General features: G+C 41.7%; 2 long non-coding RNA genes across 2 annotated transcripts; one reads left to right on the forward strand and one right to left on the reverse strand.

The window, feature by feature from the left end:
* Positions 1-6,004: 6,004 nt before the first annotated feature.
* LOC110343726 lies at positions 6,005-55,276 on the reverse strand. The gene is made up of 3 exons (XR_002386041.1): positions 55,084-55,276; positions 54,857-54,946; positions 6,005-6,377 (listed from the first exon to the last, which is right to left on the reverse strand). It is a non-coding gene; the product is annotated as an uncharacterized LOC110343726 (long non-coding RNA).
* LOC121144276 lies at positions 39,366-52,944 on the forward strand. The gene is made up of 2 exons (XR_005881595.1): positions 39,366-39,490; positions 52,749-52,944. It is a non-coding gene; the product is annotated as an uncharacterized LOC121144276 (long non-coding RNA).
* Positions 55,277-72,089: the final 16,813 nt, after the last annotated feature.

A 72,089-nucleotide genomic window follows, 5' to 3' on the forward strand; every position in this document is an offset into this window, starting at 1 on the left:
CTGCTTGTGCAGCTTTTCTGAAATGCGTTCTTTATAGAACACTGCAGAATCAGGCATCTCTCTGAGTGGGGTCAGCATTTTCCCAGAACCTTCTTAAACTGACATTCCAATCCTGCCTAAACTTGAATGGAAGGAGGGGGTGGAGACAGACAGACAGACAGACAGACAGACAGACAGACAGCCCTGTACCCTGAAGGTTTGTGTCTGCAGACAGGAGAGTCTGCCCGCAGTCCAGGACTGTGGGTCCTCTTCTCTGAGGAGAAGCAGCTTGCACACTGCAGTGGCCAGGAACAGCGAAGGGCTTGTTCCCAGTTCCTTGTGAAGTCCTGCCAGTCCCTTAACAGGGAAAGGCTGCTAAAGTGGGTGTGGAATCAGAGACAACCCCACAGCCCCAAATTCTGAGAACGCAGGACAAAAACCAGAGAGCCTTGGAAGTACAGACAGGTCAGAAAGGGCCAAAGACAGAAGATAGAAACAAGAACAAAAGGAGGAGAGGGAAATGGTGGGAGGGATTAGAGCTGAACGGATTTAAATAAAATCCAGATCTCTAATCTGCTTGTACTTTTAATCTTTTTGGAGACTATAAATGCAAGACCGTTACTGCTGCTATTGTTTCCCAGTGCCCCGACTGACCAAACCACCAAAGCCGACATTAAAAACAGTTATGCTCACGGAAGGGGTTATGCCCTTTCCGGGCATCAGAGAAGTCTGGTGGTGTCTGCACTGGTGCAGGGCACAGCAGGGAGTCCTCAGAGCAAGCACTTTCATCCAAGTCCCTCAGTCTGGGGCGAGCCTTGCCTCTCAAGCTCTCTTTCCTCGGACAGTGTTGACACATTTGTTTGTAAATACACACGCTATGTATGTGTCCGTGTAAATAAATATGTTTAAATATAATTTCCAAATAAACAACAGGAGAAACATGGTAGATTTTTGAGTTTGTCAGAGACTGTAAAGGGAGTGTTTTGCAGCCGGCCATGCACATCCCTGAGGTCACCCTGCCACCTAGCGGGATCTTTGCGGAACTGGGGCCCCAGCTCCAGAAGCCTCATTTACCCTCTCAGCTGGAGACAGGGAAGTGTAGTCTCCTAAATGTGTTAACTTAGCAGTGCTATACACTAAAAACAAATTAATATATAACTCTTCTCTGTCTTAAGGTCATTACTGTCGAAGCATAAATTAATAGAGCTATTTCGGCTAATTCATTTTGGCATTCGCTTCTGCATGTCTAAACGCCTATGTGGAAAGCAGGCCTTGCCTCCATGCTGAGGGAAGGAGGAAGGAGGCTTGCTGGGGCTAGGCCAAATTAGCCAGTCTGACTAGAAGTAAGGCCACAGTGGTGCCTTCGGAGTGGATGGGGCTCTCCGCCCTGCTCCCCCCGCCTGGGCTCAGCCTAAGGCATTCTCCCACACCAGCCATGAGGAAGCAAGAGGGGCTGGAGGAGGGCAGAGGGAGTCATCGCCAGCTCGTTCAGATTTCCGCAGAGCAAGGACTGACTGCGGGAGAGAAAAGTCAAGACTGTCCTTCTGACCCAAAAGTGAACTGTATCTGACTGGCCTGGCCGAAGAAGAAACCGTGAGGATGGACACCTGCCCGAGCCACAAAGTCTTTAACTATGGTCTCATGGCTATGCGTTTCCAGTTACACTCTCCTCGTTCCTCTTAGATAAATGGGGGCAGAGGAACGTGTGAAGCAGGGGCCCTTCCTGCCTCTGGCTGCCTCCCTTGGGTCTGGTCAGTAAGAGTCTAGCGCTCTGGCTTTTCCTGAACTAAATCCCCAAGTAGCCATGGTTAAATTCGGATGGCATCATCAGATCATCTTCGACTTATCTTCATAGGGAGGTATTGTCATGCACATAAGTTCTGGATTCTCAGAAATATTTAAAACTGCCTGCAGGCTGTTCTGTCTGTAAAATAATGTTCCCCTGGTGTGTATGTGGGGTGTGTATGTGTGGTGTGTGTGTGTGATGGTAGTGGTATGTGTGTGGTGTGTGTGTGTGGTGTGTGTGTGTATATGATGTGTATGTGGTGTGTGTGTGTGGTGTGTGTATGATGTGTGGTGTGTGTGTGTGTGTGTGTGAGAGAGAGAGAGAGAGAGAGAGAGAGAGAGAGAGAGAGAGAGAGAGAGAGAGAGAGAGAGAGAGAGAAAGATGCTGGTGTATGTATGTCTCTGTAAATGTCCTTTGGGAGCTGAGGGAAGAGAGTGTTTTTCCATGCCTGTCCTGCTGAGAGGTGTTCAATAAGAACCAAGGAGAGACAGATCTCAGGTCAGACCTATGCCTTGTACCAGCCTCTGAATGAGAATTGACCCACCCTGTGACTGACAATGTAAACTCCTCTGAAACTACATGCATCATATTCAAGTTCCAAAGGAAAGCTTTGCTCAAAATAAATCAGAAGTAGACAACACAAAATATAGAAATCAACAGTTCAGAACCAGTGCAGGGCCCCTGAATCATCCACAGGGCATCACGAAAGGTGAACTCTATTCTTTCTGGGTACAACCTCTCTGTATTCTTAGCAAAATAAAAAGCCAGTGATCCAACACTAAAAAATACAAATAAGAAATAAAAAGATCTTTGCATGGGTGATTCTGTTGAGCAGGAGAGAGAGAGAGAGAGAGAGAGAGAGAGAGAGAGAGAGAGAGAGAGAGAGAGAGAGAGAGAGAGAGAATAAGCAGATGGTGCCATGTGGGTCTTAGCCATGGTGGATGATTGAAGGCAGGAGGCTGAGGACCAGTGTAGACACAGAAAGCACCCTACAGAGGACAGCTCTTCAAGAAAGGGGGGGGGCAGGGGAACAGAGGCAACCACAAAACAGGCAGGCATCCCAGATAATTATTTTGGCACTCCTGCTGAACAACAGATAGAATTTGCAAAACACTGCTGGTGCAAATGAGTGAATGCCTTGAAGAGGAATTCCAGCCCACTTCCTGGGCAGAAGGACACGAACACCAGAGTAACAAGACAGTACTCAGTAGACCGAAATACAGCCAGGCTTTGTGTAAAGCACCGTTCTACCGTTCTGTCACTTTGGTCCCTGGCTGTCATTCTTTTGGGGTGTGTGGAATCCCTTTTAATTGCCTTTTTTAATCTCTCCCCCCCCCCCCGCATATTGCCTCTTTTCCTGGGCAGACAGATTTTCTCTTTTGGGTCAGGCAATATAGTCTACTGCGTTAAGCATACAATTCATTTATCCCTTCATTTGCCCATTCCACATCCTTGGTATGATATATAAAACAGGAGATAATGGCCGCCTTGCTTTAACTTTCATTGTGTGTAGAAGAAAAAATACAGAAGAAATGAGATGCGCACATCCTTACACCCCGATCACCACTGGGTCCTCACATCAAATATATTGCAGATCATTTTCAGAGAAAAAGGGTGGTCATATGAGGAAATGTAATGCTTTATTCCATCATCAGATATGTCTATTGCAAAATGTGGGCAGATTAAAAAGGGCGACCACATCACCTCCAATATTTACCAGGCTTTGGAGTTTTTAAATGAGATGAATAAGACTATGAGACGCAGAAGTCTGCTCAAGTAGCTACATTGGTGACCTATTTGTTGCTGTGACAAAATAACATAAGCAATAAGAAATGTTTCTATGATTCCTTAAAGGAATTTAAGGGAAAGAGAGTTTATTTCGAATTTACGTTCCAGAGGCATTGAGTTCCTCGTAGTGGTATTATGGCAGCAGGAGCAGGAAGCTAGATGCTCACATCTTCAAGCACACTCAGGAATCAGAGAAAATGAAACCGGAGGAGCAAGGCTTTAAAGCCCCCATAAGGTTCCATACCCATCCCAAGCAGCGCCACCAGCTGGAGATCAAGTGTATAAGCATATGAGTCTATGAGGGACATTTTCCACTAGAACCACCACAACCATATCACAAAAAGAGTCCATGACTTAATTATAAAAAGCATGCTAGGCAGCTAAAATGTTCTAGATATACAACGAGCCTAGGTAGCATTTAGATACAAGAGTAGTAGGCAACATGCTCCTTGAAATAGTTGAAATCGGGCTCAACCTTGGCCCAGTTTCCTGTAACGACAAATTTTAGCAGTCTCACAACATGAATCAGTATGGATTTACCTGCGATGTTGGAAACTATGAAAATGGCACACAATAAAAATGGCAGCAATGTGCTTCTCCTTGAATCTCTTGGTAGCCCCTTTTGCTTCCAGGAATGGACTTAACAAAGAAGGCATACACGAGCTCAGCAAGTCTGGGAGCCCAGACCTTGGTTACAAAGGGCAATGGTGCTTTACAGGAGCCCAAAGTGGGAAACATGAAATCAAGAGGTACCAGTTACATTTTCAGCCTCTAAAACAAAACAAAAAGAGCACCTGCCTGTTATCCCTTTTCCCCTTCGCCAGCCTCTCTGCACAGTGAAAAGGAATTTGTAATGTTGCCAGCCTTACTACTTAATGATCTGGACACATCTACACAATGGCCTCCTGATACTGGCCGTTACGAATGAGATTCACGGTATTTATAAATTAGCTCTCTTGCTCCTGCGTATTCCTGAGTTTATCATCATTAAGACCAAGAAATGTTTCTCAACAAAAGGCCCAGGTGCTATGGTGGTAAATATAATAGTGATGCGTGGATACACAGGCAGGCATACTTCCATGGGGGGGGGTTGCATCCATCTTCATTGGTCCCAGAAATATCATTTTCTGATTCTCGAAGTACAGAATGTTTTGAAATGTATTTGTGTATTCATGGATCGCTGGCTGTGTTCGCACCTTTATATTTGGCTAATATTTAAATGTATTTAGGAAACAGAATTCCATTTCAGTCTGCAATGTGCTGTGAGGTATCATAAAGGGAAATCACTTTCAGGCTGTGAGATATAGTACATCTGGGGAGAAAGAGAGGTGCAAAACATCTGTTAGCCCCAAACATTTTCACGGACCTTTCCACTCGCAACAACATTGAGTGTATGGGCAGCTGACCCAGAAAACTCAAATACCTGTAGAAGCACTTAGGATGAGAGAAGGAATCTAATTTTCACATCTTTTATTTAAATTCTTATTACTGCCTGAGCCACGCTTTTGGGCGCTGAGTAACAACTTGTAGAATATATAAACTTGCATGTGTGCCAGTTTTAAGAATGGCCTCAGGCCTCAGACATGTCTGGGAGAAAGAAGTCATACAAGGAAGAAAACAGGGAGAAAGGACCCAAGAGAAGAAGCTATTTTGAGGAATAGTCCAGCAGCTTCATCAGCACCTAATACATTAACTTTCAGTTTCTTATTTGCCTGTAGGCAATTAACCAGTGGATTTCTGTACAGAGGGAACAAGATCTAACCCATATAAAGTGTAGGTCCTAATTTCACAAGTGTTGCAGGGTTTGGCCCAAGGCTAACTAAGCTGTACATCCCAGTTAGTCATCCTTCACAGAAAGTAAACAGGAGCACAGCTGGATGCCATTGCCTGCCAGAATAGCACTGGGATAGAGATGCTATCTCTTGTCCACAAAGGATTCTAAATGCTTCTCTGTTTATAAAGAATGGCGTGTCCAGACACAGAGCACTACTCATGGGTAGAACTCCAAGAAGTTTTAATAGTGGTGGTGGTGCAATGTTGTATTAGTCAGAGATTGCTTGGCTCTGACTAGTTTCAAAGAGAAAAAGCAGTTAAGGGGTGGAAAGATTTGGGTGCATAGCTTTTGTGACTCCAGTCCATGGCTGACATGATGAGGCTCACGTCATTGTGACCAGAAAATCAGGCAGTATGGGAGAGGATGAGATATGTCTTTCAGAGACACACTCCAGTTGACCTACTTTCTCCAATCAAGTTCAGTACTATAATTTCCACTACCTCTAAATGATGCCATCAAAAGATGAATTTATTGATTAAGTTAGAGCTCTCACTTCCCCAAAGTCAGACTTCTGAACACTTCACTGAGCATTTCTGGAGACACCTAATATTCTAAGTCTATAGTGTTATTAATATTAGCCAAGAAGAAAACAATTTCCAAAGTCACTTCAACAAAGGAAAATAATTTATTTGTGGTTATTTCCTAAACTAAAGGAAGCAAAACATAAAACAAAAGCAAGCAATTAATTTTATAATATCTATATTGTCAGTATTGGACTATTGTGTACATGCACAAATGGGTGTGCCTAACTGATAAGGAACTGAATGAAATTAACAGCTGAGACTTCTCAAAGCATCCAGATTCCAGCTGTCACCTGAAATATTAACAGCTTCTTAGGTGACGTCATCTCTTCATCCTGGTGCAGCTGTTGTGTTTCTAAGTCAGAATGAAGAGGTAGACACAATTCTCCGGCAAACTTCACACTGACTAAATAAGTGACTGGTTGACAAACATCCTTGGCCAATGCCCCTGATCCTGGAGACACATAATCTATTGCAATAAAGAATTAAATAATAATTACATATCAAGTTTAGGTAACTGCATAGAACAATCATTGAGACAAAGGAAGAATATCTATTTAAATAGATGAACTACACAATGAGTGAGGGAATGAACTTTGGAAATTTTAAATCCACGTACCAAATCCACTCTGGATGGTGGCTTGAAGCAATCTAGTCTACTACACTAGCAAAAACTTAGAGCCAGCTATTGTCACAGACAGAACATTATTGGCAATTTATTTCAATAAAAACTGTCCTAAATTTAACTCGTTGGAAACCAAAAATTGACCTACCAGAGTTCAATGTCAGTATTTATCTATACTGAATATATATATACATATATATATGAATTTGAATTTACTTCTTTAAAATGTAAGATCGTTTTCCAATCAGGGATTACACGACATATCCCTTTTCTATTACATCATTGAGCATAGTACATTGCAGCATGGAGAGCACACCCAATAAACATGTGTTGAATGACAGCCTGACTAATACACCTGACATTCAGTTTTGAAAATAACATTACAGTCAAACAAGTTGTCATTGGTTTCTGATTGGCTGCTGTATCATAGAGTCTGAGTCTCTGAGGTCATTACATGTGCTGGAATGAGTCCACATTGACCATTCTAAAAGTAATTTACCCTGTGGGTTAGATGGAGCTACAGTATTTCCCAAAGTTTAAAATACTGAAAACAAATCTCTGCTATGAAGCGTTGAAAAAGTAGGATATTTGGAAAGAAATGTTTATTAAATAAGGACATCAGAGTGACACTACCAAAGTTGGACCCATTGCATCTATAAGAATGAAGAATACAACATCATAATATACATGCATGTATTCTTTGTTTTTGCCATTTGATGCCTACGCTGTCTCTAGATTCTGCCTGTAAGGGAGTCATTACCAGATGAATCAACAGAACTTGGACCTCTGGCATTGTACACTACACAAACCTACTTTCTTTATAAAGTTGGATTACCTTAGATAACCTTACAGCAATAAGAAATGAACCAATACAGAACACTATTATCAAGATCAAGGCCATCACTATAACTGTACTTGAAACCATTATGGCATCTTTGAAAGAGTTTAAAGCACAGACTGAAAACTACTTAGATTGTGATAAGCAAAATGTTATGAGCAATTCTGGTGATATATGAGAAGATAGAGAGACTAGAGAAGATCAAAAATATATTGAAGATTGGTGAAACAGCAATGGCAATAAAGGCCATGCTGATGAGGTCTCAGTTGGCAATGCAGATCAAGTTAGAAATTGTTTAAAAGGCCATCTTTGTTGAATCACAGAGGCCTTAGTTGCATTCTATTATACTAAGATGTTACACGAGGTCTGTCTGGGCCCAAATATGATATTTCGGTTATAAGCCTTAGCTCAATTCCAGGAGCTTGAATCTCCTATTTTATTCTAGATGTGGGATAGTTACCTCTGGATGACCTGGCCACAGTGGAAAATGGTTTCTGGTTTGTGTAACAATAGACCTAGGCTACACGCCCGTCATGAGGGCTAGTGGGACGTGCCTAGGGACTGGTGGGATGTGTCTGAAGACTGGTGAGATGTGTCATTACGGAAAGTCTGAGGGCTTGTGTATGTGCATTCTAGGACCATCTGTAGGGTTCAAGGAGGTGTTTCCTAGTCAGTCATATATACATGAAAATAGTTGTCTTCTGCCAGTACCCCACTTTTGGAAAGCAATGTAAGAGGATGCTTGAATAAACCATGGTCTCCAGTATAGACTGAGAGCCCTCCTGTCTTGTTCTTAAAGCCACTGGGTAGCTAAGACTTCCCTGATTCGCACTCCCCGACTCAGGGTCGGACCCAGGAACTGTTTGTCTGGTTCCAAACAAAGCCCCAAAGACATCAGTCTGGAATAGATGGCCCCTGCAGCTTAGGAATGATACAGGTCAGACCCTGGTAGAGGTCAGTGGGGGGAATTTTAAAAGGAAGAATTAATAATGTGGCATGTTTATTACACTCTTTTTAGTCAAGTTTATGGTGAGACTGAGGAACAAAAATAAGGGTGGGGATTTGAGAGACATACACTGCCAGTCGAGGAAAGACATGAGTATGCACAGGTGCATCAATAAAAACTGTATGTTGGAGAGACAACTTGTAAGAAAATGAGCCAAGAGCTTTGCATGAAGAACACAACTAGAGGAGGACACATGGGAATCTAAGAAAGTTTTAATGCTACCCTTCTTATCATAAACCCAAAGAACTTCCAAGGCAGAAGAGTTTTATAGCCCATGGGTGCTCTGAACAGAGCTGCTGACCAAAGCAAGGCCGCCTTGCGACTCTGGCTTTCCAGCAAGCCCTTTATGGTCTTTGCAGTCATGGTGCAAGCACACCCAATGTAGCTCAAAGTACTAGTGTCCACATAGAGTTTCTTTTGAAAACATGTAAAGCATGAATGTTGGTGTTAGGAGACTTCCAAAGAGAAGGCAAAGGAGAGTTGTAGATGTCAAGCAGCAGTTTGCCACAGATCCACAGAGTCTTGAGGCCCTGCAATAGGCGGAGCTAACTAGCGGATCTGTGATGTCACGTTGAACTTTCTGTAAGGAAGGTGGACAGGAGTGTGCTACACCCACTGGAAAAGCTACCAACATCCGCACAAAGCCCAGAGGCAACCATGTGTGGAAACAACCTGCCCAGTCACATGGGCTAAGCACCCTAAGCACTAGGAGGCCCATCCTTCACTACAATGTGCACAAGACACAAGATTTGAGAGCCTCCCTGGGTCTCAGTTTTTCTTTGTGTTCATTACTCCTTTCTTCTTCCTTCTTCTCCCTTTTAGAGTAAAACTGTTTGCTCTGTACCCAGAATGCAGTTGTATCTTGGAAGCATAATTTGTTTTATTGTATACCAGTGTATTATTAGGAAGTTTCCCCTGAGATAAGATGGGAATTTTCATTTGGAATTTTGAATGGTATAGAAACAGGCTTTAGGACTATTTGGGTTACAACTAATGCCCAGTTTGCTCTGTGAGAAAGACACAGACCCCAGAAAACATATAGTTGACTATGTCTCCAAGAGGTCAAATACTGAAATTTTTGGTCTGTAATGGGTAACAAAAAGTATGGAACTTTAAGAGGTGGGTCTGTGGGGAGATACCTGGATCATATACGGTTACTGCTGCCCTTAGATGAAATAGAGTATTATTGTGGAGCTCCTGATTTAATTTTCAAGGAGATTTGTTAACAAAGGCCAGAACTGGCCTTACCAGAATCTCTCTCTGGGTTTCTTTTCTGTAATGTGATCATTCACTCTCCCCAACCTTCCTGAAAGTTGTTGAAGATGACCCTGTAATGAAGGCAAACGTTCATCAGTGTTGGAGAGATGGAGGAGGGGCACTTTATCATGCCATGGAAACTTTTTTAACTTGTAAACTCTTGATCTAAATGAATAAGTTTTCTTTACAAGGCTAGCTTCCTATAAATATTTATGTAATAGTACTACAAAACGGTGATGTATAAAGCCCTCCCATTGTCTTCACACAGTATTCTGTTTCTACTTACGTCCCACAATTGCATTAGTTTTCTGCCTAGGTTATTTCCCTCTTTCTTTTTCCATCTCAGTGTTTCCCTGAGCAAGTGTTACTTCTCTCTCCTGCACCCTTCCCTATTTCTCCATAACTTGAAGAAATTGCTGCCTTTCTGGAGCCTCCCTTGGGTTTTAGACATGTGTCTCATGTGGATTCCTATGTTTTACTGAACTGTCCTTATATACTTTCCATTTTCTCTGTCTGCAATTTCTCTAAGGATAAGATCTGCCTGAAAAGTTTGATTCATCTTTGAAAATCCCAAGGATCCTAGCATCTTTGAAACCTTCAAGGCTCTCACAGAGAAAGGTTCACTGTAAATGTTATTGAATTAATTTTCCGTTAATTAGTCTATTTATAGATGAATTTTAAAAAGCTCTGCTATCTATCTGTCACTCTTCAAGATCACCGATGCAGTCCCGGACAAAGAGAAAACTGCTAAAAGCAAGAATTAGGACACAAATAGAGTGTGCCTAGAAAATGGTCCCAGGAACTAAAAGGGCTTTGTAAATTTACAAAATACCTTTATTTTTCACCCTGGCTTATCCTATTATCAATGTTACTTTCCACATGGATTTCATTTTCTATTGGGCCTTGTGATGGCTGGGCACAATAGCCAGTCAATGTTATTTCCCTACAGGATTATAGCTCCATAAAAGTCAATATTACAGATAAGCAACCTAGCGTCTATGGAGTAGACCTAGCCAGTAGTTATAGATTTTTCCTTCCCCATTCTTCTGTGTACAGAGAAGATCCCACTAGTGGTTAGAGCTTACCTTGTTCTAGAGTCTCAATCAATTCTTTAAATGAGATTTTTTTGAGGTATAAGTCTAAGTACAGTTCATTGTGCTAGCCTGACTGCACACAGAATGCTCTAGGTTCATCTCCTCTCCTTGGTGCCATCAGCATTTGCTTGCTTACCTCCATAGTAGCCTCTGTGCATATCCACAAGTTTGATAATGAAAGCAAGGAATAGCCACCTTCCCATCTTTAACAGCAGTGGGGTCTGATGGGAAGAGATAGGAGTATCTCTAGAGTCAATTGTTATTATGTGTTCAGGAGCTTGGAAAACGTTTAAGAAAGTATCTTCCTGACTGGTGAGAAAGTAACCCAGTTATAACTATCTGTACTTACTAGAGGGCTGTTTAGTATATTATATAGCTTGCAACCTACTGGGCAATTCTTGATCTCCTCTACATTCTCAACCTAGACAGATAAGGCTTCCTAGACAAGAACTTTCCCTGAAGTCATCGATTTTTCCCTCCAGTCAAGATTCTCTTTGTTTGCCGTGCATGCCAATTCTAAGGCAAAGAGTCTCCACTTTTATGCATGTGCTCTCAGTCTCTGGAACCTCTACTAGAATTAAGTAAGTCTGACAGCACACTCACAGACAGGCAGTTCTGTTGCGAAGAAGAGGAAGGTGTGCTGTGTAGAGTGAAAACTGGAAGTGCAGTAGTGGGGTGATTTCCTTAGACCAGAGTGTCTAGAAAGTGCTTGGCTTAATTAGGAGTAAATAACACCTGGTTACTCCAAGATTACTGAGTCCTCATCTGCAAGGGATAGTCTCTGAGGTAGTCTCCTCAAACAAATTTTGAAATAGTTTTAGGACAATTTTTCATTACAGCTTTTTAGAAATACACTGAGACTGACCCAAGCACCAGGGTCCCTGATTCCTTGCCATGAACCCTATTCTTACACAGGGGGAGATGCTAGGGGTCCTGGTTATGAAGCAAGTTACGGGTTTCAAGGTGGGAATATGGCTGACAGATAAAATTCCCCACACTTAGAACCCACTTAGAGAAGCTGGAGGCTATGGATAAGCCATTGGAATGGCCCCTGTTGGACATCTTTGCACAGGCCATACACATTCCCACCTTATAACATGTCCTTTCCTAGCTACCTCCCTATATTTCAGGTAAATTCCAGAATTAAAAAAAAAGTTGAAGAGATTTTTCTATTAACTTTGATTCATTTGCAGAACTTCAGTTTCTCTTGTGACGTTCTCTGGAATGTATATATGCTGACCATGTTCACATTTCTAACCCTATTGCCTCCTTTCACCAATATTGATACTGTTTCTTTCCCCTAGCAACTCTGTTACAATCTTATGTTTCCTCATTCTCTTCCCCTTCTTCTTTCTCTTCAATTTCTTTTCTTTTTAAGATTTCACTTATAAGCAAAGACAGAACATTGAAATTTTAAATACAGACATTCTTCTTGGTCCTTTTCTACCCTGCTCCAAACCGTCTTTATGTTTGCCCATTTGAACCTAGTAGCTGAAAAGTTGCTGCTCTAGCCTACCAATCCTCATTTTCCTCCCTGCTTCTCACTACACAGCATTTCTATGGTCTCAAAAGCTAAGGCTCTCTCATTCCTAGCAAAGCTTAGGACACTGCCCTCATCTATGCAATGGAGAAGTTGCATGGGATGAATGCAAGATTATGGCTTCAATTGGGATTGGGGAAGGGGGGATGGGGGATTGGTGGGAGGCAATGGGAGGAGGGGAGGGAGAGGGAAAGGGACCTGGGATTGACATGAGAAGCAAACTTGTTTCTAATTCAAATTTAAAAATAAAAAAGACATAAAAATTGTTATAAAACAAAACAAAAACAGAAGTGCATGGAATTCCTACAGAAAGATCAGGTTCCCCTGGGAAACCAGCACAGGACTGAATGTGGGTGTCTGTTAGGAGACCTTGGCAATCTATGGAACCTCTGGTAGTGGACCAGTATTTATGCCTAGTATTTGAATGTCCTTTGGGAGCCCACTCCACATAGAGGGATACTCTATCAGCCTACATACACAGGGAGGGTCTAGACCCTGCTCCAAATGATGTGACAGACTTTGACAATCCCCTTTGGAAGGCCTCACCCTGCCTGGGGAGCAGAAAGGGGATAGGATAGGGGATTGATCGGTGGGGGCAGGGGAGGAAGAGAGGGAGAGGGAGAGGGAACTGGGATTGACATGTAAAGCAAGCTTGTTTCTAATTTAAATAAAAAAGAATATTAAAAATAAAACAGGTTTCCACAAAGGATGGTCAATGGTGTTTCACTGCAGTCATGTTTCACAGCTGCTCACCTCAAGAAGGAGGAACACCCAGCTTGCTTCCTTATCCAAACAGTCAAGCCGCAGGCTTGATAGATTTTAGTTGTTTCTGTAAAATTCTTAGTGAATACACCTCACACCTGAAGAAAGACAGCTGAAGGTAAGCCTCGGTGTTTTCCCTCTTCCTTTTCTGATCCTCTGCTTTATTCCCTCCACAATAAAGTGGCATTTGGAATGAAAAACTCCAAACCCAGAGAAATAAAGACTGGGATGATGAAATGATAAGATCCAAAATGAGTTAAGTTGTAAAAGCTATACCAGGACACAACAAGGGTAGAGAGAGAAAGGGGGACAGCTGTAATGGCAGAGGAAGAGGAAGGAAGGAAGGAAGAAGAAAATGGAAAGAGAAAAGCCAGGGGGAGGAGGAAAGGATAAAGAAAGAAAGATGAGAGAAGGATGTAGGGAAAATGGGAGAGAGAGAGAGGAAGAAAGCACGTGGGACCTGTGATGCTTGATTTTGATACAAAGGTGAGTTGTCAGTGCGAATACTGGATGTGTTCGTTTGGCAGAACCAGGATTTAAAAGACAGAAACTCAATTCAGTTGTTCTTTACTCTAATAAAAAATTTTGCTTTATGCCAATGGAAAAATGTATTTCCCTCTGCCGATAAGTGCCAGCGTCTAATCTGAAGTCTTCAATAAAACAATGACATTAAATAATTTAACCTGGGAAGAGCTATTCACTTCTACAAAACAATATATGGATTTTGGATGGATCAAACTTAAAAATGGTAGAGAAATCAAAGGGAGTAGGAAATGTGCTTGGAAAACAAAGATTTCCACCATTCCATATAAAAGAATTGCCTTAGTCCCAGGGAATTGAAACACCCACACCAGACATCCACCTTGACAAGGTTTGAGTTCAAATGCACAGCAGACGTCTTTCGCTGTTATGAGAAAATGGTATCAAATAGAGACACCTAAACTAAGAATTCATCAATTCTCTGTCCAGACAATGAATTGGTACAATCAAAGAGGTGCTCACAGCAGGACTTTGAGGCACCTTGTGGATTTCCCTGGTCATATGGAAAGAATCTGAACCATGTGGTCACAGACCCAAGTGCCACTTCAAGTTTTCCACAAACTAAAATGTTGTCGTCTTAAAGTATTTATTCCCAAAGAGACTTGGTGGTTTTCACTGGTAAATTCAGATGGTGACACCTTAAAAACCATAAAGGCAGGCATCGTAGAAACATACGGTAAAGCAATTATTCTCCTCATATGACTTCTCTCAGTCATTTACATTTCTTCTGCTCATTGGTGTCTCATCAAAAGCAATGCAATTATCTCTGCCAATTCCAAAGAGACCTATTTCCTTCTACACCCTCATAAAATGCTCTATAGACCAAAAGTTTTGAGGACCACTCACTTGGGGCTCTCTTTCTTCCCCTCCATTAGCACCTCTATTAATCATCTAGGCCAGTGGTTTTCTATTCAAGCTGAACATTAAAATCACTCAGGGAGCTAAAAACAACAAAGCAAAAAGCACAGGCTTGAAAAAAAAACTAATCCCAGACCCTACTCTGCACCAATTAAATTTGAATCATCGTAGACTGGTACAGGCTTTCATATGCTTCATCTTCCCAAGGTGATTCCAGCATTAAGAGCCATCATTCCAGATACATCTTGGAAGTTTCCTGGGAAATATTAGCTGGTCAGTCTTCTTCCCACAAACCCAGAGACTGACACACAGGGTCTCATTAGGAACAGAACGTTCACCCCCAAAACGAAGCAGCCGAGGGAACCATGGCAAGGGAAAGCCTAAGGTTATCACAAGCCCAATTGTCATTGTATTTCCACTCATTGCAGCAAGACTTAAGTAGCACAGCTCCATCTTTGCAATCCTTGTAGTTGGCTCATTGTGTCCTTACACCAGGCAGCCACTGCCCAAGTTGAATTACAGTAAGAATGACATTGACTTCACCATAGTTATCACACAGATTGGAGGGGGAAGTAGATACGTAAAGACTCCTTTAAATAACACAGGGATATGGGCACAGCGTTGTACAAACAAAGGAGGATTTAAAATGTACAGATGCAGTTTCAAATGGACTCTGCCACCTTTAAGTCAATCAAGTATCCTTGAGAGCTCTAGTGTCACAGTTTGAATCCACGGTTTCCCCCATAGGCTCATGGTTTGAGTGGTGATACAATTGTGAATGGTTCTAGAGCAGGAAGGCACACCCAGATAAGGCGGATCCCAGGTAACTCCATGGGATATTTTAGCTACTTCATGGCTCGTTTCTCTCCTGTCCACACACACTCCCACTGCCATGAGGTTCTCCTCAAGTACGTGGGACTTCAGTAGACCATACCCTCTGAGACCGTGGGCCAAAATGAGTCTGTCCTTCTTAAACCATTTAATCGGGTATTTTGTCACAGGGCTAAGAAAACACGAACAGCCTTAGTTTCCTATTTGCTAAAATATAACAGCACAAACAACCTTGAAATACCTTGAAAACCAGATAACTATAAAGACACCATGTGTCAAGAAGAAAATCAATGCTGACAGGAAGACAGTCAAGCAGATGAGTATGTGGAGATGCAGCTTCTTGGAAAAACTCTAATACTTGGCATTGTAATTTGAACTGGAAAATAGATGCTCAAAGAAAAGGTGGTTATTATTTATAAATTTATCTGAAATCATAAATCATAGAGGAAAGTAGAGAAAGACAGTTGCTATACAATACTAATCTCTGAACACCTGGCACCTACCATGGACTTTTTCTACAGACACATATTTAACAGGGCTATTCTCAATTTAAAGTTCCAACAAAACATCACCACGGAGATACCCAAGTGATCACAGCAACAGCTCGTGGCTAGGAAACACCATTCTCATTCCTATTCTCCTCATCATGTTCCACAGGGTGAAAAGAGAAAGCCAAGAAGCACCTCACCCAGCTTTGCTTTGACAGGGTAGAACTGGCTCCTCCCTTCTCTTCTCTCCCTAACCTGGTTATGAATATAATGGCCATAGCCATCTTGAGACAAGAAGGAGCAAATTAAGAAAATAACAAAACTCATCCCTGATAACATTAAGCCACTGAACCCATCCCTGTCCCTGCTCACCTCTGGACAGGCTGTGTGAGAAGAATCCATCCCAGTTTGCATAATCAGGATCTGTAATCAAGTATTGCATTACTTACTGCTGAATACTATGCTCACTCATAGATCAGAATTGGCTTCATGTAAAAAAATTCAGGTTTGAGTCTGAGAGGCCATCACCCGCAGGTCTTAAAATCAATACAGCTAAACACATAATGGTAATCTATACACACCAAGAGATGGACCTTTGTTCCACAACCAAAGCAGACATGAGCCGAGAACTGTTTGTAAGATACAAAGTTAATTCTTTTCAGGGAGAAAATGGAGTGCCACAGCTAGACCCAGTGAAATGGCATCACAAGGGTACTGACCTTTTATTCCAATGGTAAAAGCATCTCCCTTAGAGACTGCTTTCTCCATTTCTGAGTAATCCGGGCTCACTAACTGTCACCACCACACAGCATGGCTTATCATGCCCTGTATCTGGTCCTCACTTTTCCATCAGGAGTAACATTCCCACTGAATATCTTCCATCCTCCAAGATGTCCACATCATCCCACAATCTGCCTTCTTCCTGAAGATGTCCCTGATCTCCCCCTACCATGAATTTCTCTCCTTTAAGTTTTAAAGCTATTTAACATTTTAAAAAGATTTATATATACATGCATGAGCATGCTCTCACACAGAGATACACTTATAAACACATCCATAAATCTGTATATATGCACTCATATATATATACATATATATGTACTCAAAACTTCATACCCATTCATGCACCGTCATATACATATATTCATGTTTACACATATTTTACACATACACCCACATATATTTGTACACTTACACATGCCCTTGTTTTCACACACTTACCCACTACCTCAAATGTCATATATCTAGATTTAATTTTCCCCAATCATAAAATAAATCAGAACCTGCTGTACACTTGCCTTCTGTATTTTACTATGCCAGGACTATTGCTGCATCTACACCAGTATGAACAGGAACAATGCGAGGAACCTTCCCCGTTCAGGAATGCCAAATTTCCTGGAGTCTTCCTGGGGCACAACTATGCCTTTACTAATATGTCAGTTCACAACGTGAGAAACTCTGGTGGGTCTCTGAGGAGACATCATCAAATGACACATCTTGACAGCTTCTGCCTTCTCAAAGCCACAAAGAAGCCACTGACTGCACCATTAGCAAAGGTGGACTTGTCTGACTGTGCATGACACAGGGACAAGGGAGAGAGGAGCCCCACTGTTGGGTAAGGTCCTCCCAGGAAGGCTGGCTCTTACATATACCTGCACCTCTCTTGCCCCCGTGACCACAGCTGTGTTCTCTCTCTTGTCTCAAAGCAACTAGCCCTCTCCTTTTTCTTCTCCGTTATCCTCACATTTCAGGTTCACTCTTTCTCTGTGAACTTCTTTCTGCTCATGGGTCATGATTTGAAATACGTTTTTGAACTCTGTGTCTGTTCATTTATTTAAAACTCTCAAAGTTTATTTATCAGTATCCTCTTTACCCGATAAGAGGATTGAGGGCAAACTGGGCATTCCACGGCAAAGGCCCCGGCAGAAACAACATTTGCCCATATCCACAGCGTGTTATTGCAGAGGAGGACATCAAACCCCAGGAGATTCATGCATTGACTGGCCCCTTGCACTACATCAGACAGGCGAATCAATTCTCTGACAGCAACTAGACATGACGAATTTCAGGAGAGTGACAGAACACCTGATTAATTCGTTCTACAGAGGAATGACAATAAAAAGATAAAAAGTGGAGAAACAGAAAGGATGCAAAAATGAAGAAGAAATGCCAACTCTCTCAAAACAGTGTTAGCCAGATATTAGATTTAGTAGTGAATTTTAGTGTCCTTTTCCACCCAGCCCTACCATGACTTTCTGTTGGCTGGGAATTTATTTCAAGGCCTTACCAATCATATGCTAAAACCTACATCACTAAAACATCTTCTGGGAGGACAGGGAGAAATCCAATCTAGGATTGAAAGCTGCAACTGTCATAGATAAAATATACTGTTTGAAGACCGCTATTGAATCAGACACTTGGAAGAATTATTGCATAGTCGTCAGAACTTCACATAAGTTACTAGCTACTACTCACACCCCTTCAAGGGGTTGCCTTTCTAGGGACCCCAGAGAAAAATTTGATCACAAGCTTCTCCCATAACTACTCCCCCGTGGTGCTGGGCTGCTATTACAAGAGTCCCCTGCAATGGATTGGCTAAATGATTTCTACCAGGAATGGCAGATGTAAAGAATTGAATCCCTTTCCTTCTGAATTGTCCATTAAGCAAACTTACAACATTGACGAAATATGCTGTAGACACAGAGGAAGCACTTCTCACGAAAGAAAACTACCCCATATCCTGGCACGAAACAGCAGGCGTCAAAAGCACAGCACCATGGCCATCGATAAAAGCAGCTCGAGGAGCCCAGGTCAGTACATACTTGCTTGACTATTTGTCCTCTGCCAGCAGGAAGCTCCTTGCTTTCAGTCAGATCATCTCATGACCCTTGTTAGAATCCCACCTGCCAGGCAAAAGTCTGGGTGTCACCAGGAGCATCATGACCATAGTGTCTCCCATGAGCACACACTCTGAGAGCAGGCACCATGGTCCCAATCATGAGCACTGTCTCAAATCACCCACACTTCACAATTGTCTAGGATGTTGGATAATGCAACATTTATAATCATAATTTGATTAATACAGATTTCCCTATCATCATCAAAAATTATAAGTTTATACATTTAACAAGAGGCAAAGTAGATATTTCCTTCCAGGGACACATGAGATAAAAGTCAAACTGCTCACTTAGGGATATAATCTGCAGACCACAATAGAGCATGTAGAATAATAAAATCTCTTTTCTGGAAATTTTGTCATGAAGGAGTAACTCCCTGAAAATGAAGACTAACAAGAATGACTTTCTTATAAGCAAGATTACAGATTATTTTTAATTATTAGGGAAAACAGAGTATCATGTATCTTCACATAAGGGTAGCCAGTTATTAGAAAGAGAAAAACCTATTTTGGATTCTTTGAAAGATACAATGGGTCACATTAAAGACTTCAAACTGATAGATCCATGCTGAGATTTTGATGTTCTGATGGTCTATACCCCAACTGCTAAATAAAAAAGGATCTTTATGGTGCATTGCCAACTGCAAGGCCTCCCTCTCAACATAACCAAATTCTCTAATTTCCTTCTTCACATCAGTTTCTTGAAAATACTACATTTCCAATTCCTATGTAAAAATATATGAAACAAATATATATATATATACATATATATATATATATGTATATCAGTCATTTAACTCTGGAAAATGACATGACTATTTTACTACTTCAGAGACCTCAAGAACTGTTGAACCCCACAGACAGTCTCATAAATTACCAACAGTGATACCACTGGAGAAATAATAAACTTGGAGTGGGTTAAGTGGCTTTGCCCCTCCCTGTTCTTCCCTAGCCCACATTCCTCCTTGGGGATAGTCCTGTGAGCACACAACCCCCATGGCTATGTGATTATTGACATCTGTGCATCTTAGAATCAAACTCAAGAACATTGGGGCATGGGAAATAGCAAAACCACTAACGTGCTTGCCAGATAAGCATGGGAAGCCACGTTCAATCCCTGACATCCATGTAGAAGATCAGACATGGTGACATGTACTTGGGAACTTGGCGTGAACTTGGGAAGTTGAGGTAGGTAGATCTCTGGGGCTCACTTGGCTGGCCAGTAGGCCGAGCTAGCCTACTTAACAAGCCTCACATCAATGAGAGACCCTGACTCAAAACACAGAGTGAATGGTTCATGAAAGACAATAACTGAGGGTGACCTCTGGCTTCTACATACAATCATGCATCCCCTAAAAATGTTGGTGCGCACATGCATGCGTGCACACACACACATGTACAGTGACACCTCAACAAAGTAATTATGTGTCTTCCTGAGCTTCCCTAGGTGGTATCATATTAACTAAGGAGTTAATGCAAATCTGTTAAAACCATTTTACTTCTTGAAACTGTTCTTGCTCTCATCTTCCCAATGATGCAATTATTTCTAAAACTCTGTAACTTCTTGTACTTTATGTATAATCATGCTTTCTTTCATTACACCTAAATGTGCAGCTGTCAGGAATGGCCTCTGCTAGGAGTCTTCTGCATTGATCAGTTGAGAGATCAATATCAAGAAGTCAGCTGGAGTCAGATGGACAGTATTGCACCCCCGTGTGCCTGCTGGGAAAAACTGCTTAAGGAACTAGCAGAGGATTTGGAGACGAAATTTCACCCATGAACACTGATGACTCGCAGCTCTTCTCCCTGGTTTATACTGTAAGCAAGAGTGATATGTCCCCACTCACACCTTAGCACAGGCCATTGCTCCCCAAAAGGAGCCTCTAAGGAAACTTCTCAGCCCTGCCATCCCCTTTGCATCTAGTCTCGTCAGAACAGCACAGCACATACAATTGATTTTGAAAAAGATAGTCTTTTGATGGGCAGCATATAAATGAGCCACTCAAAAGGTCTGTTACTGGTTCTCAGGTGGGTTATCACTTTCGGAGAGTTCAAAGCTCAGGGGAGGCCCACTCTATGCAGATACCCCCTTCTTCCTCAAGGTCCTGAGAACTATAACGTAGGAAGGTGAAAATGAGCCGGGTGTCGGTGCACAACTATCATTCCAGTACTCCAAGGCCGAGTAAGAAGGATGCCAGGAGTTAAAGGCAACCCTGAGGAAAACAGCAAGGACCAGGCCGGGGCTACATAAGACGTTCCTGTCTCACAAGCTCTGGAGGGGTGAAGGAAGTCTGGCAGAGGAGCAAAAGAAAGAGAATTAGCCATAAAAAAACGTTGAAAAAATGGAAAGGAAACAAACTTTGTAAAGAGTTAGAAATCTGCCTTGATCATCAGCCTGGGAAGCCAGCATGGGACTGATCAAGACCCCCTGAATGTGGGTGTCAGTGAGGAGGCCTAGGGAATCTATTGAGCCTTGGGCAGCAGATCAGTACCCATCCCAAGTATACACACGGACTTTGGACTCCCATAGAACAATGTGAGGTGCACTCTCACCCCGAACTCTTGGGGAAGGGTCTAGGCCCTGCCCTATATGAAATGACAGACTATGCACACCCCCATGGAGGGCCTCACCCTCCCTGGGGAAATGAGGGGATAACGGGGGGGGGGGGGGGGAGGGCTCGGGAGGAAGGGAGGGAATGGGAGAGGGACCTGGAACTGACTTGTGAAGCAACCTTGTTTCTTATCTAAATTTAAACTGGAAAATAAAATTAAAAAAAAAAAACGGGGGTGCAATACTGCCTTGATAATCATCCAAACGTAGATCAATGTCTTTGAGTAATGGGTTCTAAACCCTCCCTGCAGGGTTGGCTGAGCAAGCCTGGACAGCAGGTAATACTCATCTGCCCAGTGTGGAACAGCAGCCAAACAAACAAAAGGAGATGAGAGGATCACAGGCGGGAGGGGGAGAGGGGGCAGGGAGCTGAGAGTGGACACGATCAAAGACACATTGGATGCATGCATGAAATTGTTGAGGAATAGATAAAATATTTTTGTAAAAGAACTTGTCATGCCCTCTTGTATCAGTGAGGACACTAAGAGGAGTAACCCTTCAAGCCTTTTCCACAGCCCTTACGTACCCACCCACCCTTGTTTGCAATTTACAAGCAGGACTCCACGGCCTGCTGACCTAGGGATAGATAACCGGAGACTGGAGATGGATGTTTGTGCCTAGCTGTACTCAAAGTCTCAAACACAGTTATGTGAGCCATCCCTATTGGACTGTAACCCCATCAACCCTGCCCCACATTTGACTATCATAAGAGGAAAGAAACGAAGGAAGGAATCTATGACTTTCCTCCTAAGGTGGGGTCTAACCAGCGTGCTCTTTGGAAAACTAAGACAACCAGACAACAGAAGAAGGAAGGGGGCCCAGTGGATGAGGAAGTGTAGCTGCAGACCGTGGTCACAGAATGCAAAGTCCTCCCTGGGTGTGGCAGTGGGACCATCCTTCATTTTAATTTGGTAAGGATGGAGTTGCTGGTCTCCGAGAGGGCCACGATGGCCTCCGGTCCACACAGCCACTCTGAAATACCATGACCGTTTCTCACAAAGGAAGCCAGACAGTCGGGGAGGCGAGCAGGAAGCAGCTGGAGGAGCGAGATTAATGAGGAAGCACAAAATGAGGGGGAGCAACAACTGGAAACCCTTGTGGTGGCATCAGGAACGCGGCCAGAGAAGACAACCTTGTTATCACATCTGTTCTGTCATTATAATTAAACGGTAATGCGCTTCTCTTGTTGGGCTACCAGGGTAGAATTCCAAGTGGGGGAGCCCCTCACTGCTTATCTGGTCCCCAGCCACTGCCCTTCTCCAGGAAGCTGAAAAATCATTGTGCTAATAGGCTGGGTGTCTGGACCAAGTGTTAATTTTGGATTACATCTGAGTGGAAATAAGATGAAGGTCTGGGGAATGATTCGCCTTCACTCAGATGTTTCATTTCCATTTACCAGAACTGCAGAATACCCGGGGAGATGTTCTCACTCCAATTTGGAGGATTTCATAAGCCTCCAAACTTTTAGCTATTGATTGAAGCTCTTGAGCTTTGGAAGCTGCATACACACTCTATAGACAAACAGGAAGGCTGTGTGAGCCCCCCTGAGGACAGCCGCTGCTCTCATGTGGACACCCCTATGCTCTTGCCACAGCCTGCCCTGCCTGACCCCAAGGCCCATTAGAGGCACTCAGAACCATTAGCTCAGACTGGCTCTGGGCTCAGTAAATACTCTTGTGTCCTGCTAGAAACTAGGGCAGCTGCCTGAGTTTTTTTTTTCTTTTCTTTCTTTCAAAATCAGCAAACCAAAGTTCCCCACCCCAAATGGCTCAAATCTGCCTCTTAATAAGCATGCTGTTTTATGTATTCAGCAAGTGGAGATCAGCATGAACTCGAGTTTGCTGGACTCTCAGGCCTTTTTCATTAGGTTTTAAATAGCTCGGATGGTGTTTGATTCTGGACAGGGCCATTTGCTCAAAGGATGCCAATAATCAGATTCCCTCCATCAGAAGATTAGCGTCCATCCGTGCAGGAGAAGGCACTAACTATCATCTTTGGGATCTGTGAGCTAAACAGTGGTTGTTTGTGAGGCTCCCTGGGGCTTTGAAAAACAAAGCCCTTGGCTGTGCAGGAAGGGAAGGGAGGATGGGGAACACAGGGTTGCTGTGTTGAGGCACTGTGCATTGTTCAATTCAGCTTCCACCAGAAATGTTTGGTTGCAGCAATGCTCTAGGACCTGGGCACTACAAGGCTGTATCTTCCTCAAGACAACAAAGAAAGAGCAAGCTGAGCCTTAAGGAGATTGACTTAGCTACACAGTATTTGGTGATTAGCCCAGTGAGTTGGAGAATAACATTGACCATCTAGTGTAGAAGCTTCCCTGACCTCTTATAAACCATCTCAGAACAAAAACAAGCATCTTAAGTAGTAGCCATGGAACAGCGCCCAGCTTTATTCCCTATTAACTGCACTGGCCAGCTCCTAGGACCATCTACACAGAGTTAGGGAGGGAGCAGGTGTTGAGTAAATTCTGATTATATTGAATCATGAGTGGTTCACTTATGCTCTCTTTGCCCCCCACTACATGGCTCGCTTAGCTTTTATTCTTCAAAACTTACACAGGAAAAATCCCTTTCACAACCAATGAAACAAGCAGCTAGACTGTTAAATTCATTCTGGCTGCTCAGCAAATATATTTCCTATTTCTGAACTCACAGATAAAGTGTGTCTCCCCTACCTTGTGTGTGGGAAGCAATATAAACATAAGAGGAATGAGTTGCAAGCAGATCACATCTTGTAGAAGACAGCGAGGAAAGATGGAGGACCCTAACTAAGTGACTGACCACCTGGAGCAGAGTCATGGATCTCTCCTTAGGAATCATAACCAAAGAGTAAAGTGGATGTGGTGGGAGGCAGGATGAATTGGGAGATTAGCTTCCTATGGTCAGTAGTCCTCACTCTAGCACTGTAAACTGGTGTTTTGAAATGTAGCTTGATTGTAACAAAACTCAGAAACATGAGGCAATGACTTGGAAGTTAGGCTAAAAATAACAGTGAGAGAGTACATGCCATGTTTCTCTTTTTGTGACTGGGTTACTCTCTCATATATGGATTTTAGACATAGATCTGGGGAGTGCCAGCCTACAATCCCATGGCCAGAGAGTCTGGGAAACAGAACCTTCATTCAGTGGCTGATGGAAGCAGAGGCAGACTCCCACGGCTAAGCACTGAGCTGAACTCAAGAAATCCAGTGACAGAGAGGGAGGACTGATGACCAAAGGCATTAAGACTGGGCTGGTTTAACCCCCAGAAACAGCTGACCTGACAAGGGTTAGCTCTTGAATCCCAGACTGATGCCTGGGAATCCAGCATAGGACTGATCAAGATCCCCTGAATGTGGGTGTCAGTGAGGAGGCCTAGGTAATCTATTGAGCCTTGGGTAGTAAATCAGTATTTCTCTCAGGTATACAAATGGACTTTGGACTCCCATCCAACAATGAGAGACGCATTCTCACCCTGAACTCTTGGGGGAGGGTCCAGGCCCTGTCCTGGATGAAATGACAGACTATGGACACCCCCATGGAGGGCCTCACCCTCCCTGGAGAAATGAGCAGATACTGGGGGAGGGGGGTTACTGGGAGGGTACGGGAGGAGGGAAAGGAAACAGAGAGGGATCTGGAATTGACATGTGAAGCAACCTTGTTTCTAATTTAAATTTAAATTTAAAAATAAAAAATATCTTTAAAAAAATGAATCTGATACCAGAGCATGGAGCAAAAGCCCCTGCACCATGGTCAGCAGTCGGGGGAATATATCGCCAACAGGGCTTATTGCATGAGAGGAAGTAATTAGTAGGAAAGTGTTTATAGTTATTGCTAAATATGCTGATCTTTTTAATGTAGAAATTCACAACTGGTTGAAGTGAAGAAAATAAGCGTCCCTGGAAAGATCAGCCACAAGTGGGACACACACATGCTCTCAAGCATGCATGCATGCACATGCACGCACACGCGCACACACACACACACACATACACACACACATACACACTCAAGAACTCACACACTCACACATATTAGGATCAAGAACTATCACAGAAGAAGGGACAAAAGGATTATGATAGCCAGAAGTCAGAGAAGACTGTAGCAAAACAATGTTTTCTTCACATGATAGAATTATTGCATCCAGGAGCTGTGGCTGCATGCAGAGTCTTCCACGGGATCCTGGTGGCCAGTATTCTAGCACAGGAGGGGGGAGAGGCTGGCTCATGAGGCCCTGCCATCACTGAGAAGCTATTGATAGTTGATGGCTTTTACGAAATGGAGTGTCAGGCTTTTAAGGATGTAGACTCTGGTAGATCAACCAGACTCTTGCCTATGATTCCATAACTACAAATATATGGGCAGCAGAAATTGGATTCAGGGAATTATTAAAAATAAAAATATGACACATAACTGGGCAGGTAGAAAATGGGGTGGATCTTAGAAGAGTTAAGGGGAAAAGTAGTGGTGAGTGTGGTCAAAATGTATTGTGTGATATTCTCAAAGACTTAAGAAAAATATTGTTAAGATTGGTCACCTATTATGATAAAGTGATCAGTTCAAGAGAATATTTATTATTATTATATGAGAAGAAATGAAAGGCAATGGAAAGACTCCAGTAATTGGGCCTTGAATCATCATAAAAAGAAAGAACCACATGGGGAGGTAATGCAAGAAGCCAAGATGAAAAGTGAATAAAGGAGATGTTTCAAGATAACAGAACTGATGTGAACCTGCCCACTGCCAGTGAAAAAGGCATGCTACCACACTCAGAGAATGTCAGGTGGCTGTGGACCAGCAACATTTGTGTTCTTTGTTTCTTACCTTCTTTACAAATGTGCCTTTTAGTAACACAAGTGTATTCTTTACTCATAACTGTACAATGATGCATGAGAGCTAAGTTTGGAAACACGTGCATGTATAGATAAAGAGGCCATGCCCAGGGACTGGAACTGTGTATCTGCAAGCCAAGAAACACTCAGGCTTTTCCTGAGCCTCAGAAGCTAAAAGCAACAAGCAAGCTCTCCATCTAGATTTCGGAGCAAATGCATTCCCACTCCACACCCTGACTTCAGATTTCTAATTCCCCACACTGAAAGAGAACTGTTGTTTTTGAAATGCCCAGTTAGTGTCACTTTCTTAGGGCTGACCTAGAAAGCAAAAATAGTCAACCTGTGGGGCGTTTGTGATAGACTGTCCAAACCCCTTAAAGAAGCGTGATGTAGGGTAGAGATAATGAGATGGGTAGGAAGGCCAGAGGCCAGTCTAAGCTCAGACAATGCTGTGCTCCTCTGAGCAGCTGAGCACACACCTAGATGGTTCCACCCAGTCCTCCCTGCTTTTATGTGAGCACTGTCCAAGGAAAATGGGAAGACATAGACACAATAAAGAGTGCCATGACCTTCTACTCCTGCTTGTCCTCAGCCTTGAAGCAGATTGGAGATGCTTTTAGTACATACCTTGGAACAATTGTGGGCAGCAGAACCACACTTTGTCCTTCTGATCATGCTGACCTGAGACAGGAGCATGAAGCAGCGTGACTTATTTTATCCAGAGGGAAACAGCTTACCTGGTCTCAGAAGAGACAGGCGTTCCCATCTTCTTCAGATCCACAGGAACTGACATGGCACTGTTGACGCAGTCATAAACTCAACCACAGAAGGAATGCTTACACTACGAAAATAAGCATATGCTACAACCAAGTGTGTCTCTCTTTTGTAAGGATAGTTGTTAAATGCCAACCACTGCACTACTGGCTAACCTGCTGAATAAGAAAGGTGTGTGTTGCTCTCACAGAGCAACAGCTTAGTTACCTAGGATTAAGCAGAATGCTTAATAAATACTGATTTTAGGATTCATAGGATTTTATATTAGTGAATTTTCTCATAGCAGTTACACCTGACATAAACAACCGACAAGGAGAAATTATTTTTAAGCTTATTGTTTTAGGGAGTTCGGTCCCTTGTTTGGCTCCATAGTTTGGTTAGTATCACAGGACTGAAAGTACGCGGTATAGAAGGTTCCTTGCCTCAGTACTAGTGAGCAAACATTTAACAAAAGAGTCTGTGAGAGACAGGTTGTATTCGAGTGGATACAAATGGAATGAATCTTTGTATCCCCTTAATGCTATGTGTTGAAGCTTTAACCCCTTATCACTAGGCCCAGGAAGGCTCATTGGTCACCAGGTGCTTTCACCCATTCGGACATCCTTCTTCTTAACAGTGACTCATTCAGATAGATTAGCCTGTGGTCGGGTGTATATCCTCAAGCTTTCTATATTTTTTTTCATTTACAAGTTATATAGCAAAGTCACCAGGCATATTAGTCACACCTTGCCCTCACACTTGCTGAGTAGCTACTGACCCTTCACTATAAAAACATTGTTTATAGTTCTTAGAAATGATAGGGAAAGGGTTGCTTCCCATCTGCAAGTGAAAGCTTAGTCAAAGAGCACAAAACAATGAGACACATATTAAACTGTGATTGCAAAAGAGTAAGTCAGGGTGCTTTCAGAGAATGATGGGGACTAAGGCTAAAAATCTACCCTTCCAGGTGACATCATAGCCATTCATGAAAAAGCATGAGGAAATTTACTTCAACTCTGTTTTGCTGTTGTTGTTTTGGTTTTCATTTTATTTTATTTTTATTTATTCTTTTTCCATAAGCTACACCATGTCTAAGTTTCCATTCCCTCTGCTCCTTTCAATGTCTCCCACCCCAACTTTCTTCTCCCCCAGATCCACTCCTACTGTGTTTCCCTTAAAAAAAAAAGAGCCCAGCATCCCAGGGACATCAACCAAACATGGCATAGCAAGTAAAAACAAGACTAGGCACAACCCTTCACATCAAGGCTGGATGAGACAACCCAGTAGGAGAAAAGGGATCCCAGGAGAAGGCAAAAGAGTCACAGACAGCCCCCTCTCACTATTAGTATTCCCATAAAAACACTAAGCTACACAACAGTCACATATATGCAGAGAACCTAGTACAGTATCTTATAGGCTCTGTGATTGCTACCTTCCCTTTGAGCCCTGTTTAGTTTATTCTGTGGGGCATGTTCTTGCGGTATTCTCTACCCCTCTGGCTCCTCCAATTAATCCTACCCCTCTTGTACAGGGTTCCGCAAGCTCCACCTAAGATGTGCCTGCGGGTCTGTGCATCTGCTCCCATTAGCTGCTGGATGAAGTGTCTCTGATGACAATTTGAGCGAGGCACCAATCTCTGAGTACAGAAGACTATCATGAGGAATAATTTCATTGACTTTTTCTTACATATGTGTGGAGTGGGGAGGTGTTGGGGAAGTCTTATGTCAATAAAGCACTGTTGGGCCAATAGGAATCTAGAAAGGTGGGACTAGGAGTCCTGGAGGACTCTGGGAAGGAGAAACACAAGAGAGTTGAGATGTAACGCCATGGGGTAGGAAGCCCGGAAACTTCTCCGGTAAGAGACATACTTAGATTAACAATTATGGGGTAATTACTTAAGTCAGAGCTAGCCAGTAAGAAACAAGGCCAACAGCTTCATAATTAATATAGCCTCCTGTGTGTTTATTTGGGACTGGTGCGGCTCTAGAACCAGGCTGGTGGGAAGGCTTCTCTCAAGGAAAAAGCTTCCCTTTATAGGGAGGCAGTTGTGTTTGGTTCTATCCTAGGTCTTTAGGCTACCCAACCTCTGGTTCCTGTAGAAGAACAGAACAGACAAGAAGAGAATGGAACAGCAACAGAAAGAATAATAAAATAAAGAACTAAGCTTTAGCCCTCAGAAACATCCTCATGTATCTGTTTGTCCATCAGACAACCTTCTCTCTATCTCCTCTTCAGCTTCTCTGACCTACTGAAGACTTGTCATTCATCAACACCCTAGGTTAGATCCTGACATGTTAGAACTGTGTGTGTGTGTGTTTCCCTTTTTTTACAGGCCCCAGAGAGTTAAGTTTTGACCCCCTCACTGGCCCCCCAAAATTAGGTTTTACTCTCTTAGACAGAAAATTCAAGTAGAGTGACTAGTTAGTTAAGTCTGTGGATCCCTCTCAATCCTGGATCCTCACAGCAGCAATAGATTTCCACATTGCTCCCCAAATGTTTCCCTAAATCCAGTCATCTCTCCTTATACTCTCTTCCTCCATTCCCCCTTGATACCTCTTGTTTCCATTTCTACCTGCCCCCGGTCCACCTGCAAAATCTACTCTATTTCCCCTTCCCAGGAAGATCCACGCATTCCCCCAACCCAATTGAGCTCTTCATAGTTTCACGAGGGGCCATTTGTTAATTGTCGATCTTAGTGTCTGCAAAACTAGTGTTCTGTTCAGGAAGTTGTCTCCTATGCTAATGTGTTCAAGGCTATTCCCCACTTTCTCTTCTATCACGTTCAGTGTATCTGCTTTCATGTTTACATATTTGATCCCCTTGGACTTGAGTACTGTCCATGGTGATAGATATGGATCTATTCGCATTCTTCTACATGCAGACATCCAGTTAGACCAGTTCCATTTGTTGAAGATGCTTTCTTTTTTCCATTGGATATTTCTGGTTTCTTGATAAAAAGATATTCACCAGATCCACATCTGACAGAGAACTAATATTCAAAATATATAAAGAACTCAAGACGCTAGACATCAATGCAAATATCTGTATTTTCCAACAGTCTTTGGTGACCCCTAAAGTGGTTGTGACCCACAGGTTGAGAACCACTGCTTTTAAGTATCTGAAAAGAAACAGAAAGTGGCATTCTGATAAACATATAAATGTTGTTTGTGACCAATTTCATGAAGAATAAGGACAGTGTGGATCAACCCAGTAAAGATTGGGGATAGGTGTATGTTCAGAATTCAATTTGCTTGGTAAGAAAACTAGGGAGTAGGAGGATGATAGCTGAGATACAGATGGTCTTGAGTCACTCACAGATATGGTCTTGCCAGTATTTTGTCTAATGGGGAGTTCCAGACAGCTTCAGCAAGAGGATGGAATACTTATTCTTAAATGTGAAAGGATTCTAATGTTGGCAGGGAACATAATGGGGATAATATGTAGTTAGGAATCTGGCTAGTAGACTATGGTAGATACTGAGGTGAGACATCGTGGGGACCTCACAGGGATGACACACTAGAAAAGGGACAGTGGGACAGGATTTACATCCGCCCTTCCAGGGCCCAAGATCCGGCCATCCCAGCGAGGTGAGCTTGGGTCACCAGGGGAGCACTCCCCATCCTCTGCCCGACATCCATCCCCTCGATCTTCCGGGACCACTCCTGGCATCCAGTAGACCCACCAACACAGGAAAGACATCAGCCCTTCCAGGCCCCAAACTCCAGCAATCCCAGCCAGGAAAGACATCAGCCCTTCCAGACCCCAAACTCCAGTGACACCAGCTAGGCCTCAAACTCTGGCGATCCCAGCTTCAGCTTCAGGAAGGAAGGAGAGCAGTGGAGACAGAAAGACGCCACCAGCACCCACTGGAAGAAGAGATGGGAAGAAGACAGAATAAGAGCTCACTCAGCAATCAAAAGACCAACATGACTCCACCAGAATCTAGGGAATCAACACCAGCAAGACCTTAAAAACATTACATAGATGAAGCAGAGGAGACAGACCTTAAAAATCATTTTATGAAGATGATAGAGACCCTCAAAGAAGAAACGAGGAAATCCCTTAAAGAATTAGAGGAAAAAACAAACAAAAAATCCATGAAATAGGGGAAAAATTCAAGAAATAAACAAATCTCTCAAAGAATCTAAAGAGTACCAAGAAAAAACAACCAAACAAATGAAGGAAACAACTCAAACAGTTGAAGGTTGAAAGCTGAAATAGAAACAAAAAAAAAACACAGAACGAGGGGATGCTAGAAATGGAAAAGCTGGGTAAACAATCAGGAACTACAGATGCAAGGATCCCCAATAGAATACAAGAGATAGAAGAGAGAATTTCATGTGTTGAAGACTCATTAGAAGATATACAGTCGTCAACCAAAGAAAACCTCAAAACCAACAAATCCCAACACAAAATATCCAGGAAATATGGGACACAGTGAAGAACCCAAACGTGAGAATAATAGATATAGAAGAAGGTGAAGAAATATAGCTCAAAGGCACAGAAAACATATTCAACAAAATCATAGAAGAAAACTTCCCCAACCTAAAGATGGATATGCCTATTAAAAATACAAGAATCTTACAGAACACCAAATAGGCTGGACCAGAAAAAGAAGTCACCTCACCATATAATAATCAAAACATCAAAACTACAGAATAAAGAGAAAATATTAAGAGCAGCTAAAGAAAAAGGCCAAGTAACATATAAAGGCAGACCTATCCGAATTACACATGACTTTTCAATGGAAACGATGAAAGCCAGAAGATCCTGGACAGATGTCCTACAAACGCTAAGGGAACAAGGATGCCAGCCCAGACTACTATATCCAGCAAGGCTTTCAATTACCATAGATGGAGAAAACAAAATATTCCATGACAAAGCCAGATTTAAACAATACTTATACGTGAATCCAGCTCTACAGAAAGTGCTAGAAGGAAAATCTAGATCATAGGAAGATAACTACACTCACAAAGACACAGGCAATATATAATCCCACTTTACAAAACACCAAAAGAAAAAGGGAGGAGAAACTACACAAAATAACTTCATTACTAATAAATCAAGCAAAAACAAGAATCATCAAACAATGGTCATTGATATCCCTAAATGTCAACGGCCTCAACTTGCCTATAAAAAGACACAGACTAGCAGAATGGATACAAAGACAGAACCCATACAAGAAACACATCTCAACATCAAAGACAGATGGTATCTCAAAGTAAAGGGTTGGGAAAAGATTTTCCAATCAAACAGACCCAAGAAACAAGCGGGTGTAGCAATCCTAATATCTAACAAACTAGACTTCAAACTAAAATTAATCAAAAGAGATGAAGAAGGACATTTCATATTCAACAAAGTAAAAGTCCATCAAGATGAAGTCTCAATTTTAAACATCTATGCCCCAAATACAAAGGCACCTACATTTGTGAAAGAAACATTACTAAAGCTCAAATTGCACATAAAATCTCACACACTAATAGTAGGAGACTTCAACACTCCGCTCTCACCGCTCCAGACAGGACCCCCAGACAGAAACTTAACAAACAAACAAAAGAACTAATAGAAGTTATGACCCAACTGGGTTTGACAGACGTCTATAAAACATTCCACCCAAACACAAAGGGATATACCTTCTTCTTGGCACCACATGGAACCTTCTCTAAAATTGACCACATAATAGGAAACATAGCAAATCTCCACAGATACAAAAAAATTGGAATAACCCCCTGTATCTTATCAGACCACCATGAATTAAAATTAGAATTCAACAATAACATAAATCGCAGAAACCCTACAAACTCATGGAAACTGAACAATGCACAATTGCACCATCCCTGGGTAAAGGAAGAAATAAAAAAGAAAGACTTCCTGGAATTCAAAGAGAATGAAGACACAACATACACAAACTTATGGGACACATTGAAAGCAGTGCTGAGAGGGAAGTTCATAGCACTATGTGCCCACATGAAGAAACTGGAGAACTGTCATACTAGAGAATTAATAGCACAGCTGAATGTTCTAAAACAAAAATAAGCAAACTCACCCAGAAGGAGCAGACGCCAGGAAATAATCAAATTGAGGGCTGAAATCAATCAAGTAGAAACCAGGAAAACATTGAGAAGAATCAATGAAACAAAGAGTGGGTTCTTTGAGAAAATCAACACAATAGACAAACCTCTGCCCAAACTAACCAAAAGACAGAGAGAGAGCATGCTAATTAACAAAATCAGAAATGAAAATGGGGACATAACAACGGACTCTGAGGAAATCCAGAGAATCATCAGGACATACTTTGAAAATCTGTACTCCACAAAATTTGAAAATTTAAAGGAAATGGACAATTTCCTGGATAGATAAAACTTGCCAAAACTTGCAGATAAACAATCTAAACAGACCTATAACCCTTAATGTAATAGAAGCAGCCATCAAAAGTCTCCCAAACAAAAAAAAAGCCCAGGCCCAGATGGCTTCAGTGCAGACTTCTACCAGAAATTCAAAGAACAGCTAATTCCAATACTCCTCAAAGTATTCCACACAATAGAAGCAGAAGGCTCACTGCCAAACTCTTTTTACAAGGCTACAATTACCTTGATACCCAAGCCACACAAAGACACAACTAAGAAAGAGAACTATAGACCAATTTCCCTCATGAACATCGATGCAAAAATACTCAATAAAATACTAGCAAACCAGATTCAAGAACACATCAGAAAAATCATCCACCATGATCAAGTAGGCTTCATCCCAGGAATGCAGGGATGGTTCAACATTAGAAAGTCTATCAATGTAATCCACCATGTAAACAAACTGCGAAAGAAAACCACATGATCATTTCACTAGATGCTGAAAAAGCCTTTGACAAAATCCAGCACCCCTTCATGATAAAGGTCCTAGAGGGATCAAGGATAACAGGAACATACCTGAATATAATAAAAGCAATATACAGTAAACCAACAGCTAACATCAAACTAAATGGAGTGAAACTCAACACAATTCCTCTAAAATCAGGAACAAGACAAGGCTGTCCACTCTCTCCGTATCTCTTCAATATTGTACTTGAAGTTCTAGCTACAGCAATATGACAACAAAAGGAGATCAAGGGGATACAAATCAGAAAAGAAGAAGTCAAGCTTTCACTATTTGCAGATGATATGATAGTTTATATAAGTGACCCAAAAAACTCCGCAAGGGAACTCCTAGAGCTGATAAACACCTTCAGCAAAGTGGCAGGATACAAGGTAAACTCAAAAAAATCAGTGGCGATAATGTTAACCAAGGAAGCGAAAGACATGTATATCAAGAACTTTGAGTCTTTAAAGAAAAAAATCAAAGAGGATACCAGAAAATGGAAAGATCTCTCATGGCCTTGGATTGGTAGGATCAACATAATAAAAATTGCAATCTTGCAAAAAGCAGTCTACAGATTCAATGCAATCCCTATCAAAATTCTGGCACAATTCTTCACAGACCTGGAAAGAACATCAATCACTTTTATAGGGAAAAACAAAAGGCCCAGGATAGCCAAAACAACCCTATACAATAAAGGAACCTCAGGAGGCATCACCATATCTGACTTCAAGCTCTATTATAGAGTTATAGTCCTGAAAACAGCTTGGTATTGGCACAAAACTTGGCAGGTTGACCAATGGAACCAAATTGAAGACCCTGATTTTAACCCACACACCTATGAACACTTGATTTTTGACAAAGAAGCTAAAACTATACAATGGGGAAAAAAAGCATCTTCAACAAATGGTGCTGGCATAACTGGGTACTGGCATGCAGAAGACTGCATGCAGATAGACCCATGTTTATCACCTTGTACAAAACTTAAGTCCAAATGGATCAAAGATCTCAACATAAATCCAGCCACACTGAAACTTTTAGAAGAGAAAGTGGGAGATACTCTTCAACGAGTTGGTACAGGAGACCACTTTCTGAACATAACACCAGTGATACAGACACTGAGATCGACAATTAACAAATGGGACCTCATGAAACTAAAAAGCTTCTGTAAGGCAAAAGACACAGTCAACAAGACAAAAAGGCAGTCCACAGAATGGGAAAAGATATTCACTAACCTCACATCTGACAGAGGGCTAATCTCCAAAATATACAAATAACTCAAGAAGCAAGGCTCCAAAACACCAAAGGATCCAATTAAAAGGTGGGATACAGAACTAAACAGAGAATTCTCAATAGAGGAGATTAAGACACTTAAGAAAGTGCTCAACATCCTTAGCCATCAGGGAAATGCAAATCAAAACAACTTTGAGATGCCATCTTACTCCTGTCAGAATGGCTAAAATAAAAAACACCGAAGACAATTTATGCTGGAGAGGATGTAGAGAGAGGGGAACACTCCTCCACTGCTGGTGGGAGTGCCAACTTGTACAGCCACTTTGGAAAGCAGTATGGAGACTCCTCAGGAAATGGGAATCAATCTACCACAAGACCCAGCAATTACACTCTTAGGCAAATGTCCAAAAGAGGCAAATTCATCAACAAGGGCATCTGCTCCACTATGTTCATAGCAGCATTATTTGTAATAGCCAGAACCTGGAAGCAACCTAGATGCCCCTCAACTGAAGAGTGGATAGAGAAAATGTGGTACATTTACACAATGGAGTATTACTCAGCAGAAAAAAACAATGGAATCTTGAAATTCGCAGGTACATGGATAGCACTGGAAGAAACCATCCTGAGTGAGGTAACCCAGTCACAAAAAGATGAACATGGTATGTACTCACTCATATATGGATTTTAAACATGGATCAGGAGAGTGCCAGTCTGTACTTCCACTGACAGAGAGTCTGGGAAACAGGAAAGAACATAAAAGATATGCATGGTACCCAAGAGAAGAGAAATGAGGCAAGATCCTCTGAACAGATGGGGAATACGGCAAGGGGTGGGGGGAGGGGGACCTGGGAAATAGAGAGGGGGAGAAGAGGAAAAGAGAGTAGGATGTAGAGGAACAGGAAGGTCGACTGGGGGGTTAGGATAGGGGGAAGAGGGAATCATAGGTTAGAAGACAGATCAGGCACCATTGACCTCTAGTGATCTAAAGGGATGACACCAGTTGGAAAGCTAAGCAATAGTGTAGAGACCACCTCGAATGACCATTCTTGATAATGAACTTGAAGTCTATAACCATCCTGGAGCCTTCATCCAGTGACTGATGGAAGCAGAGGCAAACACTCACAGTTAAACACTGAACTGAGCCCAAGGAACCCAGCGACAGAGAGAGAGGCGCAATGAGCAAATTGGCAAAGAATGGGCTGACAAAACCAGCTGAGACAGCTGATCTGAACAGGGGAGAGTTCTTGGACCCCAGACTGACAGCTGGGAGGCCAGCATGGGAATGTGAGAGTCAGTGAGGAGGCCTGGGCTACCTATGGGGTCCTGAGCAGTGGGTCATTGTTTATCCCTCGAATACTAACAGACATCGTGTGTCCATAACACAAAGAGTTCTCAGCCTGAACTCTTAGGGGAGTGCCTGGACCCTACCCTGAGTGAAATGACAGACTCTAGATATCCCCTATGTGGAAGGAATTGGCAATAGGGTAGGAGGATGGGGAGATGGTGGGGGGGTAAGGGAGGAGGGGAGGGAGAGGGAACTGGGATTGACATGTAAAACAAGATATGTAAAATTAAAATAAAAAAAAGAAAAGGGACAGGGGTGGGGACTAAGGTGCATTTTAAAACAGCCTTTGATGATTATGACAGCATTGTCTCCCTGATGGAGACTGACACTGGGATTGTACAACCATGCTGTGGGAATGACCTAGCATCCTCAGTAATTTTTGCAATCATGGATGATCAACATTAAGCTACCAAGCAACAGATACTCTTTTATATCCCATACAAGTTATATCTATTAGTTCCACTACAAAGACCCAAAAGTAAACACAGCATCCCCATGTCAGAATGAAGAAAACAAGTTCAGCAAATCTGATTTGTTCATGGTTTGAAAACTATAATACAGTGGGAAAGTGGGTTAATATTTAACATGTACTTGCTTAATCCTCAAGCCCCCTCATACTGCTCTGTCTCTATCCTCATTGTGGATTTCCCCTTGACTTAGGACTGGAAGAGCACACATCAAACTGTGCAAGGCAATTTGCTTAGAGATTTCTATATTAATCAGCAGCAAGAAACGAGTATTGTTACTATAAGCTTACAAATATTGCTCTTAAATGTGTTATTAGAGCTCCCGATTTATTTTTCAACAAATGTCAATATATACATGTAAATATTCTATACATGCTGAAATTTTCTTCTATTTGATCATTATGGAAAAATTTGAAGACCACTAATTATAAATGGTAACTATTAAGACTGGTTAACAAATAAGCAAAATACCTCCCCGTATTCTTATTTCACTCAAAATATGAAGTACATCATTGCCCTAAAATTGAAAATGCAACTATTTGGGTAGTCTTCTGTGGCAGGTCCAGCTATATTAGCAGATGTCCAGGTAACCAGCAGCCTCTTGTCCAGAGGTAACGAGCTGTGTGTGATCCAGATATAAAGACAGACATATCTGTAGCTCTGCAACCTGAGGACTACCTGGTGTAAGTCACTCTTCCTTTTTATAAAATAGGATGCTTTGCTTTGCCCCAAAGAGTGAGAGTGTCCCAAAGAGATAGATCTGCTGAGTGATAGATTTATAATCCAAATTCTACAGACTTTGTGGGTTATTTTTTCTTCTTCTTCCATGTTCTGCAAGATATAGCCCACCTTGTGTGTGCAGAAGGTGTTTGAATGTATGTGTGATTTGACAAAGAACACTACCCGGGGTAGAGTTAGTAGAACTAGCCTAAGCTAGGATGGCAGATGATTTTTTGGAGTGTTCACACAGGGGCTAGATGCTTTTCTGAATGTGTTATTTGGATTGTCTCATATAATTATTCCACTATACAAAGCTTGTACTACTACTAACTTTATTTCATGAAGTAAGAAACTGAGGAATAGATTAAGTGAGGTTTCCTCTGTACTACAGCTACTGGGAGGTGGCATCTACATCAGAGTCGAGGTGTTTAGACTCTGGTGCCAGATCTTGGAGAAAAGTCAATGTTCCCACACTGCAGAGACTAAATACTAACCCCTTGATCATTGTCACTATTGCAAAATACTTGAGAAAATAATTTAAGAAAAGGAGAAATAATTTTGGATCATGATATCAGATTTCCATGCATCTGGGTAGAGAGAACATGAGGTGGGGTGTTGAGGCACGCCTCATTAATTCCCCAAGCTTTTATCAATCCAATGAAACTGGTGATCGAGATTAACCATCACATGCTCTTTCTGAGCTTTGTGGTCAGAGGCCAGAGAGAAAAAGGAGTCCACACTTCTTAGCTACAACAAAGCCCCACACCCACTCCTCAACCTCTGTGCACACCCCTCTGCAGCCTTGGAGACGATGAGAGAGGTTTCTGAATGCATCGGTAGGGATGATAGAAGAGATCAGTGGATAGATACATCATTAGGGATGGGCAAAAAGATCTACGAATGTACCACTGGGTATCACCAAAGAGGTCCATTTTACCCTTTGCCTTATAAATGATGCACAGTCTGTCTCCTGCCTCCCAACTTTCTGCTGTTACTCCTTTTCCCATTCTGTACCTCTGCAAACCTGAATCGGATCTCTGAAGTTCTTTCAGTAACGCACAGGCTGCTATAAGGAAACAGATGTTATTGGTGCTCCTCTTGTGGAATGATGTTTTTTTTTCTGCTGGAGACTCTAGAGACAGCAGCCACTGCCCACTTTGAATCATGAGAATAGAATCTCACCAGCAAGCACCCAATATGCACACCTCTTGGGTACCACTAATCATGGCCACAGGAGAAAGCCATGGGACAATTCTGAAGGAATGGAATTGTTTGGAAATTTTATAAGAAGGTAGTATGGTATTAATAATAAATGAAACATGGTGAGATTTGAGGGTAGGAAAGGAATCTGTGAAAGGAATACTTAACTTATTAAGAGATCTTTGTAGACCTCCAAGTCACATTACTGAAACAGCATGTTATCCTTTTCAAAGACACATCTCACACTTTGTGATGTTGGAGACAAAAATTAGGCAGTTACACAGCACCACAAAATTCATTATTTATTTTAAACCCAGGAGCCTTTGAAGAACTTAAAGGTTAAAAGAGGGATTTTGTGTGTACTTGCTCAGAAAATGCCTCTGATGAGTCCTTCCAAACGCAAGATGCTTTCCGAAACATCTTTCAAACCTAGACATGTCCCAGTTTCCCAAATTGCCCAGGAATGATCCTTTTGTTAGCTTTTTCTTGATCATGTACATTAAAGGCTTGAAGATAAAGCACGCTCTCAAGCATTGCATAGTGGATAATTATATTTTTAAGGCGCTTCAGTTACATTATTTTAGCATCTGTGTAATTAAACTGAAGTGCGATTCTCAATTAGCAGGTTTTCCTTTCGTCTCTTGGATGTAATATCCTCGTGGACAGGAAAGTGCCTCCCTCTTTGAGTAGCTATATTTATGCCCATTAAGCCTAGAGAACTGCGGTGTGGTCTGTAATGAAGAAGTCCATCCACGAGGCGGTGAGCCGAGGGAAGCATGCGGATGCCCATCAACTCCTGTGGAGTGCTACAAAGTAATAATGCTTTCTGGGGAGAGACTGACAGCATACAGCAAAGGTATGAAATGAGAGATGAGGTTTGCTTTGGAATTTCTCCAGGTTTTGATACTCTCCTGCTCTTCTGACCTCCCGCTCTTCCCCTACTGGCTTCTCCCCATCTGTAGACCACGGCCTAGCCAGCCGGCAGCACTATCCCCTAAGAGCATGCCTGATGGTTAAACACCTGTGGGGAGTTGAGCTTCTTGAGTTGCTGACACATTTAGCTGAAATTTCCTTTCAATTATGCAGAAAAATGAAATCTAAATTTTGATATCTACCAAATGGTCCAGCATGATTGTGGGAAGCGTAACACTGCAGTTCGATAAGCCTGCATCCATCTAGCCTAATATCTGTGGGGTTTTTCTTTTTTTTTAAGAAAACAATTGAGTTTAGAATATACATCATTGATTAATGGTATTGAAGCAACTGAGAAGAATAAAGCTATGATTTATGGGTAATATTACAACAGTTCAGAGAGTCATTGTTTCAGTCCTCACAATAACGACAAGGGTCATTATGCCAGGAAGCATTCTGATATCAAAGATTGTTTCACACACATGTCTTGTATTTCTTTTTCTTATTTGGCTAAAAGGAAAGTGGTAATAATATTCATGTCCCTTAAAATGGTTAATGTTAGGAATTCTGTAATGGACAGCAGAGTTAACAGTTCTTCTGTTCCATTCCATCTTAACTTCAGGGTTGAGATTTATTGTCCTTAAAGTGTGGAAGGAGTGCCTTAATGTGGCATATAATAAAACTCCCAATTTGCTGTGGGGTGATAATCTCTGAAAAGAATCTGTTGGAAAGAAAAGCGCTATGGAAAATAGCTGAGAAATGTGAACGCTTATATAAGATTTTTATATAGTAAACACATGTAGTGGATAAATCCAGCATTTAATTTTTAAATATTTTCAGTTTGATTAATTTTGTGTATGTGCAAAGGATTGAACCTAGGGCCACAGCCATACCAGGCATGAAAATGCTCTTCCACTGAGCTACGTGATTGGCCATTCATTATGTTTCCTTGTACTTAAGCCATCCCTTTCAAACTTTGAACATCACCTGGCTCTTCTAGAAAAGGTAGAGTTTTATTATTATTATTGACTAAGGGACAACACTCTACAGTCTTGCCTTTGCTTCTACTGCGTTTTCTGATCTGAGTTTGTTCCTTGGTGAAGCCAGCTACTGGTGAAAGCTAAAGCAGCTGCGTGCAAGTGTTAACCCTTGCCTAGCAGTTATTGCTCCCGTCAAGACAGACTGATGTGAAGGGAGATGGCAAATGTGAAGGGAAATGTGCTGTCAGCCTCATGAATTCCAAGACAGGATTAGAGTCAGTGCCCAGCACATCAACCCAGCAGACATCCTAGCATTTCTTCCTTCTCTTTCTTACTGCTTGCAAGAAAACCTGCAAGAATTACAGGAAAAATAAGAGGTGAGATATTTCCCAGTGCCTCCCAGCTCCAGCCTGGTCTGGATTTCTGACACTACGACCTTTTGTGTTCTTGACCATGTATTCAGAAACAACGATTGAACGCTGATCATATTCTAGATGCAAAGATAAGACAAAACTATTTCTCATCAGTTAAGAGAGAAAAATAATTGAAAATCATAATGAACCCATAGACTAGGCTTCCCAGTGTGCTCCACCTTGTAGGAAGACAAATCTCGTTGCAATAACACAAATGGAATTCCCTGCCTACCAGCTATTTCAGAAAATCTAATTTTCTTCTCCTTTAGAGCATCCTTTTCTCAAAATAATAAGAAAAGACAGAGCACAGTCTCTCTTAAGAAGAGTGCCATGCATGTTGACTCACATGTTCATACTAAAAGGACACTGAGCATCCTCCCCAGGGCCACAGGAGACAGGAAGGGACCAAGAGAATTAGTCAAGCACACTGACTTTGTTTATTAATACATTATTGCATCTGTTTATTAAAAAGAGACTTATAAAGTCCCACTTTGTGTAAACAGACTCTGTGGTCTCATAAAGATGACTTCATTGCTACACCCACACAAAAAAAGGCTCACAAGTAGACAGTTCCAGGGAGATGGGGCAGATCTACTTAGTGACAAGCCAATGTTCCTTCCATGAAGCCAGGTTCCCTTGAACAATAATCTCATGTTTTTTCATGTTACTGCATGTATTAGATGGTATTATGGTGCCACCAACCAGGCAAGTTTTAAAGAAATTAAGTTCAATTTGGCTCACAGGTGTAGCTTCAGGTTGCAAGACTGCATCCGGTGATAGTAGTGTTCCAGGCAGTGTTGTCACATGAAAGAGAGGACATTCCATGTCCATTTTCATCATTCGTTCTCCCTCTCCTTCTCTCTTTCTCCTTTCCTTCCTCCCTTCCTTCCCCCTCCTGTCCTCTTTCTCCCTCCCTTTATCCCTCCCCTCTCTCCCCCTCTCTCTCCCTCCCTCTTTCTTTCTCCCCATACTTCCCTCATAAAGCCATCAAGAATCAGTCATCAAAACACAACCCTAACAAGACCTCTAATCCTAATCACTTCCCCAAGACCCTGCTTCAAAACGCCATACATGGATTAAATCACCACCCTCTCGATACTTAGGAACAGAACAGAATACCTGAGGACCATCACATCCTATCCCACCCATATTAGCATTGTTAGTTTAAAAGGATTTGGATGTTTCTGTAGATATGCCCTATGCAAAGGTGAAGTAGACAGAAGAAGGAGTTCAGGAGAATGAATCTACATAGCTCTACAAAGTGGATGGGTCTCAAATTCATCCCACATTGGCATTCCCTGTTACATACTCAGCATACTTCTAAACCTATGCTGAGGCATGCATGGACTCACATGCGGTAATAATAATGGCAATAATAATAACTTAAAATTAACCTTTATAACAGATGGAGAGCATTACAGAAATCTACAACTTGTCAAAATTCAGAGAAATGACTATGAGGTGTCCACTCTCAATGGATACCGCTACAGCACACCTTAACATAGGTTTCAGGAAACATCTTAATGAAGGGGTGGAAAGATTATAAGAACCAGAGGACTAGGACATCTCCTGTGATGCCATGTCTTTGAGATATGACAGAGAAGCCATGATATATAAAAAATATGATCACTTAAACAAGACATAAACAATGAGAACTACAGCAGATGTACCAACATGGATGGGGGAAATCTCATAAATCCCTATCCATAGGTAACGAGCTACAAGCAACCAATGGATGCCGAGAGAGCGCAACTCAATCTGTTTCAAGGACGAGCCCCCCGATAGGTTATTCAGTGCCAAGGAGTTAATCCTAAATATGTGCACATATGAACTATACTAAATGGCCTTTACAAGCTGCATTTACGTATCTATTTCCCATAGAGATTTAACAATCTAAATAAGTCATAATTTCAAAGGGAGTTGGGTGTCATGAGAGAAGATGTATAGAAGACAGGATGAAATGGAAATGATGCAAAGGTAGTACCCATGTATGAAATTTGCAAAAAAAATATAGAGAGAAAGAAGAAAATACACATCCATTTTAACAACACTTTCCTTGGAGAAATAATATCTACCTACTCCTTAAAGGACTCCAACAACAAACCAATACATGATTCCTTCAAGTCTGGCTTGGGTAACTAATGTGTTTCTTGCACTTGTTACATAGCATGATTTGAGATGGTACCTACATGACGTCAGATGCTCCACCAGAAAGACTCACCCAACATAAATGTTGACTTCTTCATAGCAGTGTAGACTCAATACCCCTTTGATTAGCTTTGTACAGTTCACACATTCTATCTCTTCCAAAGAGATCACGTTCAGTCAGAGAAGACGGATACGGTGATGGGAAGGGCATAGACAGGATCACCAGGTTCTATCCTAAAGGGTTTCCCACACTTCTGCCTTCCAAGAGGTAATGCCAGCAGCCAGCAGCTGCTTTGATGAACATGAAGACTGTTACCCTTAACACTTGGGGCTCTACAGCCATATTATTACAGAACCGAACAACCCAAAACTCAGGGTTAGTGATCCATGAGCAGAGTAGAAGTCACGTGAGCCAGAAGCACAGGGACCCTTGTAACAGATGGCCCTGGGAAATGAAAAGGGGATTCCAACCAGAACTTGAGAAATGAAACCAATTTAAGGAAGAAACTGTAGTAATTGAGTCAGAGTATCTGGCCAATTATCATTTAAAAAAGTCACATTTAAAGTAGTTTGCATTTCTAGACTACAAGTATTAGGATTTTTCAAAAGCAGCTAATTTCTTGAGACCTTACTGATGCCATTTGGACACTAAATCCCTTGTTACCACCATCCTAGAAGAAGCTAAAGAAATAAAGTCTCAGGAAATAAAAGAAGGCCCTGCATTGCACCACTCTCAGGAAGTCACACAGTGAATAGAGACAGGATGACATCATCCCCAACCTTCCTGCAGTCGATGGAAGAGCTTAGAGTATCTCACAAGCTAACAAAAGGATGAAAAACAGCAAGTCTGATGTCTCTCTGTCCCCCATCCCTTTTTCCCTCCCTTTCTTCTTCCCTCATCCCTCCTTTTTATGTGTGTGCCTACATCTTCCCTTCTTTTTGCTCAGTGCCAGCATTTTTTAATACTCTCCAAAGAAAGTTCATTTCTCTGTAAGAGTGGTGTCAAAATTACTGTTAATTTTCTACAAGGAAACTATTTTTTTGAAATATATCATATACCATTTTCCTTCCTTTCTTACTCCTTTTGAAATGCTGACAGTGCGTTGGCTGTGAACACATACATATAGTTGCTTTTGAATGCCGCAAGGTAAATGCAGAAAATGACAGCTTAAGTGGAATCATTAAGGTAGACGTAGGTAATATCTGAATGCCACCCAGCCTTCTGTGCAGAACTCAGCCTTGATTTCTGGTTCTGCTGCCTTGCACCTTCTCAGGAAATCTGACAGCCTATCATTTCTTACTTCCCCCCCATTTCTAGCATGAACTCAGGGGCCTCGTTTCTATCTGAAGTTACAACCTGTGGATCGGTGGAAGAGGAGAGAAATGTACACAGTTGTCCCCTAAACGGCTATTTCCCAGTAGTGAGGTAGTGAGCTCTGTCAGCTCACTCAAAGACATTAAGCTTGAGAGAGTCACAATAAAATTGCTACCTGTCCTTGTTCTGGGCAAACCGCAAAAAGCAAGTCTCAGAGTGGTGCTAGGCACTGTGCAGAATGCCACATCTGAGTCTTAGAAATGGTCAGACTTGCATACAAAAGAGTCACAGTGATGTTTTGCATTTCTTTGTGTTATGCTTTTTTTTCAATGTATCTTTCATTGCATTTTCCCACTGACCTTATAAAGAAGGCATTGTGACTGCTTTTATCTACAATAAAGACGCAAATGAAAAAAGTACAAAGATGATATTTTCAATGCATTAAACAGTTATGTTGGCACGTAGAATGTGACATTGGTTACTGTTATTGTTGCTTTACGCAAAGATCTATATAACACTAAATGTCAGATACTTAAAAGGTTTTTTATGTTAATTCACTTAATCCCAGTAATAACTCCCTGTTTAATACCTCATTTCATAAAAGAGAGAAGTGAGCTTCAGTGTGACCCAGGTGGATGTGTGAAGACTAGGGCTAGACCATCTGTCTCTACAGTTCACTTTCTCAACACCCCTGCATCTGAAGTCTCACCCCTGGGAGGTACAGTGTGAAATGAATAAGGAAATCTCTTGTTCTTCTTGCCCCCACCTAGGCCCTCTGTGTGTTTGGTACATGCATGCATGTGCACGTGCTTAGAAAGTTGCAATCACCTGTGCATGCACATGTGGAGGCCAGAGCTGTCTCCCAGGACTCGTCTCCACTTTCATTCCACAGGACATGGTCTCTCACTGAACCTAGAGATCATTTAGCCTAACTAGTCAGTAGGCCCTCAGGTTGCTGCTGTCTCATTCCCTGGAATCACATCAGTTACAGAAGCTGCCAGGACCAGATTTTCATGTAGTTCCTGTGGATCCAATTGAGATCTTCATGCTTGCAGAGGAATCCCATTACCTAGTAAGCCATTTCCCCAGCCTCCAATCTCGTACTCTTCAGTTGTGAGCTTTTTTTGACTCATTCATTCAACAAACCTTTATGGAGTAATTATGACTAACAAAAGGCTGAGTTTCCCATTTATGGCATCTAGAGAAATGAGGGGGGAAAAAAGCAGCCTCTGAATCGTCCTTATTTATGGATTCTGTATTTGCAAGTTCACCTGCTGCTAAAACATATTTGCAGCCCCAGAGCCAGGACTTTGGAGTTTATGCTTAGCATTTAGATGCAAACGGAGCAGCTGGGTTCAAGCAGACTGGTACTCTGCCATCCTGTTTCTGCATGTCTGCAGAGGCGACAGAAGATGGAGGAAGAAGATGATACCAACCATTCAAGCCACACCTCAAGTCACTTGGAGAACAATAACATTTTAAGCAATAAATAAGCACACATGAGAAAGACAGAGAAAGAGAGAAAGACAGAGACAGAGACAGACAGAGACAGAGAGATACTGACAGACAGTGACAGCTGATCCTATGAGTGCCTGCAAGCTGAACACAAAAGCTCACCTAACTATTTAACTCAATTCTTCATCAGTTGGTTAGTATAAATCTTTCCTTTGAATATTGTTATTAACTACATAAAATAAAATATGGTCATAGGGATCTAGTCCTAGGAGAGCCATCATAACACAAAATTAGGTGATCTAACAGTAAAAGAAGATTATGCCCCAAACAGCAAGTCAGCATCACAATCTGTCTTCAAACTATATTCAATACCCTCTGATTGACAGCCACCACAGCATTCTGTCTGCATCCAGAGTGTTTACCTTAGCTTCCCTGTTCTCTAGATGCTCACTCCTTCACACATCCACTCCCCACTCGCCCCCTCCACCACAGACCCACTTCCCAATCCATCCACTTCTACACACCCCTCCCAACTGGGCTGCCCTGCAGTAGCCCTGCTTTGCCAGCTGCCTGCTCTGCCATCAGCTTTGTTCTCCTGCAGCCCTACTTCCCTGAAGTGCTGTTCTCCAATACCCCTCTCTTCAGCACATCCACAGCTCAGAAATATGCTCAACAGCAGATTCTCCTCCCAGAAGCTACCTAGGATGTTTTGTAGTCATCCATTCTGCTCACTTTCCAGTAGGCGTTAGCCCCATCTCAGACTACTCCAAAGACTAAACCAATTAAGATACAATTTAAACAAGGCACTCACAAATACTGTAAAGGATAGTATTGACATATCTAAATATTAGGAAATGTGATAAAATTTGCAAAAATTGGCAATCCAACTTAGCACAGCAGAGTCTTTGGAGCCCTCAGAATAGTAGCTGGCTCCAATCCTTCTCATGTTCTCTTGATATATGTTCCCATGTCATATCTATTTTCATATAAACAACACAGAAATATAACACCTACATTGTTAAACAATACTACTATGTTCTAATTTCTTAGGAACAGCGTGAATAAAATCTTTTTACGCTTGTTTATTAGAATTTATTAGTGACAATCCTTTGCAAAGTAGCAGAAGGTATAATTAATTCGGTACAGCCCTAAGTTGGATATAGAAACTCAACAGGGTTTACTTTTGACTTTAAATGATCCATCACTTCAGGACACGGAGGGGAGGCAGCAGGGGGAAGACACAGTGCTCATGCTCATCATCCCATAAAGTGGTGCTCAGCTACAGCATAAAGCTAATGTTATGCATACACACTGTCAGCTCTATAACTTAATTGTATTTTTCTTTATTCCTTTCCTGTCTTTGGATGCAAAGCTCCACAGGGAGGAAAAAAAACGAAGGCAGTGTTTCTACATTTGGGGAGAAATGTTCCTCAAATGAATATTTAGAAACCACCCTAACTGGTCATGAAGGCACTTGCTCTTACTAAAGCCAATTTTCTTTGTCCAGGACACTTGGTATTAAGGTACACGTGATTTCACGATAGTGCAACATAAAATCTAAAACACTGGTTCAGTAATTATCTGAAGCAGTTACGTGTGTGTGCACTGCTGTTACCAATGGACCCACTGGCCTAGTTGTGTTTAGGGTCTAGTAGCTAACACTTAAAACTCATCATACCAACGTGGTTGGAGGAAGAGGCAAAAAGGGAAGGTGTTGCTCTGGTCTTGTGACAAATGCAAGCAAAATATATAAATGAATTGGGAAATAGAATAAAAACACAAGAGCATATTATGATGTCAGTGTGGAGTTCATACATTGGGAAGTTCATTCATTGGCTATATATTTAGGGAATTTGAGGTCAGAGGGAAAGAGCAGGCAGTCAGCTGAGTCCTGTTTTGTTTGTTAGGTTCTTTAAGAGAGTAAGGCTCACAAGAGATGGAAGTGTCTTGGAGTTGCAATTCTTTCAGAATTATCTCAATTTTAAAAGCAAACAAGAGGAGCAATCAAATGGAAAGTGTAGCAACAACGATGTCTCTAGTAGGGGCACATTACAAAGACAGAACGGTGGGAGCATTTCCACCCTTCAAAAGCAAGCCAGCAGAGAAGAAAATAGACTGCCTCCAGCAGCACAGGGGGTGAGCGTTTAAGCGGTGTGTGTTATCCAAAAGCTTTCTTTTGAGCTGAAGATTCTACAGTACAAAATTATATGAAAATAGGTTTTCATTCGGTGTTTTTAAAGCATTTTAGATAGTTAGTGAAGCTAAACAGTGCAAACCTACATGTTGGGGTCCTGCTACATAGCTTAAAAAGCACTGAGGCATGGTGCATCAGTCCTACTTTAACCTTGAGAGATGATGATGTTGAGTCTACAATAACCAGAATGCAGCCAACAGATTAATCCTCTGTCGGATGGTTATATACTGCAGGGACAAGCAAGGCTTCAGCCAGAATGCTCTTGCCTCGGACTCCGATGTTAATAAATCATAAAGCAACAGCAGTACTGTGCCTCAGATACCTATTTTAGAAAATACATACTCAAGTAGCAATGTCCAATAGTCCTGGGACAATTTTCAAAATTTTAAATTACCTGTATTATTTATTTACTTGTATCCTTGTAAGTGTGAGTTGTGTGCATACATGCATGCCACAGTTCATGGGTGAAATTTCCAGTTGTTTTTCTTACCATGTGGGCCCCAGGGATTGAACTCAGTAAGTCAGTCATAGTTGAAATCTTCTTTGGTTGCTAAGTCATCTCAACAGCCCCTGTGATGCTTTAAATGAGATTGTCACCCATCGGCTCCTATATTTGCATACTTAGTCAGCAGTTGATGAATTGTTTGAAAGGATTAGCGTCTTGGCTAGGGTTTCTATTGCTGTGAAGAGACGCCACGACCATGCCAACTCTTATAAAGGAAAGCATTTAATTGGGGCTACCTTACAGTTCAGAGGTTCGGTTCGTTATTTTCATGGCAGGAAGCACGGTGGCACACAGGCAAACATGGTGCTGGAATGGTAGCTGAGAGCACTACACCTCAGCAAGCAGCAGAGAGAGACAGACAATGGGTCTGGTTTGAGCATTCAGGAACTTCAACTCACACTTCTATTGACAGACTTCCTCCAACAATGCCACACCTACTCCAACAAGCCTGCACCTTCTAATAGTGTCATTCCTTTTAGCCATTTTTATTCAAGCCACCACAATTAGGATATGTGGTCTCGTTGGAAGCGGACTTTGAGGTTTCAAAAAGCCCAGATCAGGTCCAATGTTTCTCTTTCTCTGCCTATTGCCTGCAGGTGCAAAATTCTCAGCTGCTGCTCCAGTCCCATGCTTGTCTGTTTCCTGACACAATGATCATTAACTAATCCTCTAAAACTGTAAGTTAGCCCCAAATTAAATGGTTTCTTTTATGAGGGTTGCCTTGGACGTGGTGTCTCTTTACAGCAATAGAACACTTACTAAGATATCCCCCATAAAGACTTTTCTATAAATAAACACTATGACCACAGAGGGAATAAAAACTTCTAAATTTAATTATTTCTAAATTCACTTTCACAGGTCTGTATATTTTGCTAACAAAGAAAATTTATAATACACATTTATTGCAAAAAAGTATATTTTCCTATCCTTATTTTAATATAATCATTCCTTATGGTATCATCAATTTCTACACATAATTTGAGCTCTATTAAATATAAATATCTATACTCTAAACCTAAAACATACTTGTTTTGAAAGTGAATAACTACTGATCAGTGAATGTACTTTGATAAAGAGGAAGGTGCTATGTAATGAGCATTCTTCCTGCCAGCCTAGTTCCCAGAGTGATGTCAGTCCCAAATGAACATGCAGGATGCTATAATTATGAAGCTGTTGGCTGTTTGCTATGGTTTCTTATTGGCTAGCTCTGACTTAATTATTAACCCATGATTACTAACCTACATATTTTTATAAGGTCTGATCTTACCAAGAACGCCAGGCTTATGTGTCCTCTCCTCCTGGGATGACACGGTGACCTTTACCCTTTACTACACTTCCCAGAATCCTCTTTGACTCCTAGTCCCACCTATCTTTCTTCCCTATTGGCCAGCAGTGCTTTATCAACCAATAAGACAAACATATACACAGATGGACTTCTCCCATCAGTGCTATCACACAAGATAAAAGATAAAAATTTGTATATTTTAAATTTTGGCATGAAACAAAAATTACAATAAATGAATGTATCCAACCTTGAAACTATCAGCTTCATAAATCGAGTCACATAATAATTTAAATTTATTAAGATATTACTAAATATTGTCTTAAAAATTACAATCAGCAGGGTAGTGTCCCAGACCATTAATGCAGCACTTGGGAGACAGAGACAGAGTCAGAGAAGGTGTATTTCCATGAGTTTGGGGCCAGCCTGGTTTTTATAGTGAATTCCAAGAAAGCCAAGCCTACATAGACAGATTCTGCTTCAAATAACAAAAAAGTTAATATCTTTGCAGAGTCTCAGTATCCACGTCATTGTTAACATAATGAGCCAGTGTCACCCTTCATGCATGCTATATCCAGCAAAAGCTAACAAGAATGGCTTTACATAAACACATGTATGTGTGCAGATATACATTTGGTTTTCTGTAAATTAAATATTCTCCCTTGACAGCTATGGCTATTTGTGAGACCCTTATAACCATCAAATAGGAACCAATCTTCAAGATGAAATGGACTGCAATCCTACTGCAGAAATTGATCACACTCCTGCCTTTTGAGGGAAAGAGCTTTGTTTGTTAAACTATCTTTGTTAAACTATCTCCAAGCATCAAATACTTTGTCCTTTGTTTCGAAATGTTCAACCTACTAGCTATCCTGACACTCAGCTGTGGAACTTCTTATTTTGATGACTTAGAGTATCATATGAGATGATTTTTCTAGAATCTTAATGGTATTAGTCATAGAGCCAGTTGTTATCCCAGCTGTACTCTATATCCCCAGAAACAGGACACTGGAGCACACTTTTTGGTGCTGGGGAGACACAGGACTTTTTGCTATACAGGCAAACATTCTACCATTGAAACCCTGATCTTTTCAGAAGGGATCTCACTATGCAATGCAGACTGCCTTTGGACTATAAATCCTAGGCTGGCCTCGAACTCAAGATCCTTCTACCTGGAAAGTGCCAGAATCATAAACTAACATCATACCCTTCCACTCTTGATGGGCTTTTATTTTTTCTTTGTTGATATTGCTTATTTCTGCAGTGGTGATGGTGGTGGAACCAAAGGTCATCAACATGCTACTTGGGGTGGAAGGGGACTTCCATCACTGAGAAACATCCCCACTGTGTGGAGGTTTGAACTAGATAGCACCCCCCCTACACACACACACACACACACACACACACACACACACACACACACACACACACACAGAGGTCTCAGGCATTTGATCATTTAGTCCGCAGTTGATGATGTTGTTTTGTTATACTTAGGAGGTTAGGAGGTGTGGTCTTGCTGGAGGAAGTTTGTTGGAAGGAGGATGGGCTATGTGAGTTTGAACACGATATCATTTCTAGTCCCCTTTCTATGCTTCCTGCTTACAATTCAAAAAGTAAACGCTCAGCTTGAGGCTCCAGCCACAATACCTGCCACCTGCGGCCCCCATTCCACCATCTTGAACTCTAGCCCTCTGGAATGGCAAGCCAAAATGAACTTTGTAATCTATAAATTGATTGGTCATGATGTTTTATCACCGGCACTAGAATAGTAATTAACATACTCCTTTAAATAGATATATCGTGTTTGTCTGTCATTTGTGTGTTTCCTAAAGCATCTGGAACAGGCACAAAGCCTCCTGTGCTGGCTAGTCTTGTGTCAACCTGACACAAATTAGTTCAATAAGGAGAAAACCTCAACTTAGGAGAAAATGCCTCCACAAAGCCCAGCTGTAAGGCAATTTTAAAATTAGTGATTGATGAGGGAGGGCCCAGCCCATTGTGGGTGGTGCCATCCCTAGCCTAGTGGTCCAGGGTTTATTAGGAAAGCAGGCTGGGGGGGGCTATTAAGCAGCTCCCATCCAGAGCATCTGCATCAGGTCCCTTCAGGTTCCTGCCTGCTTGAGCTCCTGTCCTGACTTCCTTAGAAGATGAACACTGAGGTAGAAGTGTAAGCCAAGCAAACCCTTTCCTCCCCCAACCTGTTTTCTGATCATGGCGTTTCCATGCAGCAATAGAAGCCCTAAGACACCACTCCTTCCTTCCCTAAGAGTGATACTAACTGGCATGGCCAGTAGTTAATTCAGGTGAGCCCTATTCAGCCCCCATCACTACTTTGTGGTAGAGATATCCTTTTAGTAAAGGCAGACAAATGGATTCCGTTTACAACCATACACAGAATCAGCAAGGGGCCTTCTAACTTGATCTAAAATGTATGATGTCTGAGGCCCCTGGGATGCTGTCATCAGAGGTAATTGAAATGCCTCTTGCCTATCATCAGAGTGGAATGCTTATACAGTTCACATTGAAAGTGATTTGGATTAAGATTCCAAGTTGAATCGCTGGTCTGTTACAAGCTAGCACAACAGTCAAAATGAGGACAGTTACTGTTTCTATGGAGTCGTTCTTGGACAAATCTAATGTCATTAAAAAAAAAGTCTGGGTCATGGGAAATCTCTTCCATTCTCATACCTGCTCTATCAATGTGGAAGATACCTACAGACAAAGGAGAGATTCAACGTGTTTAGGGTCTTACCACAAACAGATAAAAACAATCTATCTAGGCCCCGACCCCTAAGGTATGAGTACCCAAAGAGTCATTATAGGATGTTTCTGTGAAGTGTCTACTGAAGCCAAAAGTTTTACTGCTTTCTGCTCTGCAAAATACCAACCTACATATTCTTTTTTCCCCAGGTTCTGTGATGAAACAGAGAATAGAGGGCACACAGCCTGTATGCCCCAGATTCTTGAGACAAGTTACCGAAGCTGGAATCCATGAATGCACTATGTGCTGCAGTATGAGTTTGGGCACATCATCTCACCTGCCTGAGTCCCATTTTCACATCTTCAAAATGAAAGAGTAAAATCATCAGGATTATGCCACAGTCCAGTTCCTTGCATGTTGCTGAGTTTTTTTGTTTGTTTGTTTGTTTGTTTGTTTTGGTTTAGATTTATTTTATTTTCAATTGTGTGTGTGTGTGTGTGTCTGGGGGTGTCCACATGAATACAGGTACTTCTGGTTGATGCCAAAGGCGCTGGATACACTGCAGCTGAAGTTACAGGAAGCCATTTGGCATCAGGGTTGGGAGCCAATCTTGAATCCTCTGCAAGGGCAATACTAGCCGATAACTTTTAAGCCATCCCTTCAGCCCCTGGTTCTATGTCAGTGGCTCCTGGCCTTGCATATCTGGAGCGACTCCACAGAGAAACTGGTATCTATTGCCAGGGACAGTTCCCATCCCAGACATTGTCATCAGAATGACACGAGCTGAGCCTGGAGCATGCCAAACACTCAGTAAGCATTCTTACAATGAATTTGCTAAAGAGATTGAGCAGAACGAGCAGAGCAAGAAAACAACAGAAACGTCACTATCTTACCTTGGCATTTAGAAAAAAAAAAAGACTACACAGCTGCTATTTGCTTCTCTAATCTGACAAACACCAACTAGCAGGAAGGACAAAGGAAAGTGCGCTCTGCACCAGGAAGGAGTCACATGCTGTTCTCAGAGCATAGAAATGTGAACAAGTAGGGAATCACAGAGCATCCTGCCCAAAGGAAGACCCTAGTGTCTAATTAGTGAAGCTCTTTTCCATGTCTAACTAGGGGCCTGGGGTGAGCTGACCACTGTAGCTAACAGGAAGAATTTGCGGTAAGTGCTGCTGCAGGTGTGTTATTCACTGCCTGGGTGGAGATGGCACCCACTACTCTCTGTCACTCGATTTGCAAATCTTGTTGTCAAATGGAAAGACCAACAGAGAAGGAAGCTGGCAAGTTCAGCCACAGCTGAAGGCAGCTCTGGTCAGAGGTAAGGAAAGGAAGAGGAATCCAGCAGCCTTAACGGAGGCTGCAGTGAATAAGGGGTTTGGTGCTGGCAGAAAAGTCCACCTAAAAGGTCTGACGTGTAATGGTAGGAGACAGACGTGTGATAGAACGTGAGAAGTGGTCTCAAACCCCGGCTCTACCGCTTAACAATGGCTCTGAGCAAGCTTATATTGCTAAGCCGCCATCCACCCATGCATAAAATAAAGAATTTTAATCCACATCACAGGGCAAGGCGTATCCATTAGGTTAACAGAAAGGATCTAGTCACTATAGTCTCCAAGCTCAGGAATTAGTGGCCCTTAGTCCCAGTCCATGAGTTGCCAAGGTGTGGTTAGTCTTACAGCTAGGAGATGGAGCTGGAGCACAATGAAATTAATTAGTTACTTACCTGAATGCTACCAATAAGAACAGAACCACAGGAGAAAGCAAAACAATGTTTTCTAAAGATGCTTGTTGGGGACTGGAGGCAGCAGAAAAAGAGAAGCCAAGAAAAGCTAGACATGTTGTGAAGAAGGAATATAGGCTTCTCTGAAACACGAGTGCCCCATGTCCTCTCTGATATGATGATCACAACTTCTCATTTTTATGTGTATTTTTACGTGGATGAGAGCATGCAGAAGCTAGGAAATGACATGAGGGGAGTAGGATGCAGGCTTTCAACAAACGGGCAAGGGGATAAAACATCCTTAACAAGGGACTGTTCATGGTGCAACGGCAAAGAGGGGAAGCTGGGTAAAGAAGTGGGGGAGAGCGAAATGGGAAGATCAACGATAACTAAGGATGTACGAAAATCCTGTAAGGAAATCTGTCCCTCCACATGTCTGTTGATTTTAAACGTATAATTGAAAAGGCCCAATGGGAGGTAGTGAGTCATTGACCAAAGAAAGCAGAGGGCATAAGATAAACGGTAAATGGCAGGCTCTGAACGTGAGCTGGGGGATGATGCCAGATTTCAGTCACCTCTCCCAGACCCTCTTACCTTGACATCCATCTGGTAGACCCCTCTGTTGGCTTGTCTAGTCATAGTAGAGGACTGCTGAGGCGTTGCCTGTCTCCTGCTCAGGATGCGCTGTTGCAGAACAACGCAGAAGTAAGCATGAGCCAGTTGAGCCACATTAGGGAATCACCGGGCGTCCTGCCTAAAGGAAAACCCTAGTGAACAATTAGTGAAGCTCTTTTCCTGACTAGGGGCTGGGGTGAACTGACCGCTGTAGCTAACAGGAAGGACTTGTGGTGAGCGCTGTTGCAGGTGTATTATTCACACATGGGTGGAGATGGCATTTCTTAGTGCAACAGCCTGTGGCTGGAAAGCATAGCAGCCTCCTTTCACTGGCGGCCTGATGACTGCTCCGTTATCCCAAACTTGAGGGCAGTGTTGAGGAGCTGCACCCACAGATCCAGCTGCTGGGAAATGCCAGCTCACCTCACTTTATAAATGGGCTCTTGAGAGCACACCTGAAAGTAACACTGAGAGAAATCTCCCCACCAGGCTTTGCCTATTAAGAAAATGGGGAGGTATTTCCTGACTTACAGACGCAGTTAGAAGTTTTTCTCTGCCTGGACTGGTCCCACTGGACCGGTTTCTCTCCCGCCCACTGGGTCCCTGCATCTACTTATGAAATGACACTCTGAGGCTTAATGTCAACTAAAATTGTTTGGCCAATAGCTCAGGTTTATTACTGGCTAGATCTCTTATAAATTAACCCATTTCTGTAAATCGATGTATTGCCACGAGGCTGTGGCTTACTGGTAATGCTCTGATACATTATTCCTTCAGCAGCTACATGGTGTTTCCCTGACTCCACCTTCATTCTCTCTGTAACTCTGTTTCCTGGGTTTCCTGCCTAGCAATATTTTGCCTGGCTATTGGTCAAAACAGCTTTATTCATCAACCAATAAAAGCAACAAATATTCAAAGCATACTGAAGGACATCCATATCACACAGAGGCCAGAGACAAAAGGTAATTTTTAAATTCCTTTCAAGTGGTCAAGGTCTGTAAGTTATACATGAATGCCCACATGAAGAGGCACCATGTTCATTTGTGTTTCATGTACTAACACCCACAGGGTGTGATTAATCATACATTATGTTAATATATTAGGTAGGAAATATATTCATGTAAAATTGTGTAGAATCTGCAAATATTTAAAGGTTATCTAAGAATCAGTCAATAAATTGTGTCTGGAATCTGTTTTGACACTGTAAGCTGGAAACCATAGGAACAACCAAAAAGATGTTTGGATACATTCCATGTGCAAAGTGCTGTGCTATAAAAAACAAATAAAAAAGCCATGTGATGGTTGCAGTGGGGCTTACCTGTTGTCTCAGCTATTCAAGAGGCTGAGGCAGGAGGACTACATCCACCACAGAGTTTGAGGCCTGCCTGGGAAACACAGGACTCTATCAGAAAAGAGGCAGGATCCTTAAGAAGCATTCAAATGGTTGGGAAAAATGCTTGTTTTTAAAAGAGAATAGTTGCTTTGGAGAAAAAAAAAAGACATTGTCTCAGATTTGTCACTATAAAATTCAGTTTCCTCAATTCAGAAAGTAGACATTGAGATCAACTCACTGAAAAGGCATTTCTACTGAAGAAGCAAAGGAGCAAATGTAGGAGATGCTATCCAAGTGGACGATTGTGAACAGTAACAACAGCACCCGCCCAGTGACAGAGAGCAGGCAGTACAGGACCCATCAGAGTGGACAGGAAACTGTACCACAATATAATGGAAGAGACAGGGTGGGTAACTCTTGGTTTTTGATCCCAAACTTCTTATGGGAAAGATACAGACATAGTAATGCTTAGGGGACAGTCACCCAACTTTATATTGTTAGAAGCAAAGAATCCACATTTCTTGTTCTAGTTTGTGGGCAAAGATCAACCCAACTGTTGGATCTGCTGAGTGTCTTAGCAGATAGGAAGGAAGACAAAGTGGGTTAAAAAGAAGAGGAAGGAAGAGGGGGTGTAACACGAGAAATAAAAACCCAGAGACAGATATTGGGGTTCAAGCTGAAAGATCAGAGAAGCAAAGCAGTCAAGCCAGTAGCTCTTACCTCTACCTAGGCTGAAGCAATCCTGCCCTCAACGTGGCTGGAGACTAATTGCCCGAACATGGCTTGAGACTTAAATGCCCTACCTCTAGTGCTGGGATTACAGGCGTGTATTAGCAAGTGTGAGCTGTTTCTCTTTTAGTCTTGATCAGTTCCATTTAACTCAGTGTGGCCTTGAGCTAACAGAGATCCCTCTGCTTGTCTCTTGAGTCCTGGGACTAAAGGTGTGGGACACCACTGCCTGACTCTAGCTAGTATGGCTGTTGGGATTAAAAGTGTGTGTCACCATTGATGGGCTCTATGGCTGGTGACTAGCTTTGCATTCTTAACCCTTAGGCAAGCTTTAATAAACTATGAAAAATATATCACCACAAGAGGGAATTTAAAAGGGAAAGGGAGGATAGAAGCAGAGGAATGACAGAAGGAGTAAAAATAATTAGTGTCACAGACTCCAAAGGTAATTATAAAAGACAATGGAACCAATGAATTCTCTGGCTTCATCACCACAGCCACACAGACCAAGCTTTTGTGAGGATCACTGTGCTTTGCTGAGAGCTGGATCAGGCTGCTTAACTAAGTTCATGTGCGTAAAAACTCAGCAAGGGTTACCCACTTAGGAGGGAAATAGTGAGTTGGGGCCATTTAAAAAATGAATATTCCACGTGAAAAAAATGAGATATGGCAATGACAGAAGAAATTCTTGCTGTAATTATTGTTCCATATGTTACTGCCTTCAAGGGAAAACACACACATGATATAAGAATGTATAAGTTTTCAGATGTGTTTTTCAAAGTGAGTAATCTTAGGTTCTGGGAAAAGAAGCATGCATGCTTGATTGTAAATAGAACTGCTTGTGGGGAATCACATCCATCTACAGAGAAAACGTGGGGACCAAGGAAATGTGGTCAGTGGGGCTGGGTGAGAGTCTGGGAGACTACAGATTCCTTACGTTGGAAGGAACTTTCAGATAACTGAATAACCCTCCTCTACTTAGCTTCCTGCCCTCTGTGGCATTGCATCCCCTTTGCTGACAACCTACCAAGCCACCTTACTTACACTGTCATGGAACCATGCTCACACTCAACAAAGAACAAGATGCACTTAAATGTCCTGAGCAGCTGCCGTTCGGAAGGCAGGTTGAATGTGGATTTCATCCACTTAGAATCCTGGAAAATCAGCTACATCTATCTCCCCAGGAGTGAGCTTGGTGCTGACTTGGTACAGATGCATGTTGCTCTGAAAACCATAATTTGGGATGAAATGGAATATAAATTGATACCCAAAGTACTACTTGATGGGGACTTTTGAAAGAAAGCTTAAAAGTTGAATGGGATTTTCAACAAATTTTCACCCACCTATGTTTCTTGTCAGCTCCATTTCAACTGGGATCATTTTTGGTTGTTAGATATTTTTCAATTTTCAGACGAAATTGCGTGCTGGGTCATTCTGTTCCTGTGTCTGTTGTTGGAGATAATTAAATAGCAATTCTGATGATAATAACGCATCTAGTCCTCTGTGAACACGGATCTCCCTGCTCTCAGATAGAACATTTTAATCCCATCTTTTGTCTTCATCCTTGCAAGATCTTTGATTCACTGAGGGCTTTTTATTCCAATAAATAAATAAATGCTGCAAGAAATAATCAATGATGTTAAACTGAGAAAAGCTAAAACTGCACACAGCAAAATTAAAAGAAAAATCAATTGAAAGATCCCATCATTTTAATAACTTCCCAAAATGCAAAAGTCGACTCAAGACTCTTAGTGGAAACAAGCCACTGTAACATAAAACTGGAAATGGCTAAAACTACATTGTGGGAAAAATGTGTTATTGATTAAAATTGACAGAACCTAATCTTCTAGCTTAAGTTTTGATCTGGAGAGTCTTACTTAGTTATTTATAGTAAGTATAACTGCCATGAAAGAAAATTCAGATTGGTAAAAAATTACCATAAAATTTTATATGAATGATTGATGAACTAAATCCTAATTGTGAATTTTATGCAAGACTAATTATTCCTGATGAAAATAGTTTTAATTAAATGAAATAGAATTACATAAAAAGAAAACAGTAAATCATTTAATTGCACTGTATAGAAAATTTCCCAGGACATTAAATTGGCCTGAGATGATGACCAGAACTGCTTTGTCAATGGAAACTCATTGACTAAAATCCATCAGCATTCAATGGATTCTGATTTATTAACTTAGAGTTCAAATGCTATGACTTTCTAAATGTTTAAGTCAAAATTGTCCTGGGTTTTCTACAATGTCTTCACAGAACAAATAATAAAGCCCACATACCTGTGAATAGTCTTGTAGGGAAATATAGACTCATATATGACAAATCCAATATTTATTCTAAAGAAATAGTGTATTCTAAGTATGGTCATATCTCTGGGAAAGAAGGTCATATAGAAAGGGTATTTCACCTTTCTCCATGGTAAACCCCTGCGTTTCTTACATTGACTATAAGGAATTCTATTAACAGCTTTGCATGGTGCGGTACTCCGTCACAGATACTGGGTCAAACTGTGAGGCTGAGGAGCTCCCTCATGCAGATACAGAGTGTGGGGGGGTTGTTCAGAGCTAGTCTATGGAGCAGCTGAGGGATAGAATGGGCAGCAGCCGAGCTCAGAGTGTCCTGCCCAGGACAAGCTTTGAGAACTGCCTCCTGCCAACTGCTTCATGTGAATAAAACCAATAGCAAGACAAATGAACATGCAGAAGCTTCCACTGAGTAGTGGCTTGCACTGAAGCCTCATTAGACCCAAGCACCTTGAAAAAAGAACTAGAGAGAGCAGGGTGTCTGAGCAAACCCAAACGTTCTCACAACGTCAAAACCAAAAACTGAGCATCAAACTATGTGCTCAAAGCACTGTAGAACACAAAGGGGTAAAACAAGATTCCTCTTTAAAAATGCAAGAATTTAAGGTTTCCTTATATTTCACAAAGTCAATAATAGATCAGAAGCTGCAGTGAAACGAGCCCTTCCTCCCCTACCCAGCTCCCTGGATAGGAAGGGAATACTGTTTGATTCCTGGGTAAGACCCTGAGTGTCCCTTCCAGCGTCAGAGGTTGCAGTGGGTACTGGGTGCTAGGGACCAACGAAGGGTACACGGCTACTCCTTCAGGACCATACCTCTTTACTAAGGATGGCGATTTGGTAGCTGGAGGGCTGTGACCTGGAAAACAGCTGGCAGAACTGGGTCGTGTGCCCTGGACTGCCGTGGACTGAGATGCTAGTCTAACTTGGGAATCAAGGCTGGACATGTTGTAGTGGATTCGATCAGGTGGGGCCCAGGGCAGAGTAAAGGAGATGGGAAGAACACAATTTCATGTTCACTATTTTGGGTCGAATATCATTTGTATGTCTCAGTGTTGAGCACTGACTTCTGCCCAGAAAGTTGAACTTTGTTGTCTCATACAAAAAAAAAGTTGCCAGGTTAAACTATTGCCTCAGGAGACAAGCTTGGGCAACCCCACACCAGTTCATAGGCCTGGACCAGATGGCAGCTGGCCTGTCGCGACTGACAGACATAAGCTTTCCTGGGAATTCATCAAGGAATAAACCTTTAATTTGTTTTTTCTTTATTTTTTTGCCAGATTTATAGGTTTGGGTAGTGAACCCAGTACCTTGGGTAAATTATCATACATTGATTGCAAATATTTTAAGGAAACTAGACAACAGAATTTTTTCCTTATTAACATAGTTTTCTTGAAATAAACTGCTTTAGTTCAAAATTTCTGAATCTATAAATTATCTTATGCTCCAGGAAGATTAAAATATTTCAAGAAAATACTGAATTTAGCTATATTTAGTTTAACCTTTGAGAAATCAAATATGCTCACGGTCATTATTTCAAACATGAATATTTGAATGCTATAATTACTTGTGCATTAGTCACATTCCTGTTGCTTTGAACAAGATACCAACAAGAGCATCTTAAATATGGAGGTGTTCATTTTGGCTCACAGTTTGAGGATGCAGCCCATACACTGGGGAAAGTAATGAACCAAGAGCATGGGGTGACTGGTCTTAGTGCAACTACAGTCAGGAAGAGAAGTGAACGCTACCATTGAACCATTTTTCTTCCTTTTCTCCTTTTCATCCACCCCAGGACATCAACCCACAGGACATCAACCCACAGGAGGATACTGCCTACACTCTAGGTGGGTTCTCTGTCCTCCATTAAAGCTGACTAGAAGAAACAATTGCAAGTCCAGAGATGTATCTCCTGAGTGATTCAAAACTCAGTCAAGTTGACAGTGAAGATTAACCACTGAAATTAGGATTCTATTTTTTAAATGGAGAATGGAGTCTTTTCCCTACTGTGCCCATCTCTGTAATTAGGTTGCTCACTGTTTATTCAGTTTCTGGTGGTTTCCTATTATGTTTTTTTCTTTTACCACTAATTTCTGTTTTCAATTTTGGGACCTTTTCACTGATTTATTTTCAGCAAGTTTTTTCACTAATAAAATGAGGAGGTTAAATGAAAATCTCTGGGCTATGAAAGGCTATGATTTTGAGAAGGGAACCTCAGAGTTGTGATTTCTTTCACTGCCCTGGCTTATCGTTCTTCTTCTGTGGAAACTCATTTAAACCAGATGTCCACAGCTGGCTTCATTTCCCCCAGAAGCAACAGCTGATAACTGCTCCTCCACAGTTTCTTTCACAAGTTGAGTTGGCAGCAGTGGTGATGCCTGGAGGCTGAGCCTTTCCCATGCTGAGTTGGTAATTATGGTGTCTGAGCCATCAGCTCTGACTGGACATTACCTCTCCATGAATGGAAGTATATACTCTTGGAAAAGAAGAGCTGCTGAGTTCCAGCATGCCTCTCTCTGTTAGAGAAGTTGTTCATCAGTAATCTACTGACTTCAGAGAAGCATTTCCAGGGTGCTCAGTCCCTTCACGTTCCAACAGGCTGGAGGAGGTTCTCAGCTCTGCCATAATCCTGTTCATCTGGTCATACTGAGACGATCTAGTGGGTTAATCAGATGTAGCAGGTGGGGTGGGATCCTGCTGCTGAACATGAAGTAAATTCATGAGGGTGACTTAGGCAGAGCACTCCATTCAAGTTTCATATTAAGACCAGCACTTAACAATACCTTTCTGGACACACTGGCTCTCTCCAGGCCAGAACCCTGCCTCCAAGAGTAGCCATGAAGGACATTTGGTAGGGACAACATGATAGTTGCACAGTGTTCTAGTATAGACACAAGATCAACATTCTGGTAACAATAATTTATACTGCTTAAACTGGTGAATTAACACAAACTCTCAAATGTATTAATATTCTGAACAACTTATCTTTGAAATCGCCAACACTGCGGCTTACCAGTTGGAAGAATATAGGTAAAATACTTAATATCTAGTCCCTCTCCAGGAAAATGTAGGTAATACTAATTATCTCATGGAGGTTTCACACAAAGATTAAAAGAGTAGGGATAGGGAAATGGCTTAGTCTGTAAAATGTTTGCCATACACACATGAGGACCTAACTTTGGTCCCCCAGCACACACACACACAGAGAGAGAGAGAGAGAGAGAGAGAGAGAGAGAGAGAGAGAGAGAGAGAGAGAGAGAGAGAGAGAGGACATAATCATGGAACCCTGGGGCAGATAGAAGCAGATCTCTGGGGCTGTCTGGTCATCCTGTCCAGCATAATCAGTGGACATGAAGCTGATCAAAAGGAAGCTAGAGAGAGATTGAGAAAGATACCTGGCAGGACCTCCAGACTCCATATGTGCATATCTACAGACATGAGCATGTACACACATAGAAATAGAAATAGATTAAAATAATGTACACAAAATGCTTAAGACCATGCAATCACTCAGTACTGCATACTACTTTTGTTTGTTGATATAAAGTAGTGTCTTACAAGTAAGTAAGCCTACTGATGCTGGCATGTAAAGTAGAATAATAAGCAGGCTGAAAAGTCAGGTCAGATTTTGAGTCTTCGGTTTAGCGATTTCTCATCTCGTGGCTTTACTGAACACCTTTGAGCCTCAGTTGCTGGAGTTTAAAATGGGTATATTAATGTTACTTGAGAAAGCTACCAGAGGTGCAAATATTTGAAACATAAAAGGACACAAAAAAGATCTGTGCTCATCTTTCTCTCTTTGTCTTAGGGTAAATCAGGCTAATCTTCACTGAGAAATACCTGTGGCTTTATGGAGGTGATTCTGTCTGTCCTATCATACTTCACAGTAGGTGCATTTAAAACTGAATATAACATTCAAATAAATCAGGTTTTTAAAAATAAAATTTTATTTAAATTAAAAACAATATTATTTTATATATCAATCCCAGTTCCTTCTTCCCATCCTCCCATGCCCCAACCAATATCCCCATCCTACCCCCCATCCACTCCCCAGGAACAGTGAGGCCTCCCATGAGGGATTATCAAAGTCTGACACATCATTTGGGGCAGGACCTAGGCCCTCCCCTGTGTATCTATCCTGTGAGAGTATCCCTCCATAGGGAATGGGTTACCAAAGCCTATTCGTGCACTAGGGTTAATAAATCTGGTTTTGATTTTCTTTTATAGAAACAAGTTCTAGAAGTTCTGTCTCTGCCTCTCTCTCTCTCTCTGTCTCTCTGTATATTCCACTTAGATGAAGCCTTTCCCAACCAGTGAGGAAGTCCAAGCCAGCCTACATAGACAGGCCACATGGGGAAGCCCACATGGAGAGGACCGAGGTCCGCAGCCTCCAGACACATGAGCAGAGGAACTACAGATATTTCCAGCCTCTACTTCTGAGTCCTCTGGGCCAAGACTTTGAGAATTAAGCACACAATTTCTTCAAATACCTTCTGAACAGTGGCTCTATGGGTCTGTGAGCAAATTAATATCTGCTTATGCCACAAAGCTCTGGGGCAATCTACTGTGGAACTAAAAAAAATGCAATGAACATTTTACCTAAGAAATACCAAGACTTATAGTATAATTCTGCTTATGAAAAAGTAAGACAAAATATAAATGCATCTGCAGACAACAGAAATATAGTTATGTGGTACCTGCATGAACACATACCATGCATGCTATCCTTGCTATAGTGCAAAGGTCTATGTTCCCTTGTCCCCGGATTCCTATATTAAACCTCAGATTTAAGGCAATGGTACCCAGAGCTACATTTTGTTAGGGATATAATGTCTTAAGGTCAGATAATTCAGAAATGAGATCAACTCCCTTATGAAAGAGGCCATCAGTGAGCTGATTCACACCTTTTTTCCTATACAGACACAACTAGACAGCACCATCATTGAGAAAATGGTTGTAATATTCTGGTTCTTTAATCTTAGAGTTCTCAGCTGCCATAATTATGAGAAATTAGCTTCTATGGCTTATAAGCTATTTAGTTTATGCTATTCTGTAGTAACAACTGGAACAAATTAAGACGATAGGTGCATGTGTATTTTTAGTGTGTGCGTAGGACTAAGTTGTATGTGCCTGAGTTGTGCATTTATTAGTACATATGCAGCTGCCTACGATGGCACACAGTACAGCTCAATGTTACCTCAAAAGGTGAAGAAAGCAGGACATACTGAGTGTAACAACACAGAGGGTATTTTATACTTTCTTTCAAGGGAAAACAATGACATTGTCATTCAAAGTGTGATTTCTCAAATTATGTACTATTACCACCTGAGATACTCCAGACTCTCTAACTTTCTGTGGGGAAGATTCTTTCCCTCCCCCTCCTCTCTCTCTCTCTCTCTCTCTCTCTCTCTCTCTCTCTCTCTCTCACACACACACACACACACACACACACACACACAATTCCCCACTCAAAAAGCAAAATTCTTTCTTTAGAAGACATAATGACAGGGCTTCTATGTAGGGTTGAAGGACACATACAGACTCCTGTACCTTCAATTAGCTATGCTTTCAGCCTAAAACAGTTCTAGAAAACAACTCTATCGAGTGAGTAAGTAGGAAATTGAAGGAACACATAGGATAAGAGTGGGCAGAGTCCCATAGGCGACTTCCGAGAAAAGCAGGACTTGGGGCTTATGCATGGGTAGAACTGACCTAGCAGAAGCTGAGAAGTAGGATAAACAAAGACGATGTTTGGAGGCCATAGCAAGCATCTGAATTCACCACAGGGAGCACATCAGATGACTCTTGGGAACAAACTGAACAGTAGGATTGTAGAATGTAGTCTTCCTTGCCAGTCGCCTGGGCCCTGCCTCGCTGTCTGAACCCCCAAATGAGCACACAGGACGCTATATTAATTATGATGCTGTTGGCTGTTTTCTTGGCTTCTTACTGGCTATCTCTGACTTAAGTATTTAACCCATAATTGTGAATCTAAGCATTTCTCTTACCAGAGAAAAGGGTCTGAACCTCTTACTCCTCTGGCGGTCTACATGGTGTCTGTCTCTGTCTCTCTTTCCCAGAATCCTCTACCTCTCCTAGTCCCACATATCTGTGCTTCCCTATTGGCCAACAGTGCTTTATTCAACAACCAATAAGAAAGACAGATTTACAGAATGCCATCTTGCATCAGTGAGATAACTTGTAGTATCAGTCATGGGCTAATTCATACAATAACCTGCCTGTTTCCAGGAGTCAACATGAAGGTCTAATTATTGATGGCACTGAGTCTTTCGGTCAAGATACATAATTTCAAAAAATTTGGTAGTGGCTTATGCAGTCTTTACCTTCAATACTTTTCAGGCTGCTACAGACAGTCTGAAAAAAAATTTCCGGCAATGGAATTTAAGGTATTCTGTTATGGAACATTTTTCCAGAAAAGAAAAAAATAAAAAGAACGCCCAATATCCTATATACTGAAGAATTTTTGCTCAAGAAGAAAAAGGGGCCATTAAAGAGAAAAGTAACTAGGGACATTTTGGCAGGTGACGCCAACATTGTATAAATGTACCTCGAAAGGTCATAGAGCAACTCATGTATTTAATTATCATGATAAGAGTTTGCCAGAAAAAAAAAACAAATTAGAAGAGAAAGTCCTTAACCACTAGCAATGCCATTCCAGAAAAGTGACAGAGACCGGAGGACAAATGAGCTGTAGATGAGAGCCTGTCAGTCCCGCTGCATCATTGGGACCCTCTGAGTCCAGCAGCGGGCACAGTAGACGCTTCCCTGCCCCTTTGTGTGTTATGAATTGTTTGCACCTCGTGCACTAGCGTCCTTGGTGTTTCTGCCTCCGTCAAATTCTTCCCATTTTCTGAAAAAAATGGACAAATCCCAATTTGCTCCATTACTTTTTCCCCCTCTCAGTGCCTTCTGCTCTCTTTTCTCCCTAAAGGTTTTATTCCTCTTCATAGTTCGCTTCCCAGGGACCTGTTACTGGAAGACATTCGCAAGCTACAGTTTCTTCGAAGCATGCCCTTCTCCCCCTGGCTTCCTGTGACTTCAGAATAGAAGCTTCTATACCAGTTGCTTAGGTTGAGGGTTGAAGGCCACCTGCCTGGCCCAGATATCCACATCCGGGGCCCTTGCCTGCCAGGTCAGCCTTTAATTGGTCTCTTGTTGACTCCTGCCATTTCACCCTCCTGGCAGCCAAGCCACATGGCAGGCGGTTCACCAAACACACACAATCCCTTTGCCTCTACTAGTTTTTGCAATATGCTCTTCTAAATCCACAGCCGTTCCCTATTTCTCCCTAACTTCTTCTAGCACAGAGTTTAAAAATCAAAAGCAAAATAAGCACAAATCCCTAGTGCTGGATCCTTTAGATGAGGGGCATGTGTATTAAAACTTGAGCTAAGATACATGGATGGGGTGGCAGTGTTGAAAAGCAAGAAATAGGCAAATGTTGAAAGATCATGGAGACGGAAAGATGGGGGAAGGGGTTTCCTCTATCGCCCAAAGGGGAATTAGTCATAATGATGAGAAGAGACTGAGAGACAGCAAATACATCTGCTACTGTAAAGAGTGAAGGCAAGGTTCAACCAAACTGTGAAATACTGTCCCTGAGGAAAAAGACCTGTAGTTGCAGGAAGGTAGTGTGAATATGGCCAAGTTACATGGACCTATTGTTATTTGTACAGTAACACACTCAAATAAAAACAAAAGAGTTGCAATTGCAGAGAATCGGAAGCACAGCCTGACGTGCTTTGTCAGCAACTGGTGATGGCCGATTTCCCAGGTGGTGTCCCTGTCAATGTGGCTTTGAGCAACTGGAAAACTGCTGTTCATTTCCTGGGTATTTCAAGTGAATCCCTGAAACTGTGCCAGGGAAATGCTGCTAACTCTGACCTCCAGGCTTATGTTTTTATAACATCTTCATTCACAATGCAATCTCTGGCTTTATCTGGGTCTGTGTTTTGTCTGGATCTGCAAGAGCACGTGGCAGTTGACCGTGTCTTCAACCATCTTTGCTTGGAGAGGCTCTAGTCCTGTCACCTTTTGATCTTTGTATACTGTTAGTTATTTTTATTCCTTATGTCTTTAGCAGGTTACTAAGTTCTTTGAGGACAGCAGACACTATATTCATTAATGATTTATTAGCTTGGGAATTTCTACATGGTAATCAATTATAAATATAGCCCGAATCAAAATTATCAAACGAAATTAAAAAGTCAATATAAGTTCAATTATCAATGAACTCAGTGTCAGATACTACAAAATTTTACTTTTGTATCCTTAGAGCTACATAATAAATATTATTACTCTTATAGGGAAAAAAAGGTCAAGGCTTAGAAAAAAATAAAAAGATGTTTGAATCCCCTCATTAGTAAGGAATTGAGCCAGAAGTCAAATCTGTGGACTACCACTCTCTCAGTTGGTAGGTCAGAGACCGCAGCCATTTTGGTTCATAGTGTATGATAATAGCTAACTTTGGTGAAAGTGAGTTACCAGGCACTGTGCTGCAAGCTTCGTGTATTGGCAAGTGCATGATGCCAGTGCTATTGTTATATGAAGAGATGCACACATGAGAAAATGGGTGTAAAGACATGGAAATATGAGCTCTCATGGTCAAGAAGGGACACAACTGTGATTTACACCCCAGTTGCCCATTCAGGAACCCACAATCCTCAGTACTCCAGTGAGCCAACATGCAAAGTGCATTCAAAAAAATAGATTTTCAAGTGTTTGAAACATTCCATTGTCACTACTCTGCTAGTTATTACACCAGAAACTAAATAGAGATAGTTTTCCCAAGGTTTCATTGGGTATCTATCCTCTAGTTCACGTGCAACTCATTTAACTTTGTCAAGATAATTTTAAATTGCTCCAGTATCTTTCTAATTTCAAAATGACATCACAAGACTTTAGCCTTGAGTGAAGATCTTCCAAGATGTCCTTTGCAGATCTTCCAAAATGTCCTTTGTGACTTGTATGTGTATCAAGGTGGTGTGATTGAAGCCTTGAAAAAAGTGGGCAGGATGCACAATAAATAGTGTATTTGGTTTGAATAACTCTGATGGTAAATTTTCAATGTTTCTGATAATTCATTTTATTGAGTCACACAATTTGCCCACAGAACAAACTTCAAGGATAACACAAAATAAAACTCAGGGCCCAGTGAGTTATAAGAGAGCAGAAACTACCTAAAACTAGGGTGGAGTCTTCCAGCTGTCTTTTAAGCCCAAGGCACCATTGATATCCTAAATAAAACATATTATCCATACACTTTTTTGTGACAATTTCTCTTTGCCACAGCACAGATGTAGAGAAGGGTGAGCTTAGGATCCGTTTAACAGCAGCATTAACTCCAAAGTCAGTTTCCAGAATCCCAAACATTCTGAGAAGTCAGAGCAGCTAAAGGAGGAATGATTTTATATGAAAATGTTTCTAAAGGTTGGGTTATGGAACCTTCATAGCTCCTTTTTTGAAACTTCATAGGTCCTTTTATTCTAAACTTCTGTGATTCTCTGACTTGAACTGGGGTGAGATGAATCAACAATAACTTTTTTTTTGGTTTTTCAAGACTGGGTTTCTCTGTAGCTTTGGAGGTTGTCCTGGAACTCTCTCTGTAGAACAGGCTGGCCTTGAACTCACAGAGATCTGCCTGCCTCTGCCTCCCGAGTGCTGGGATTAAAGTCGTGCGCCACCAACAGCTAAACAATAACCTTTGAAAGGTTTCATTCTATGGACTGTCATTTGGCAGTTAAGTCTCCACAGCTAACCAGTATAGCTTAGTAATTTTTTTTCTCAACTGGAAAGATAAGGATTGTCTTTAGTTGAATTCCCGTATCTTTAGAAGAACACACCAGGCTTCCGGGGACAGCTCCCTGTCCCCTACCCCTTCTCTCATCCCGCCCCATTTCATTGCCACCGATGTCATGTAAACCATTGTTTGGCTCACCTCGCCAGACACTCTCAGGCTCCCCTCTTCAGCCTGATGTAGCTAATCTTGGATCTTTTCCCAGGGTCCCGACATAGCAGCCCAACTCCTCACTGCATCGTGGCCATGTATCCGAGGACAAACCTGAACTTCTGATCATTCTGCTTCTATGACTCAGGTGCCAAAACGCAGTGATGGAGATGAAACCCAGAGCCTCAAGTATGCCAGACAAACACTATTGCATCTGAACCACATCACCGGACCCTAGATATGCACTCTTGTGCACTGCCGTAACTCCCTCCATAGGATTCCATCAAACACCCAGAATGAGGGAAATGACAGATAGACTAACCAGAAAGGACAAGAATCTATGAGTAGCAAAAAAGAACCCACATCTGAATTCAAAAAGTTCAAACACTTTTACCTAACATATTTTTAATGAGTTTGAATTAAACAAAATACAAAACAAACAAAATCCCTTACACTCCCTCCAGCTCCTAACTTTTTTGTGCTTTGTCAAATGCAGAGTAAAAGGGAATAGATTCTTACTGCAGAGACATAAGCTTCCTTCCATCCTCTACAGAAAGAACTAATTAACACTATTGCTGAAGTAGGATTGATACAACTTGATGCTTCTAGTACCGGAACCAAGATGTGGTGTGTTGGGGAGGTCCTGTGCATTTGTCAATAAAGCACTGTGTGACCTATAGGGAATCAAGATAGGAGGGACTAGGAGACCAGAAGGACTCTGGGTAGGAGAAACACAAGGAGAACCAAGATGAAAGGCCATGGGGTAGGAAGCCCGGAACTATTCTCCGGTAAGAGAAATACTTAGATTAACAATTATGGGGTAATTACTTAAGTCAAAGCTAGCCAGTAAGAAACAAGCAAAGGCCAACAGCTTCACAATTAATACAGCATCTTGTGTGTTTATTTGGGGACTACAATGCGGCAGAGCCCAGGTGGCTGGCAGGGGATAAACCAAAGCAGCTAGCAAAGAAAAAGCTTCTCTTTACAAAATGGTTGTCAGAAGCAGGATTGAATTTCCACGTAGAATGACAAAAGCTTTAAAGGAATTTTAGAAACAGAAGAATGGAGAGAAGCACAGATTTTTGGTAGCAGCATTTTCTCAGGTGGACTCTGTTTTGTTAGCAGCAAGCAGAGACTCGCAGCTGGCTTAAGTTAGTCTTCCTGACTCGGCATTAAAAGAAAAAAAAACACCAAGGTTGTTTTAAGAGACTCTGCTAACGATTAAAAGGTGTGTACGTACAGCTGGAAGTGGCAGCTTTTGCTGGATGTCAGCATGGACTGAGGCGGTAAGCTGGAATCACGCTTACACCCGCCATCTTGGAAAATACAGCAGTTTAAACAGCTGCAGTTTTAACAGATAAGACACGTGGCCAGAAAAACATAAAGATTTACAGTGAAGCCAGACTTGGATAAAGAAAATCCTCTAAAGGTTTACAGTGTGTTTAAAAATATACGTAAGATTGAGAGAGAAAATAAAGAAGCCGGCTGTGGTGGCACACGCCGGTAGGAATTGCTCCAGAGGCAGAGGCAGGCAGATTTCCAATGAGAAACCCTGTCTCAGAGAAAAATAAATAAAAGTAAAATAAATAAAGTAATAATAGATAAATGAATAAGCCACGTAAAGATGGAAAATACACAGAGAGTCTGGATACTGTACGCTATTGTGTTTTTCAGTTTTTTCATTGCTAAGGAAGGAACAAATCCTAAAGTACACTTGATTATAAATGCTGCTGAATTAATTCAACTTCTATCTTTTGAAAATGCCTTGACTTCAAAATTTAAGTATAAGGATATGTTACTCGGAAAAGGAGTTTTTATTTATGTTTCTTAAGAAAATGAAAAGCTGAGGATTCCTTCCAGGCTTCTGTGGTTTGACGAACCAAGACCCCCGGAAACAGTGGACCAGGTGTTCCAACAATTGAGACAGCTAAGATGATGCAGCTTTACAGACCCCGAAAATACGGACTTATACAGGTTTCTGAGTTTTGTCATGATCCCCATGGTATAAACAGCGCCCCCTTCCAGCACGAAGCAGTTTGGAATGAGCGACGTCCTAATTCCCATCTTGTTTATAAATCTTTGTTTTCATTTAAATGGGATTGTTTATAATTGGTTAATGATCACAACCGAACTCCTTTTAATGGTAAAAAGGGGAATTATGTTATGGGTATTGTTTTTCATTTATTTATACAAATTCAAGGTCAATTTTGTGATGTGTATATTTCTCCTCTTGATTAAGTATTGTGCTTATACTGATATTTAAAATGTAATGTATAATTGAATACAGACTATAGATAGTTACTTATAATAGTTAGAATTTATAGTTAGGTAAGTTAGGTTTTCTAGATATACAGAGATATATTTGAGATAGATTGTCTTCAAACCTCTCAAAGACCTTCAGAAAATGGCATTTAAAATGGTTTAGGGTTTTTCTTGACAATGAGAAATGTCTGCTCCTGGCAGCACCAATTATGTCTGAGAGGAAGATGGGCATCGAAGAAACTTGTTATGGAGTTTGCTTTCAACATGGCAAGATTAGCCATTTGGGCAACAAAACTGCTCTTGCCTAGGCTGTTTGACTGTTGCTGTATAAACTGGACATGCAGGACCCACAGGAAAGTGACTACTGAACTCAGTCTTACAGGGTTCCTGCTTCATGAAAGAGTCTACGAGACTTTCTGCAGGACACAGAAAAATGACTGACAGACTGCTGATGCAGATGGACAGTTTGAAATTTCCTGCTTTGCTGAGAAGTGTTCCAGACACATTGTGGCCTATGGGCTGAAGATGGATGCCCCAACGTTACAGAGGAACTTCGGGTGACTGTCCAGGCAGTAAGATATCTCTGTCAATCCTAGTGTTTATATATT

This window comes from Mesocricetus auratus, unplaced genomic scaffold, assembly GCF_017639785.1.
Source record: "Mesocricetus auratus isolate SY011 unplaced genomic scaffold, BCM_Maur_2.0 Super-Scaffold_100015, whole genome shotgun sequence".
Lineage (NCBI taxonomy): Eukaryota > Metazoa > Chordata > Mammalia > Rodentia > Cricetidae > Mesocricetus > Mesocricetus auratus.